Source organism: Cibotium barometz, chromosome 63 (assembly GCF_041138505.1).
Source record: "Cibotium barometz isolate CiBa-2024 chromosome 63, ASM4113850v1, whole genome shotgun sequence".
Lineage (NCBI taxonomy): Eukaryota > Viridiplantae > Streptophyta > Polypodiopsida > Cyatheales > Cibotiaceae > Cibotium > Cibotium barometz.
This window is the reverse complement of record NC_141108.1, coordinates 1,546,894-1,617,304: the sequence shown is the minus strand read 5'-3', so window position 1 is coordinate 1,617,304 and position 70,411 is coordinate 1,546,894. Positions and strand designations below refer to the sequence as shown.

The following is a 70,411-nucleotide window of genomic DNA, read 5'->3' as shown; positions in this document are numbered from 1 at the left end:
AGAGGCTCACAACAGAGATTGTAAAAGCCATGAAGGTAGTTCTACACATAGAAGACATCTCCCTAGATAAGAAGATATAGAATCTCCTCAATAGCATCATAGGGGATATGTAGAAATGTGCCGCAAATTTGTGTGACTCTCTCCCTTATAGAGTAAACCTGCAACGGCTATAGTTTTGGGATGCAAAGTGGAAAGAAGAAAATGCTAGAAGCAAGAGAGCAATTGGAGTAGACTCCCAACACACTGTTGACTGCTGTCGAAGCGCATTCCCTTAGAGTAAGCAATCCATGGGGAGGCCCCTTAGAGTAGAGAATCAAGCCATGTCTAAACGGTGGCAGGTAGTATGATGCACTTTTAGTGCTTACTTCTAGAAATATACAATGCTCCCTCCTAAAATAGGGGTGCCTCACGAGGCCATCCTATGCAAGAGAAAGATTAGAGAGGATGCCTTCAGGTGGAGAGTGCAATTTCAGGATGCCTTCAGATGAAGTAAGCACTTTTAGTGCTTACTTCTAGAAATATACAATGCTCCCTCCTAAAATAGGGGTGCCTCACGAGGCCATCCTATGCAAGAGCAAGATTAGAGAGGATGCCTTCAGATGAAGTAAGCACTTTTAGTGCTTACTTCTAGAAATATACAATGCTCCCTCCTAAAATAGGGGTGCCTCACGAGGCCATCCTATGCAAGAGCAAGATTAGAGAGGATGCCTTCAGGTGGAGAGTGCAATTTAAAGGCCTATCCTTTTTCCCTCCTCACATTACCTATGTAGCAAAGAGATACAAAGGCTCCTATTTGCATAAGCATAAGTCCTTCACAAAGAAGTATGGAATGCAAATATCACACCAAGGCATAATGAGATGCATTACATTCCCATCAACCTACATAGGTAACAATATTTTCTTACTACGTGGTACCTTGGGATCCTTACTCATGACCATCCCCTTCAAACTAGGAATCTTCAGGCATATAACCACAAAGGTGCAGCAGCTAGCAAGGCATAATAAGATTCCCAGGGGAGGATCCTATTTTAGAGATTGTAAAGATGGCTTGGTTGGATGCCTTTTTGGAGGGGCTACCTAATATTATTCATGCAATAGTTGAGACCATGGGAGCTGCTCATGCAGGGGGAATCATCCATTGTGATCTCTCCACGCATACAATATTGTAATAGATTATACAAGGGAGCATGCATGAAGGGTGGGAGTCATTGATTGGGAGCTACTAATGTTTGTAGGGGGGAAAATAGAATATGTGAACTACTTGCAACGTGCATAGATTATGTAACACGGGAGCTCATGAAAAATGAAGCCAAAGGCAAGAATCGATTGTGCCCTTGGTAAGCCTCGGAACTAATTGATCATGAAAATCAGGTAGGTTTTTGTAAAGAGTTGGATATATATGCAATGGGTTGGTTAATTATCCAACTAATAACTTTTTTTAAGAAGAGCTTTAAGCATTAAAGGCAATCCAGAATTGCATCCTAATTGGGATAAACGACAGCGTATTCATTTTTTTGTAATGCATTATATGTTTGTAAAGGAGAAGGTAGCTATAAAAAGCTTACTTAAGTTTTTTGAGATGTTAAAAAAGATTAATACTCAGCCTCAAGCAGCGCTTCGATCGGCCATTGAGCTGATGCAAGTATTTTATTGAGATATAGATTTTTTTGTAAAATATGCTTGATATAATCTAATGAGGATTGAGATGTAGATTTTCAGTAAAATCAATATTTGATACAATCTATTGAGCTGTATATGTTTTATGTCCTTGTTCGATCTTAAATTTTATTGTAAGTGGATGAGTTTTAATGTTTGTGGGATATTATGTCCTTATCCATTGTGCTAGCAAGCCTCGAAGCAATGAGTGAATAAGTTCCATGCCATCCACCGTAATCGTTCATTACTTGATGTTAATTTTCCTATTTTTTTTAAAGCAATTTTTAACCTTTCTTTCTAGTGATACTGATGTGGGTGCATACTTTGTGTTAATAGTCATGGTTGAACAAGGTGGAGAAACACTACACCGAGCAAGACAAGGGGATCAAGAAGACGATCCTGCAAGACAAGCATGCAATGAACAAGCACAAAAAGCCTACGAACGCATTCACGCCCTATCCTGCCAATATAGACACCACATAGGCTACTCAAACTGTAGCAAGATCATCCCAATGGGCAAATCTTGCTTACATGTAGTGGAAGGAGGTCAACAAAGTAGTGACGAATCAAATGGTTTATAATATATGGATTATCAAACGATGGGGAGATGAAGAAAGGCACAAGGAAAGTGGAGAAATGTCTAAATGATGATATAGAGGCAAATGCAAAATAAAAAATAAAAAAAAATCTTCAAATCAAAGGTCATCCCTTACATCATGTAGACTGTCCTCTTTGGTATGCAAAGATGCTATACATGCACTTTGTAGAAGGTACTCCAGTGGACTTTAGCTCCAAACAAACCCATTAGTCAGTACTACCTGATATCTGACAAGAAATAGTTACACTCACTTGAGAGGAGCTTTGGAAGGCTATCCATGGGGCTTCGTTTGGAGGTGCATTAAACGAGAGAAAAGCTATGTACGCAGATCAAAAGCCAAGAGGCACACCTCAAGAAGTGGCAAGAAGCTGCCATGACGCCTACCAAAGCAACTCAAGACAATGTGTCTTTGAGTAGAGAGCTCCGTGCACTTAGGGAGCAAGTTGCAAGTTTAGAAGACAAGCTCGTTGTTGTTACACATATAAGCACACTAATCTGTCATCCATTGTCGAATGCCCAATCTATCCTCGCAATGTATGTCTAGTTTGCAATAAATCTTTTGAGACGAATGGAGTGGTTATTACACATTTCCTTGTGTACATTACTACCATTTATCATGCTTAATTTAGTCAATGTCATTAGTTAACCGTTGTACATTATGTGACCTAGAATTACAAGAAGACTTATATAAGGTGTTTGGACTCTAACAAATTATTTCTAGCATTGGGTGAGGAACCCCTATCATCTTTAGAAACATCAACTTTGATGAAATCAGTTAAGAATCATCCCACAATGACGTACTTGCTCTTTGTACTCTCAATCTTAATGGGTTTACACTCTTTGTGCTTTCATATTGTCATAGTTGGTTTTAAATCAATATGAACATATATTGAACTCATACGTTAGGAGTTTCAGGTTCTGATGTAAAGCGATGTCTTGTTTTTGTAGATGTTGTTCATAGTTGGTTTTAAATCAATAAGAACATATATTGAACTCATACGTTAGGAGTTTCAGGTTCTGATGTAAAGCGATGTCTTGTTTTTTGTAGATGTTGTTCAATTTTTTGATCATCTACCTCCAAATTCTCATCTACTTCTTATTGTGTACCCATCATAAAAGAGAAATCAACATTCTACAAATCCTCTTCTTCGATATCCCCATTTGCATCATCCGCGTATTTGTATATCCATCTTGGAACATCTTCTTTGTAATCTTCACTCTCAAAGTGCTTCAAGATCTTCTCGTTTGCAATACGTGTATACCAATTTTTCTGCCCTATCTATGAGAAGTCAATTGCGAATGGTACTATGCGTATACTTATATGTGCTCTAATTTCTTTCAAAGCTTAAGTTTGTTGCACATTATGCAAAGCTTGAGTTTGTTGCACGTTATGCAAAGCTTGAGTTTGTTGCACGTTATGCAAGCACTTTCAATGCAAGGGGCCTTAGAAATTCACAAGATGTCCCATTTAGAATCCATCACTTCCATGTAGGTTGATCTCTTGCTAGATCCTTAACAAACTTGCCGCTAAACTTTTTCTCTTTTAACTTGTATTCTAACAATTCTTGAACACAACTTGTTGGCGGCTGTCAAGTGAGGATACATTAAATTGACAACATCATAGAAATCATCCAATACTTCTTCTTCGGCATCCCATATTCATGGACCAATAAGAAGCCACACTATGCTATGAGCTAAAGCCCATATAATACTCAAGTGTCTTAGTAATATGAGTCATCATTGCTTAGTAAATGGTGCCCTTAATTTAGTGATAATGAAGTCTAAGATGGGCTTTAGATTGTCATCCACACTTTACCCATATTTGGGCCTTGTGTATCCAAAGCTCGAATGACATACATAACGACCATCATAACATGGTATACATCTTCAACTCTATGCCAATAAGAGCCTTGTTTGAGCAATCCATGAAGGGTTGTAACCTTTGAGCACACCTTTTATGTCTGCACTTCTTCCCGCTTTCGAAATTCAATGCACATAGATGTCTCTTGTAGCCCATCTTTATTTTAGAGGAGAGATCCGAATGTATAAAAGTTAGTGCGAAACCTTATTTCTACAAGTAGCTTCAGCATCCATGTCATACGCAATATGTAGATATCGACCACTCTTTGATACTTAAGCACAAATTTCAGAATTTCCCTACATTCAACAAGTATCTCTCTGAACCAAATTGTAACTGCACTTTTATACCAATCATTTAATTACTAGACTCAAAGAGTGTGTATTACATCCACATGCATATATGTGTGTGTAACAAGACTCTAATATTTTGCTAATAGATCGATAATTTTTTTCATTATCCACCATGACAGCGTGAATAACATTTGTTGGACCCATGTCTTTGATTACATGTGCAAGAACGTCAACTATATATACACTAGATTTTATTTGATATGAGGTGTCCACTACCTTGATAAAACATTCACCTCGAGAAGACACAAGCATGACATTAATGAGAGGTCACCTTTACACATTTAACCATCCATCACAAACAACTGTACATCCAAACATCAATAAATTGTCCAAAATTAATTATTTAACCCTCTCTTTAACACTTGCATAGCATTTATTCCAGTAAAGAATTTCTCATTTGATGATATAAGGGAGGACTAAAACCAGCACCATACTCTCATATCTTTTTCCATCCTAATTTCCACTCCTCTCGATTGACTATAGACGTCAAAGATCTAATAAAATATATTGCATCATTGGCTAGCGATAATTGAGACTCTTCTAGCACCGTTACATGAAAGCATTCTTGCAACAAATCTTGCCTCTTGTTATAAACACAACTACTTCCAGCATGTGACCCAAAGTGCCACGAGGATGTTGTGCTCTCCATTTCTCTATTACATTCTCTTTGATCCTGACCACATACATTCACATTTGTAGCTTCTTGCTCTATAACTATATCTCTAACATTTTGAGAGAATGGCCATGAAGAAGCCTTAGAAGGAGATTGAGGTGCATGTAAAGAGGATGAGAATTTGCAAAGGACACTTTAAGACTTTTTCCCTTGTCACTCTCCTCTATCAATTATCTTATTCATTTTAATGTGTTGGCTACCGGATGATCACATTTTCTACATGATTCTTAATACTACCACAAAAATGGTTCCTAATACGTGGGATGCCTCCTGATTTACGTACATGACAATAATTTCATTCCCACCCCATGAATTCGCCACATAAATTCTTCTAAAATTACCACTCGGGTCCACGCATTTTTTCTTTCCAATGTTGTGCACCTGAGCGGATGTTCCCTATGTCATTGGTGGACATGCATATATATCAATTGGAGAAGCCTCACATTGCAATACATGTGTATCTGAGGAATCCATTTCATGCTAGATATATGTACTCACGTTTGCAAGCCATAGGGGTTTTATTAAAAAATGTACATGCCATAAATATAAGAATAAGATTCAAATGTCATTTTATGCACTAATCTTATAAGTTGTGTAAAAAAACCCTTTTACCATTTATACCTCTAAAAGACTTCCATAAATATACTACGTACTCTTTGCCAATTAAAATTGAAAAAACCTTTCAATACGATATAACTAAGATGTAAGACAATATAATACAAAAGTATATCATACATGTCCAAAAACCCATAAAAAATGAGAACATACCTCAAAAGAAAGAGGAACAAGATATGAATCACCACTAGCAAGGACCACTACAGCCTAGCAAAGGCCTCATAGTCCAAACTACACTCTACAACAAATAAGTTATATGAAACAAGTAGCTTACACCAAGCACAACCCATTGAAGGATCAATACTCCAATAGCTTACACTTCAAAACAAAATAGAGATAACAAAAGAAAAAAGGACCAATGCTACACCCAATAGTAGGTCAAATGGTAAAATCAATCACGTTTGATTTTCTATAGCGAGAGATGCAATACAAGAAAGGACCACAACTGCCCAATATTAGGATAAATGGTCCGCTCACTCACATACACAATAATATTGCTCTATAGTAAGGACTAGCACTGTCCAATAAAGGACTACTAGTCCAAGCTAAAGCGCAAAGTAGTCCCTGGACCCTAACCCTAAGTCTAAACTAAAGCATGCACAAATAGCATACAAAAGTAAATCAAGGAAAACCACCGCCTATGAAGAACAAGATTTCCAATCCATACTGTGTACTATATGTATTAAGGGCCAAAACAGTCTAATAATAGGACTAATAACCTAATCCACAAACAACATAGGGATTTTCTCAGGAATAGCACCTACCTAAGCTGCCTAAATAAGGGCTATCTATCCGAGAGAAGCACCCTCTAGTGTGTCGCCACTATTAAAACATGAGATATGAAACCATCAAGGAACTTTACAGATTTAAATAATAGCCCACCGTGCTTTTCCTTTTTCTCAGTGGGTCCACTAAGAAAAAGAAAAAGCCCAGTAGGAGAAAGGGAAAGCCCGGTGGGCTTTACCTATATTCCAAGTCAAATACCGGACAACGTTAATACAATGTTATTAATGTTAACTTGATGTGCTATTGTAGTTAATAACTTATTGACGTGTTTGTAATTACGTCAGAGAAATCCTTGCTTGTAAAAGATGAAGCTCAACATTACAATGGATCAATTCCTATGTTTAGTGCCTAATTATTGGCAATAGCTATTGAAAAGGATAGTACCTATGGAGAAATTGGTGGAAGTGAAAGCCAACAACAACCAGGTACATGCAGTAAAATGTGGATTAATAGAACTAGTTCTAGACTATGATGAAGTAGTCCCAAAGGTCACAGTACCATTTAAAGGTTAAAGTCTAGTGTCCTTATCGACGAAGGATCTGGAGTCAAAATGGTGTTAGAAGAAATGGCCCATAGATTAGGCATCATAGAGATGTAGTCGGTGCCATTTGCCATTCAAAATGACAAATTAGTGCAAAGTTATGCTAGCAAGCATTGTTCGTAACCAAGCAATCATTGTTCGTAACCAAGCAATCATTGTGGTTGAATGTAAATTTCTGGTATCCTTTTTGTGATACTTTGGATGAAGGAAAACTTTGGAGCATCTCCCTGATGTTGCTTGGCTGACTGTGGCTATGCCATGGGAAGATCTGCCAGAACTGGGAAGCAATAGATTGGCTCACCATCCACCACAAAGGGAAGAAAAAAGTCACAGAGTCTGTGTTCTCCAAAGGAAAAGTGGATCTACCGATATGACCACTCTATGCAGAAGGATGTAATTGGCTAGAAGGAGTGGAGGATGATGAGGAAGGAAAAATCTTAAGGGAGAATCCAGATCTAGTTTCCCTGTTTGCGGTGGATGTGGACTGGATTGTTGCCCAATATGAGCTGGATGTCATGCAATATGAGCTAGATGTCATGGCAGTACACCCAGTCCTAGTGGCGACACTGATGGGAGAAGGCGTACTAGTAAATCCAAAGGATAGGGTCAAGTAGGTTCTTCGAGAAACAGAGTACGTTAAAGTTCCAGAATAGATTAAAGTAGTAATTGTTGTGTGGAAGAGATTAAAGCTTTAATCATTATGGAAGAAGCACATGAAAAGAACATGCACAAAAGTGAAAGAAGCATTAATTGTTGTGGAAGAAGTGCATGAAGAGGACATGCACAAAAGTGGGTGCAAGAAGATGAATTATCTCAAATTACCTTGAATGGTTCGAGGAAGTGCCAAACTAAATCATTGAAGAATGGAGGAGAAATTGCCAGAATTGCCAGAATTGCTCTCTAGATATAAAGATGTATTTCTTGGAGCTATATAGACATGAAGGGTATGGATCCTAGTTTTGAACAACATAAAATCAATTTTAAGGAAGAGATGGTTTACACATCCAGTAGCAGAGGTACTGAATGAATTCAAATCATGCCTGCCAAGTTAAAGAAAAGATTAATAAGCTACTGAAAGTAGGTTTCATTTACCCCATTGACGAAGCTAAATTGCGAGCCTCAAATTATCATTGTCCCCAAGAAAAATGAGAAGTTGAGGGTATGTGTGGACTACAAGAATCTGAATGTAGCCACTATCACAGATCCCTTTCCATTACCCTTCACATATTCTCTTTTGGATGTTGTTGTTGGTCATGAAATGTATTTATTTCTGGATGGATTCAATGGTGGTTGCAAATCACGACACATGAAGACAAAGAAAAGATAGCTTTCATCATAGAATGGGGGGTGTTTGCCTCCAATGTTATAACATTTAGATTAAAGAATGCATCAGCTACCTTCCAAAGAATGGTTCATGAAATATTTTATGAATATCTCATAACATTCATGAGGGTATTTGCGGATGGTTTGAGCGTGTTTGGGAAGGATTCGAAGCATCTTCATCATTTGACACTATGTCTAGAGAGGTGCCAAGAAACCAGATTGAGCTTGAATCTGGAAAAATGTGCCTTTGTAAGTTTGTAGTTAGAAAAGTGGAGCGTTGATTGGACATATAGTTTTAGAGGAAGGATTAGTAGTGGATCCCTAGAAGGTGATCGTTATAGTTAGGCTTTAAGCTCCATGCAACATCAAAGAATTGGATAGGTTTCTTGGGCAAATGAAATGGCACATAAGTTTCCTTCGTTATCTAGCACATGCGGCATATCCACTATCTATACTCACAAACAAGAATGCTCAATACATATGGAATGATAAATGTGAGCAGGCATTCTGACATCTCAAAATGATGTTGTCAGTAACACCAATAGTGCAACCTCCGAATTGGGAGAGGTTATTTCATGTTTTTGTAGATGCATCGGATGGTGCAATCGGAAGTGCATTAATGCAGCAAACCAAAGAAGGATGGTTCCACCTAATTATCATGCAAGCCGAATGCTATGTCTACTGTAGAAAACAATAACTCCATAATAGGGAGAGAAACCTTGGGCATGGTTTATTCAGTTAATAAGTTGAGGCATTATCTTCTGGACAATCGTATTGTTTTTCATGTTAATCACCAAGCATTGGTTTATTTGGTGAGCAAGCCTAATCTAACAGGTGATTTGGCAAGATAGATGTTGTTATTACAAGAGTTCGAGTTTACCATAGAACATAGGCCTAGAAATGAGCATGCAGTTGTAGATTTTTTTGTCCCAACTTGAGTCCAAAGAACCATCGGAACGACGTACCAGATAAATATTTGGATGCATAGCTATTTGTTATTGATGCTCCACCAAACATGTGGTATGAGGAAATGTTGGTGTTCTTGGCAAATGGAGCATTTTCGGAGGAAATGACTAGAGATCACTGGAAGAGGCTGGCACTCTGTAGTAGAACTTTTATAATTATTGCAAGCCAACTGTACAAAATGGACCTGGATCAAATTTTAAGATGTGTTCAAGATCATGAGAAAGTTGCAGTGAGTAGTACAGAAGCACATCAAGTTATCAGTGAAGGACATTTTTTTCGAAGAGATTACAAGCTAGAAGATATTTCAAGTAGGATTATGGTGGCCCATAGTATTAAAAGATGCCTGACAGTTTGCTAAAGCCTATGACTTTTGGCAACGATTATGTTAGCCAAATGTTACGGATAGAATGTTGCATAATACGATATTGCCGTTGGAAGAATTTCACGGGAACTGGACTTTGTAGGACCTTTCAAGCTTCGAGCTTAAAGAACTAGCAATAAATACATTCTAGTTGGGCCACTGATTACTACACAAAGTAGGTTGAAGCCAAAGCTCTCAGAGATAACAAGGCTACATCGGTAGCAAAATTCTTATATGAAATGATAATGACCAAATTTGGCTATCCAATTGAACTAGTAGTGATCATGGTGGACATTTGTCGAATGAGGTCATCAAGAGTACTCATAGAGTATCATATGATAATTCATAAAAAGTCCGCAATTTATTATCCACAAGCAAATGATGAGGCTAAATCCACATACCAAATGATGGGGCTAGATACACATACCAAATGCTGTACAAAATTTTGAAGAAGATTGTTAATCAGAATTGGACAGATTGGCACCAAAAGTTATATTTGGTATGGGCATTCTACACAGCTTATAAAGTGGGCATTCTACACAGCTTATAAAGTGGCAACAGGTCACACTCCTTCGTCACATGAGTGTATGGTTTGGAAGTAGTTGTGCTAATGGAATTCATCATTCCCAGTTTTTGGGTAGTAGGGACTCAGAGACTTTCTCCAGAGGAATCAGTCATGCCTCGTCTGGAGAAGTTGGTGGCACTGTGGGGGAGAAGAGACTTCAGAGTAGCAGAATGCTAACGTCATCCAAAGGCGTCAGAAGCTTTTTGTGGACTGAAATACAAAGTTCAAGATTTTTGATGTGGGTGATTCAATTTTATTATTCAATTCCAAAATGGGTCTGCATTCGGGTAAGCTCAAGCTAAGGTGGATTGGACCTTACTAGATATCCATAAAATTTGGTATGAAAACATCATTAGATGGTGTGAAAGCGCGAAAATATCATTAGATGGTGTGAAATCGCGAAAGCTAGTTAATGGGTTCAAATTGAAACTCTATTTTGGTAAATTACTAGAACCGGTGCGAATAATGTGAAAAGAAATTATTAGGTCATTAGTATTGCATCATGGGGTGGCATGCACTCCATTTTTCTTCGCCTCCCTATTGCCTCGATTTGTATGTTCCTTGAATCCATGATTCATGAATCCATACCACTACTCACCTTTACCCTCTACCCATTCCAAACCACCACTCACCTCTGCCCTCTACCAATTCCGATTCAGGTTCGTTAGCAGTAATTGTAGGAACAGTATTACATTCACAAGTAATAAGGGTAGTTCGGGCATAAGAAGGGCTCATGTGAGGAAACCGCTGCAAAGAGAATGGGATGACAATTTACTTATAGGGGGGAACTCTTGTGTAAATAAGCTTGCTTGCATGTAGACCCAAATCCACGTGTTATTGATCGCATTTCCTGTAAGAGTTGTCCATTTGAATAAACTTGTACTACTGGTTATCATCATGATGGTTAGCTACCAATTGAGTGCTTCGCTTCGCCTATCGTGCACTTCTCATCTTTTATGATGTATGGGTCTAGGAGTTGAATGAACACCCACATGAGTGGATTGACTATTTGAAAACACCCATTACATAGCCGGAAATCCTCGGATCTTCCCCAATTCATCTCCTCTGTAGCTTTATTGCCTACTCCCGATCTGTTGCAATCCACAAACATCTCCCGATCTGTTGCAATCCACAAACATCTCCTTCTGTTGTGATGACTGTTGGCCTTTGAGAGAGAAGAAGAGAAGAGGGAGAGGCAACATATAGAATCCCCTTCCCCAATGGTGCAACCATTCGCTTATATAGAGAAAGCGACTCACATAAGCTCCCTCATCTAGTGTGAGACATAGATGGATACACCCTATGAGCCACTATATACGAGAGACATCGTGTGAATAACAAGAGGGGGAGTCGACTACATGTTGGAACCCAAGGGGCAGAGAGAGAGAGAGAGAGAGAGAGAGAGAGAGAGAGAGAGAGAGTATAACTGGTAGAGATTACATGTAGAGCCATGTGTACAACTTGCCAAAAAAGGAGGATTTGTTTTGATAATTTCCAAAAATAAATAACCAGAGAAATTAGTTCAAACCACCAAAAGCAAGATTTTGGGTGTATATTTGGACCGTTGTGTCCCACCCACTCTTTTCAACATTTGCAAGCTGTTTGACCTCAGGGAAAATGACAAAATAGGACAAGAAACACTTGCCTTATCTTTGTCCCTTCTCATACACCTTCCCAAGCGTGGACAGCCCTTTGACCGCGTGATGGGCCTGGACCTCTGGTCTGCACACACCCAAAAACCATAAACGCATTGCCAAATTGTTTCAGCTTTCGTCCAGCTCGCAATGCAGCGACTGCTGTCGTTCTCTGGCTTCCGGAGGTGGAGCTTTGGCGCTGCTACTTCAGCACAAGGACTTCTCCACCCTGCACGCGCCCGATTCTTTGCGCACCCTGCCCAGGACCAGTACTCAGACGATGAATATGGCTATGAAGACAGAAAGGTAAGGAGAAAGGAGAAACCCTAGTTTCTGTGTACAAAAACCATTAATCCTAGTTTAGCATCACCATGTAAATATTTTTTGTGGCTTTCATGTGCTTAGTAATGATTATATGAGATGCAGAGTGATTAGATGATGTTTATGACTACAAACAAAAATGGAAAAGACACTTTATCTAGTTGCTCTTGTACTTAAGGTGCCGGGTGTGCTTAAAAAATTCTTTTATATACTGTATAGAGGTGCTGAATTATTGCCTTGTGAAACAAACTGATTTGGTTCGTGTAAAAAAATGCTGCCTTTGGAGCCCTTAATACATTGCGTGGATACCTTGCATAAGCGCTATGCAGAATTGTCCAAAAGAGTGTTGGATATCAATGCTCCACCCTCATATTGTACTCTTTGGGATCTTGCTATAGCCATATATTTACGCACCCCACTATGAGGAGTAGCCATGGTTGAGCAGCTACGTCCACGTGTCCACACGTCCAAGAGGCTAGGTGGTGTAGAGACGTAGATAATATTTGGCACATTGCCAAATAGGCCACATTTTAAGTAGGCTAGACATGTCATGTGTAAGACATGCATAGGCATACCTCAAAGCTAGTCCTAAAGAGGCAACAAGATAAAGACAGATCAGAACCAGAAGTTTGGAGCTTGAGTTGCTAGTTTGTGCAGGGATTTGATTGTGGATGAATATGAGGGGCTGTCAGCCAGCATTTTACTGGTGATATCCAGTCGGGTGCATGATGTAATATTAAGCTTTGTCCAAGAAGCTGCCCGACCAGCAGTCGGCCAGTTTATATGGTCATGTCCTGCCTATAAAAGGCAGCCTTGCTCATCGTTTTAGGCATTCAGCCATTGTTTGGCTGGGTCATAGAACTAGGCTTAGTTTTAGGTGTACTACCTTTTCAAGGAGGCAGCCTATGGCTGCAAAGACTGATGTACCTTTTTGTACCATATGAATATACTGAATACTCAGCTATCTCTCTCTCTCCTCTCTCTCTTCTGTTTGCGTTTTTGCTTCAGCATGTTCTAGGATGTGTTTAGGGCTAAAAGAAGACTCCTTGATCTTCTGCATGTAACATTGGTATCAGAGCATCAGGCTCAGCAAGGCTAAACAGTGATTCAGTCCGAGATGAAGGTGCGCAGGTCCAAGGTACGTGAAAGGGTATGATGCCCAAGGCAAGGAACACAAGATAGGGAAGAACTCCTAGGAGGTTGCTTGGTGGTGTTCCACAAAGCCCAAGGGGATGGCAGTCTTGTGAGTCGGGTGCCACTTGGGGCACACCAGGAAAGGCTTTCAGGCAACGTTTCCAGGGGAGGTTGATCCTGGAAGGAGTGGAGTGAGAGTGCCAAACTCATTTCTCAGGAAAGAAGACCAGAGATAGTGTTCATGGACAGGGCAGGAATGGAACAGGGCCTGGATGGAATAGATGCATAGATCTTCATCAGAGTTAGAGTGGATTTGGAGACTGGGCCGGGTGTTTAGTGAAAAGGTTGCCAGAGAAGGAAGGAAGACAAAGGGGACTCCGGGAATAGAATGGGATGATGACAGTCATCCAAGAAACAAATTTGGAATCTCGTCATCAAGTTTAGCAGAGGGGGGTGTCATGTGCAAGACATGCATAGGCATACCTTAAAGCTAGTCCTGAAGAGGCAATAAGAAAGACAGATCAAAACTAGAAGTTTGGACCGTGAGTTGCTAGTTTGTGCAGGGATTTGAATGTGGATGAATACGAGGGGTTGTCGGCCAGCATTTTACTGGTTATATCTAGTCGGCTGCAGCATGATGATTAAGCTTTGTTCAAGAAGCTAGCCGACCAGCAGTCGGCCAGTTTACATGGTCATGTTGTGCCTATAAAAGGCATACTTGCTCATCATTTCAGGCATTCAGCCATTGTTTGGCTGGGTCATAGAACTAGGCTTAGTTTTAGGTGTACTACCTTTTCAAGGAGGCAACCTATGGCTGCAAAGACTGATGTATCTTTTTGTACCATATGAATATACTGAATACTCAGCTATCTCTCTCTCTCCTCTCTCTTTTCTGTTTGCGTTTTTGCTTCAGCATGTTCTAGGATGTGTTTAGGGCTGAAAGAAGACTCCTTGAGCTTCCGCATGTAACAAGACATGTTATGAGTTGATTGTTATCTCACAACGGTTGACACATGGGGTAGGCAATTTTACCCTTGGACACATTGTCCAAAGTTGTAGGGCCCAAACAAGACTTGACCGGATAGTTAGCTTCCACCACCGCAAGTGGCACATTGACCCCTCCTCTCTGGAGGTCACAACCACAATCGCTACGGCATGTCGTTAATAGGAGAACCGCCCCTGGCCCGGCTCTTGTGACACAATGAAAGACTTTTTTTTTTCCGAGAAAAGATCCTTTCATTAGTTATATAAAAACGCCCGTAGGGCTACAAAAGATCTCTCTTGCTCCTAAGAGAGACAGAGCAGCGAATACAGCATGGCAGCCCGGGAGACTCTCCCTAGGTGCTGCAAAATACAAGCATCAGTACAAAGAACTGAGCGGCTAAATCATACAATAGGGGGGGGGAAGAGCCAAACAGGTGGCCTGTAGTGCCAACGGGGGGATCCCGTGTGTAAGGTGTAGAAAGGGCCACAGCGCCAAGTGGTGTGAAAGGCCTGGCGCCGTAAGATCGCCTCATCCGAGTCTCCCCGGATGCGGTCGTACTGTCCTCGCAGGGTGTGGATCAACTCCTGCCAAATCCCCCGTACAGTCTCTGCTGGTGGCTCCAATCTCCCCTCATAGGCCGTAAAGCACCGGGCCCTCCAGGTGAACCAGATGGTGAGGCTGCTGAGGAGCTCCCATCGTAAATCCCTCTCCTGTGTCCAGCTGGCGGACGAGAAATCCGGTGCCGGAACGAGGCGAGGCTGGCCCCTAATAAATCTGATGGCCTGACTGCCCTGCTCCATCTCATAGCCCATAGCAGGCCCTGACGAAGTCGACCAAGCAGCGGCACCCCACGTAAACATACCCTCTGGAGAGAGGGGGGCCAGAATACGCAGCATTCGCAGCCAAATCTGCTGTGCCTGAGGGCAATCCCAAAGGCAATGTCTCTGTGTCTCCATAGGGTGGCTGCATCGGACGCAGGCCGCCGGAAGACCACTGTAAACAAGCCAAGTGCCAACTGCTGAGCCCCTGTGGGCAACCAGCCACTGAAAAGTCGAGATCCTGCGGGCCTGTCGACTAGCCCAGAGCCGAGCCCAGAAATCCTCCAGGAACTCCTGTGAGAGTCCCTGTAGTCGCCAATGCCCCGCTGCCGCTGGAGATTCCGTCCTCCTCGCCGTCAAAATATGCCGCCCCAACCGAACAGTATACTGGAAAAAGGTGATCTCTGTGGCCTCAAGGGATGCATAAGGATCATGCCACTCGTACTCCCCGGGGTCCCACTGTAGCCGGGCCAAGGGGCGCGCTGCATATGCCCATATGCGCCAATCCGGGAGCACATCAGCAGGGTCGGGGTCAATATGCCACTTCCGAGAAGCGGCGGCCACTACCCGAATCCTCTGAAAGGTGCACTCTGCAACCAAAGGCGACTCCACCTCCACTCTCTGGAGTCTGCCCTCATCCTGAATCTCATAGTAGAGGCATCTGCCATCCTCAGTGCAAGCTCTGACAGCAATCAGGATCTCCAACTGTGTAAAGGCTCCCATCCACCGTGGGGCCACTGGCTCGAGAGGCGTGAACCACTCCTCTGTGAGTGCCTCCTGAATATCATCCCTCATAATCAACCCCCCTCTGAAGTGACTCAGCCTCTCCACCTGGATCTCCTTTGGTAGACTGCAGAAAGCCTACCAGTCTCCAAAACTACGAGCTGGGCCTGCCGCTAAAGGTCCCCAGGCTAGACGAGGCCGAGAACCCAGCATATGACCCTGCTCCGTGCGAACCGCTGGGCTCCAGATGAGCGGCTGTCTGGCCCGCTCCTCAACACAAGGAGGAGGTCGCTGAGAGACCCCCGGTCTCAGCAGCTCCCAAGCTCTCAGGATACTCAAAGCAAATCTGTCCTCCCATCCTCTACTGAGGCCTGTCCTCCTCATCTCTATGAAGATCCAACGAATCTCTGGTGCCCAAGTACCCCCTGCTGGGGGCGCCCGAGCCTGCAGCCGCTGCAAGAGGAGCTCTTTCCAAGGCTCAGCGCCTGGAAGCAACCCCCGAACAATAAGCTTCCCCAATAAGGCTCTACTCTGATCGACTGGATCTATAATGCCCAAACCGCCCAGAGCCAGCGGAAGTGTAATAACTGGCCATGCAACCTTTGCCCGAGCTGGCTGACCGTCCCGCCCAGACCACAGAAAGTTCCTGATCAGCCTCTGTACCTGGCTGATGCAAGAGCTCGAGAAAATCCAGCAAGACGTAATGTACCACATGGTCGCTAAAAGCACCTGATTTGCCACCACCACCCTCCCAGCCAAGGATAGTTGAGCTGTACTCCAATACAATAGCTTCTTCCGAATGCTCAGAAGAAGCGGGGCAATCTGCTGCTCAGGTGACAAATCTAGGCCAATCTGGCATCCCAAATACCGCACTGCTGTGCCTGGAGGAATCCATCTAAAACCGTGATCCGGGCTCCATGCCGGAGTGGGAGCACTACTGATCCAAAAGGCCACTGTCTTGCGCCAATTGATCAATGCTCCCGAAGCTGCACTAAAAACCTGGAGCGACTGCTCAGCCCGAATAAGATTGGCCTCATGGCCATGCAAAAATAAGCCCGTGTCGTCTGCAAACTCAGCATCAAGCAAGTCCTCCCCCCGGACTGGGAGCTGCAGTCCTCTCAAACCAACCTCTTCTGCCGTCAAATACATACTCATAGCCTCCGCAAAGAAGAGAAAAAGGAAAGGGGCGAGAGGACACCCCTGACGGACTGATCTGGTCAGCTCAAAACTCGGCCCCCGTCCTCTTGCAATCAGCACCTGGCTGCGAGCTGTGGAATACAGAGCTGCCACCCCTCTGATCAACTCTATCGTATGCTCTGGAATACAGAGCTGCCACCCCTCTAAGAAACCCCAATCAACTCTATCGTATGCCTTCTCAAAATCGAGAAGCATCACGACCAAGTCCTCGCCAAGAAATCTAGCTCGGGCCGTCGCCTCCCAGAAAGTAAAGATGTTGTCAAGGATACTGCGCTCCTTGACAAATCCTGTCTGAGTAGCATGAATCAACCCCCCAGGAAGGGCTGGATCCTCAAACTCAAGGCCTTTGCTAAGACCTTGTAGACAGTATTGAGGATCGTAATAGGCCTCCAATGCCGAATGTCATCTGATACTCCCTCCCCCTTGGGGATAAGATAGATCAAGCCCTCTGAAAAGCTCTGCGGCATCACCCCAGTGTCCAAAACATGCTGAAAGCCCCTGCGGAGGCCTGGCCCCAAAAGGTCCCAATGGGCTTACAAGTGCTCATCCCAAAGGTAATTGACAGTGTATTGCTGCCCAGTTAAGTCCGTGTGGCACCCTAGTACAACAGGTTCACATGACATTAATAGTTCCTAAATCTGCCCTTGAGTCTGTTAATGCTGATTATCATAGCTGCATGGCACGCATGTAAGTGATGCACATGACATCTTTAGTCCTTGGAGCAGCCTCTATGGGTTGTACAACTCATGAAGTATTAGATGCAAGAGGTACAACATGCAGGGCAGCTCCAATGGTCTATAGACGAGGCTGGAAAAGTGATAACCAGGTCATAGAGCAAGAAATGCAACTGTACAGCAGTTGTGGAGCGAGGTGCGCTAATGCAGAAGGATCAGTATGGGAGCTCTCCAAGCAAAAGCGATCAGTTGTGCATGTTGTTCTGAGCAAAAAAACGACAATTCCAAAGCATGGGGATGGCTGGCTGACCATGCATGGGAATCATGTCCACGTGGCACTCACGTAAGTGATGCACATGACATTTTCAGCCCTTGGAGCAGCCTCTGAGTTGTACAACTCATTAAGTATTGGATACAAGAGGTACAACAGTGGGACAACTGCAATGGTCCTTACACGAGGCTGGGAAGGTGATAACAAGGTTGTAGGACAAGAATGGCCACCTTACAGCAGTTGGACAGCCTCAAAACAACGACACATAGGTGCGCTAATTCAAAAGGGCCGGAATGGGAGGTCTCCAAGCAAAAGTGATGAGTTGTGGGTGTTGTTCTGAGCAAAAACGACGATAGCATGGGCAGTCCACCACCCTTTTGGAATGTACTGCCATGTGTGGGGCACCCCCTTGCCAAGTGGCATAGTTGCCAACACACTTAGTGGGTGCCTAAGGGGGGAATGCCCACATCCCTTCCCCTATCAAAAGAGGTGTCCACGTTTGATGTCTTGTCTTCAATTTCAAAAGGGGGTGCCTATTCCTTGGTTTTATAAATTGTCGGACCAAGTTTTAATGAGGTGTGTACCCACAAGCATAAGTTAGCCATATTACCTCATAATCTGAAAAATGGGCCTAGGAGTAATACATATCACCTAGAAAACCCATAAAACACTTGTTCGGCCTCAAACAGGGTCATGCGAAACTGCCCATGGGGCTCCCAGGGGTTTAGGCTGGGTGGATACTGAACACCCTTACCCAACCCCAAAATACATGGATGACGTCCTTATTGATAAATCGTGTGATGTAGCCCAATCAATCGTTGGATTGTATAAGTACATGAACAAAATGCTGAAGATCATGTCAGGTGCTCATCAAAGGTGCTATTTTAAGTTGCATCTATGTGACTATTCATGTAGCCTCCCCTCTACAGCAGGTTCGCTTCTTACTGAGGACAAAATAATGGGGATATTCCCCTACTTGCCCAGCCAGGCCACCTTGGGTGCTCAGCTGGTGCTGGTATGGGTCGTGCAGAAGTGTAAACAGCCCACACCTGCACTACCTTGCTCATCACGGCCCATGCTGAATTCTGCCCCTTGTCTGCTATCCAAACTCTGCTTGATCCTGTGATTTGCATTGGCCTTTGCCTCTGGGCATCAAAATCTCCCATCACAGGTGTGCACTTACCTGCTTTGGTGCATTCCTACTGTTTTGTTTACTTGAATGGACTGTTCCCTTTATGAAATAGTGTCACAATGGCCTTTCTCCCCCGGACTACTCTGCGCAGTGCCCCAGCAGATGTGGCACTCGCATCTTGCATTTGAGGGCTGATGCATGTGACATCCCCTCCCCCTGCTAGCTTATGTTGTTGATTCTCTTGAGTGATACTTAAGCAAGCTTATTCATGTTCTTTGTCTTGGGTACATTTTCCACCAGGGCTGTCGAAGCTATGCAAACATTGATGCATGGAAGTGGAAGCTAAATGTGCTTCTTCGCAACCCAATAGAACGCGAGATAATTACCCGTGAAAAGAGGGACAAGAGAGATTATGAGTGTCTTGCTGCACTTGCTAAAAGGATGGGCCTGTTCGGGTATGGTCATCCTCTCTTTGTGAAATGTAGTTCAATGCTAACAAAAAGTATCTTTCCTGTTTTAGTCAATTCTTTGTTGTGCAGCCAGTCCTATGGAAAAGCTATGGTGTTCAGCAAAGATCCTCTACCAAATTACCGGCCAGATATGGATGACAAGCGCCCAACTCGAAAGGTTAGTGGTCTATGCTGTGGCTAGATGAGTTTTTTTTTGCTTAATAAGCTGTCCCAACACCTAAAAAAAAGCTCATGCTCTATGGTTCATACTGTTGTGTAGGTTTCAATACCATTACCAGTTCACCAGGTTGTGGAAAAAATACTTCAAGAACACCTGGAACGCAAGGAGCTCTTTGGATCTAAACTCAGGATGGATGACCTTGGCACTGAGAACAGAGATGGCACTGCAACTTGCAAACCTGTGTATGATCGTGACCAGCTTCCAATCCTTGACCCACATATACCGATCGAGGATTTCTCGATGCAGAGTCCCGTAATGGAGGATGTGCTGCTTCTTAGAAGAAACATGCATCTTCGTGATAGACAACAAGCTTGGCAGGTCTAGAGCTCTATTGAACATGAACTTGTTTTGAGGATGCATGTATGGATAAGTTATATTGCTTACTAAAGTGCTACACAGGAATCTTCTGAAGGGCAAGAAATGATGGCCTTTCGAGCAAGGCTTCCAGCTCATAAGGAACGGGATGCATTTCTTCTGGAAGTAAAAAGGCACCAGGTATACTTGTGTTAGTCCAGAGGCTTCATAAATATCAAGAGTAAATGAAACATTCTATATCACGAGTCTGTTTTGGGCTGTCTTTGCAGGTACTGGTAGTTTCAGGAGAGACTGGCTGTGGGAAAACAACACAACTGCCCCAGTACATATTAGAGTCTGAAATTCAGGCTGGCCATGGAAGCTCTTGCAATATCATCTGTACTCAACCACGACGCATATCGGCCATTTCTGTTGCAGAAAGAGTTGCTGTAGAGAGAGGAGAGCAACTGGGTGAATCTGTAAGTAGTCTTAAGGCAGTAAAACGCGCTGTTTTCTTATGCTTTCGTATGCTTGACTCGCTGTAAGAGGTTTCCAGATTGGTTGAGGCTTATGTTTCCCTTATTTACTGACAAGGTTGGTTATAAAGTTCGCTTGGAAGGGATGAGAGGAATGGCTACACGGTTGCTATTCTGCACCACAGGTATCTTGTTGAGGAGGCTAATGATGGACCCTGATCTGAAGGGAGTGAGTCATGTGATTGTGGATGAGATTCATGAACGGGGCATGAATGAAGGTAACATGTTTCATGATTTTTTCCCCAGCTATGGCTCTTCTATAAGTAGACCGAGTTACTGTGCAGGACAGATTCTATAAGTAGACCGAGTTACTGTGCAAGACAGATTCTAAAGAGAAGAAATACTGAAATGAAAGAACTTCCATCTCCACCTCCACCTGCACACACCCGCCCCCCCTCCCCCCTTTCTTTCTTTTCTCTCCGTCTCCATCTCCACCACTGTTCCCTTAAGTCAGAAGGTTGGGTGCAATACTGAGATACTCCACCATTGCTCCCTTAAGTCAGAAGGTTGGGTGCAATACTGAGATACAAACTCCACCATTGTTCCCTTAAGTCGCAAGGTTGGGGACAGGAAGTGGGGATCCATTGTTGTTAGTATATGGGGTATGAGGTAGTTGTGAGAAGTGCACACTGCAAGGAGTTGAAAGACGTAAGGATATAGCCAATGACTGTATGTCCAAACAGGCCTGATTGGGCAAGGACCTGGAAGGCTGGATGGGAAATCAACACCAAAAACGAATGGTCAATTAGCAGCACTGGTGTGGATCTTCTCAAGAACTCCACCTGCTGAACAAAGGTGGCATCATCCAAGTGGGGGAGGGAAACTTGCTGTAAAGGAACTCCGGGCTGGATTCTGGAAACGATTAATAAAAGTGAGGGGATACATGTTGCTGTCAGCAACACCAATGTGGCAGTCCTATGCAATTCCACCACTTGTCCTAGATGTGGCCCAATCATGGGAAGAAGTTCATGGTACTCTTTTTGAGGCTCAGGAAGCAGATTGAGACTGGGAATCCTATGCCAGATAGCTGTGAGTTAGTGTCAGGGTAAACCATGCCATCACAGAGCATAAATGGTGGAATTGTGCAGGGCACCAGGACTGCATGTTGGACACTGAGCTGTCTCAGTAGAGTCATTTCATTCAAAGGTAACTCTGGCCAAGAAGCTGAATATCATGGATGTGCCAATCTGATGAGGCTGGCCAGCAGGTTGTCTTGAGATTGTTGGGTATTTCGGAGTCTCTTGTGTCCTGTATGTCCACCACATACACCTGTCAGTATGTGTGTAACCATCTCTATGTGTTTGTATAGGTGTGAACACCCCATGTATAAGTGTGCCTAAATGTGTGTGAACACCCTCTTATCTGGATAAGATAAGTGTGTGCCATGTGTCATGTCCTCATATGTGAGTGTGATTTTTCTGTGAGTCAAAAGATAAGCTTTGCAACCTATAAAAGCATGTACTTGGTGTCCTTCAAATCATATCAATCAATCAATCAATCATATTGAGTCGTGCAATCATTGTCTAACTCTAGCATTGTGTCATTGATTAGGGAGTCGAGACCCCATGGGAGACACCCACCCTAGCCCCGGGCGATCATCACTCAGTTCTTCCGACCACGAGAGGATGCCCCACCAGATATGGATGACATACCCACAGCCTCATCGAGCCACACATTCTTGAGTGCCCGATCCCCCGCAAGACCCCACTCTGGCGTGACTCTAGACCAGGCCACGACACTACAGCGAGCCCGATGCCCCAGATTCCCTGGACCTCGCCAGCAACAGAGACATCAGCCCCAGCTTGAGGAGATCTTGGGGAGGCACAGAGCCACCTTCTCACGCATGGCGGATTTGTAGAGCCTTCTACAGGCTAGCCCCATGCTCGATATCCTCGCTTGTCTCTGTCAGGCTTCCTCATCGAAGGCTGTCCACCATCTGCTTAGCATACACACCAGTGTGAGCCATCAACATGGTGTTTTCTGTTTCGTGTTTGCATCTTGCTCGTTGCCCCTGGTCAGTTGTGCCCCCTTGCCATCATCATCCAATGCTCGTAGGCCATCGCCACTGTGTGGGCGCTTCATTGCATCGCGGTGGCTCAGTTGAAGTGCTCTGGCATCGACGGACACTCACCTTTGGGGCGGGATTGCACTGCCTGAGCTCTGTCCATTTCAAGGGGGGACCACGGCTGGGCGGACCTAGGGGGGGAGAGGGAGGGCTGAGCCTCCTGCAAGGGCCGCTGCAGGTGCTCCTCTCCGTCGAGCCCACGTGCTATCAAAGGTGCCGAGGCCATCTCCTCTCCCTGGCACACACACACGAGTCTAGCTCCTGGCAGGTATCCGCATCATCAGCGGCTTGTCCAAGCCTCTCCACCGTGGGCTGCCTACCTCTGTCTACTCTGCATAGCTACCCGCACCATCATTGCCTTCTGCCCACACTTGCACATGTGACATCAGCATCAGGTTTGGGGTTTTCTAAATTGAGGTGAACATCAACTAGTTGAAGCTCTGCACTTGCAAAAATTTAGGGCTTTTGGGCCTCTACCAAAATTGTACTCCTGCATCAACATTGAAGCATATGCTACATGTTATTTGACCCCTAAACCCTAATTGAGCCTCTCAACCTCGCCATTTTGAGAGTCATGGGCTAAATGCCCTAAGGAGCTGTTCCCATGAGCTACATCGATGTTATTTTCCGGGGCATTCTTGCCAAAAGCTTCACTGATAACATCATTGAAGAGCAGGATTGTGCACACATGTGCGCAACAGCTGTGCGGGGAGCATCTTCCAACTTGGGGGATTTATCATTTTTCTTGTATGTTTCTATGTGTGAGTGTCAAGGGTCCTCTGCCCAGGATGTCCCCTGAAAAAGATTTGTAATAAATGTTTTTTGTGTTAATGTGTTTTGTGTTATACAAGGCTCTGTAATTTCCTCGTTAACCGTGTTTTGAGTCAGGGAGGCAATCTAGAAGGGCTGAGGAATCTTATGTGTGGTCAAGCTCCATTTGTAGGCTTGACTATGATCTCTCGTATCACGTAGGTATGGCCACTGTGATCTTTTGCATCACGTGGTGCTAGTGAGCCCAAATCGCCATAAGTATGAAGGCCACTTCATAAGATACCACCTTTGCTCCGAAGGGGGGTTTGTTGGGTATTTCAAAGTCTCTTGTGTCCTACATGTCCACCATGTATACTTGTTAGTATGTGTGTAACCATCTATATGTGTTTGTATAGGTGTGAACAGCCCATGTATGTGTAAGTGTGCCTATATGTGTGAACACCCTCTTATCTGGATAATATGAGTATGTGTCATGTGTCATGTGTCATGTGTCATGTCCTCATATGCGAGTGTGATTTGTGTGAGTCAAAAGATAAGGTTTGCAACCTATAAAAGCATGTACTTGGTGTACTTCAAATCATATCAATCAATCAAAAGATAAGGTTTGCAACCTATAAAAGCATGTAGTTGGTGTACTTCAAATCATATCAATCAATCAATCATATTGAGTTGTGCAATCATTGTCTTAGTCTAGCTTTGTGCTCTCTTTCTCTCTCTCTACCCATAGTCACCATGGAGTTCCATCCACCATAGCAGCTCTGCTAGCCTACACCTTAGGGTGTGATCCAACAGAGATGGCCTCAGGCTGGCATGCTACCAGGGACCAATAGTTTCTAGATGTGTCACATTGGTGGATAAGAGCTGAAAGGTTTTCTGCCCAAGAAGCAAAGCTCATCACCTAAATGCGTTGACTAGCAAAAATGAAGAAGATAACGCAAAGAGAGGAGGGTAAGGGTAAGAAGTGGCTGCAAGAGAATAGGAGAAAGGGGGGAAGATTTTGGAAGTGAAAAGAAAGGAAAAGGATGGGTTGGTTCTAGGATGGAGGAGGATCGTGTGGCCTTACAGGGTAGCACCCAAGCAAAGGCGTGGAAGTGGTCTGGCAGAGCAGGAATACATCTGCTTGCAACGGGAGGGAGGGGAAGGGCGGCATGAGGGTGTGGGAGGCACTTCAGATGTGAAGTCTTTGATTCAATGCTGTTTGCTAATCATCCTTCTGTTGAATGCTGCATATATTTTAGTAGAAAGTTTTAGTAGAAAGTCCATTATGAATAAGTTTGTTTTATTGGACTTCTTTTGGCAGATTTTTTGCTGATTGTACTGAAGGACCTGCTGCTACGTCGGTCAGATTTAAGAATTGTGTTGATGAGTGCGACTCTTAATGCAAAGCTATTCTCCTCTTTTTTTGATGGTGCCCCTATGTGTCATATTCCTGTAAGTGGTCAATCATTTCAATTTGTATGTGGCCTTATAACTATAGATTCCTAGGGATGTGTCTCTATTTTTTTTCATTATTCAAACTTGCCTTGCCAATTATTGAGTACAATAGAGTAAGAAGTATCTCAGTGTCTAGTATGTATGATTTTAAGCACTTCATAAAGCTTGAATTTTTGCTGGAAAAAGCCACAAGTGTTGTACTTGTTGAGACCAACGGAAGGTGACCAAGAACAAGGGTTAGTTTCGCTAGGATCACCTTCGAGTCAGTTATGGTGTAGACAACAAAAACATGGGGTCCTCTATTATTATTAGATGCCTCTATACATGAGGGCTGAGAGCCATATACATAATACATGACCATAGGATGTCATAGATTCTGGTGGAAACAATCTAATTTAATGCAATCAAATTAAGTATTGAATCACATAGAGAACTTGCATCAAAATCAAACACTCACAAAGACAACACCAAGTCCCCAAGGCGAAGTTCCCTCCCTCCCGCCTCCCCCCTCTTCTTGGAGAGTAATTAATTTCCTGGGACTGAGAATGAATGTACAAGGCTGCTGCAATTTCTCACCGTGGTCTCTGTGCATATAACAATCCAGAACCTGAGCAATTTTCATCGCGATTGCTGGAAATTTGTCTGCTGGAGGATGGCATTTTTCTTTTGCTGCTGTTCCGGGCTACTGTGGACTGTTGTAGGGTGCTGGTCGGCTGCATTTGTTGCTTTAAGGGCTGGAGTGGAGTGAGATGATGAATAGGGGGCCTGTTTATAGGCTGGAAATCAAGAGTAACAAATTCAGTCCTAGACCTGGACAGCCCAAAACAGCCTGGCAAGATGTCGGAGGGGCGGGAATGCAAGGAGTTGGCAGGGGCTGTGGGTGAAACACCCCTTAAAATGGGGAAAAAAGGGAAGAAATCCTTTTGTCAGGCCCATTTGGCCTTAAGGTCATAAAGTTCATAGACCTCTGCAACAAGGACATGCATGTAGCAATCACAACCAAAGACTTTGAATTGGGCAACCAAAAGCTTCTTACTTGAGTAGGCTTCTTGTGGATTCTTGCTGTCCACTGCCTTTGTTGCACTTTTATTCAGGATGTAAACTGTTATGTTCACTACTTTGGCCAGAAGACAAGGTAGAATAGGTGAGATAGGTGATCGTTGTGAGCTTGATTAGCCATAACCTAATGTCTCATGAGACAGTGTGAGATACAACAAGCATCATCGACTCCCACAAAAGATCAGGTGGAAGGAGTGAACACGTTGCAAACCACATGCATCGGAGCTCTCACTACGATATTTCTCATTGGGAATAACCCCTTAGAAGGGAAGTTTTAAATCAGGCCTGCAGTAGTTCTTGGATGGCGATGGATAGCCATAATTTGATTGGGACTCGAGAACTGCTACCTTGTACATAGCCTAGGAATAGGTAATCATTGTGATGTGACCAAAGAGGAGCCCATGTGTACTTCTTGGACGAGGGAATGAAGAGCATTAGCTTTGATATGTTGAGGCCATAGCTCAATATTTTTAAGGTTTTGATCAAGTTAACGGCCGCATAGAGAGATGAACCGTTAGGTTTGGAAGAATTTAGAAAACTCTCTTGCTCTGCCAAGAAGAGCGGCCACATGGCAAGCATTGGACAAGGGAGAGTGTGGCCTACAATGTGATAGAAGTCACAAAATTGTGGAATTGCTGCTGATTTTAGGGTTACTGTTGATTAATCTAATCTGCTATTAATTCTTTTAATAGCTGAATTAGGGTTTTAAGGACTGTACACCCAGGATTGGATTACGCTCAATGTTTCACCCAATGCCCTAGGCCCAAAACTAGAAGCTCATGCACTAAGAGGCAAAAGACAAGCAACTGGGTGAGCGACAACCAGGCCCAAAGGGCGCGACAAACAGCTCAAAAGACAGCCCAGAAGGCCCTCATTTAAAGGCCTTACAAAAGCCTAAAAAGGCACTTTATCAAGTTGGCCAGGTGTCGGCCAGCTGACCTGGTCGGCTGGGGGGGCCAGCCTTATATAAAGCGTACGCGCAGCCCCCTCCTATTACACACATTATCTTCATCAATCTGCATTCTGCAGCGGCCTGCTCCCAGCGGATCATCACATGTCATGGGTGCTCTACCTCCTGTGCAGCACACCCGGCTCAATGCAGATCATCAATCGACACTCCAGCTGCCCACATCATCGAGCTTCATCATTAGTTCCGCCTGCTCCTTCGGCATCTGGTATTTAGCAGCAGTGCTCTACCCCACACATATACTGATTCTGCATCAGCGTTCTTGCAGACCCTGCTCAGCATCCATACAGCAGCAGCCTTGCATTCAGTCTTTGACATTGACATCCTCATGGAGTGCCACCGTTGTCTTCGACGCGAGCCTTCATCATCTACCATGCTCTTCCTCCGACTTCGTCCTTGCTTCATCGCCGGTCTACTACTGAGAGTTAGTTCATCAGTGTCTCATATAGAGGCCCTCTTGTACTGGATTACGTTCACCATTATACTTATACTCATTCATCCATTTCATGCTGTGTTGATTGGCTCTGATCTCTTGCACATCTGGTCCTTCTGTCCTTTTGCCCTCACATGGTATCAGAGCTGTCGTGAGCAAAGGGAACGAAGACCTCAAGAGTACACAACATGGATCGACTAGCCGCGATTATGGAGGACCAGCCTCTGTCACTAGAAGTTGATTCTCCTTACTTAGATCGAGACCACGTGGAAGATGGGACTTCTTATGCATTGGAGAGCCCTGTTCAAGGCTTGACTTTGGCAGACAACCAGCCTGTCGACACCTATTCACCTTCTACACCTTTGGCATCACGACTTTCCTCTCTGAGCTTACCAGACATCGCTTCCAGAGGGGGATACATGCCTACAGCCAGTGTACTAGTAGTGGACCCTGGTATCCAGCCTTATTTGGAGAGCTCTATTGTGCATTCTAGCCGACAGGCTTGACTTCGGTTTGGGTCATTCTCTCAGGGAGGACAGGTACCAACATGGTCGTTTGGAGATCCATCGTCATCAACTCAGCCAGAGACCGTGTCAGGTTTGTATGTACCATTGTGTGCATATGTGCCTAACACCACCTGGGTGTCCACTTCTGTAGCACAGGTTCAACATAACTACCGGTCTCGTTGTTGCCCGAGGTCAAGCATAGAAGGATGGCTTATACCAGATGTCTACTTTTCTATCTGAGCCATCTTCCGAGGGTTCTGAGTTTCACCGGGTTCGTGCCTATGTGACCAGAGTTCCTTTGGACACAGAACGACTATGGCGCTGTCGCGATGGTCACCTTCCCTATGACACGCTCTATGAGTTGTCTAGGGACCAGTTGGTTGAAGGCATACCTTGCCTCAAATTGACCAAGGATGTCTACCAACCATGTGAAATGGGTAAGTAGCATTGTACTCCGTTCCCACAGCATGCTACTCATTGTGCTCAGGGTTGATTCACTTTGACTTGAGTGTGCAATGCCCAACCCCCTCCTTGAATAGGTCACTCTACTACATGCTGATTGTAGGTGACTATTCGAGGTACATGTGGGTGTATTTCTTGAAGCATAAATCAGGTGCTTTCCAATACTTTACCACGTGGGTTCGGTTAGTCACTAACCAAATGGGCGTCTTGATTGGGATTGCTCGCAGTGACAATGGTGGTGAGTTTATCTCCCATCATTTCACCAAGTTCTTGCAAGAGCAAGGCATTCAATGCCAGCTCACCTCCACCAACTCTCCCTCACAAAGTGGAGTGGTCAAGTGCAAGACCATTATGGATATGCACGCTCCATGCTCTTTGCAGCAGAGCTGCGTGAATGCCTTCGGTCAGAATTGGTCAACACTGTGGTGTACCTTCTGAACCAGTGTCCTATAGTCACTATACCTCACAGGACTCCATTTGAGACATTTTATGGCGAGAAACCTAATGTTTCCCATCTTTGTGTCTCTGGGTGTCGTGCTTACACACACTCCGCATGACACGAGGGGCAAGCTGGAGCCAAGGAGTGAGTTGCTCATTTTTGTGGGCTACTCTTTTGAATCAAAGGTCTACAAAGTCTTTGATCCAAGATCGAACAAAGTCTTCGTTCGTCGAGACATTGTCTTTGATGAGCAGGACTTATGTAGCATGCAAGAGGTTGATAGTCGTAACACGCAACAAGGCCTTCTTTATACCCGCGAGTCTATGCAATTCCACTCAGAGAGAGGTTAGAGAAGAGAGAGAAAGAAGATAAGAGTCGACACATTATTGGGTCCCGATTTACCCACTAAAGGGCTCTCCCATGAGGTCGTGGAGTTCTTGCAAGAACAGGGCATTCAACGCCAGCTCACCTCCACCAACTCTCCCTCACAAAATGGAGTGGTCAAGTGCAAGAACTCCACCATTATGGATATGGCATGCTCCATGCTCATTGCAGCAGAGCTGCCTAAACACCTTTGGTCAGAATCGGTCAACACTGCAGTGTATCTTCTGAACCGGTGTCCTACAGTCGCTGTACCTCACAGGACTCCGTTTGAGACATTTTATGGCGAGAAACCTACTGTTTCCCATCTTCGTGTCTCTGGGTGTCGTGTTTACACACACTTCGAATGACATGAGGGGCAAGCCTGAGCCAAGGAGTGAGGTGCTCGTTTTTGTGGGCTACTCTTTTGAATCAAAGGCCTACAAAGTCTTATATCCAAGACCGAACAAAGTCTTCGTTTGTCGAGACATTGTCTTTGATGAGCGGGACTTATGTAGCATGCAAGAGGTTGATCGTTGTAACGCGCAACAAGGCCTTCTTTATACTCGTGAGTCTGTGCAATTCCAGTTAGAGAGTGGTTAGAGAAAAGAGAGAAAGCAGATAAGAGTCGACACAATATTGGGTCCCAATGTACCCACTAAAGGGCTATCCCATCAGTTCGTCAATTCTTGCAAGAGTAGGGCATTGAACGCCAGCTCACCTCCACCAACTCTCCCTCACAAAATGGAGTGGTCAAGCGCAAGAATTGTACCATTATGGATATGGCACGCTCCATGCTCGTTGCAGCAGAGCTACCTAAACACCTTTGGTTAGAATCGGTCAACACTGCAAGGTACCTTTTGAACCGATGTCCTACAATCGCTGTACCTCACAGGACTCCGTTTGAGACATTTTATGGCGAGAAACCTATTGTTTCCCATCTTCGTGTCTTTGGGTGTCGTGCTTACACACACTCCGAATGACACGAGGGGCAAGCTTGAGCCAAGCAGTGAGTTGCTCATTTTTGTGGGCTACTCTTTTGAATCAAAGGCCTACAAAGTCTTTGATCCAAGATCGAACAAAGTCTTCGTTTGTTGAGACATTGTCTTTGATGAGCGGGACTTATGTAGCATGCAAGAGGTTGGTTGTTGTAACGCGCAACAAGGCCTCCTTCTTTATACCCGTGAGTCTGTGCAATTCCACTTAGAGAGAGGTTAGAGAAGAGAGAGAAAGCATATAAGAGTCAACACAATATTGGGTCCCAATTCACCCACTGAACCACTCCCCCCCCCCCCCTCCCCCCCCTTTTTCAAGTAGGAGTATTTGCTTTTATTATTCTTTGGAGAACCTACAATGAGTGTGAATGATGACTGAGGACTGCCAGACACAAGGACGATGTAGACCAAATGCAGGCTGATCCAGATGCTTTCCAAGCTCCCTTGAATGACACTTCAATGACCACTATGCAATCCCAAAACTGAGGGATGCACATATGCTGGCTGTGTCACATGCACACCATTCAGGTGTACAGTGACATGGCATCATTTTAGCATCATTAGCATCATCAAGAGTCATCAGGTATTTTACTGGCATTTATGCAATTTTATAGGCATTTTACAGGCATTTATGGGGCAGCCGACAGCAGTTGTGGACATGGCATCTGGCCGACAGCACTTATGCTGGCCGACCAGCAGCATGCTTGCATATATATACAGGCGCCTCTCCATTCAGCAGGTCAAGTCCATCATTCAGCATTCAGCCTCAGTCCCTCAGCGTTTCTACTCCGAAAGGGCTGAGAACATCATCGCATATCAGTTCAGCAGTGTACAGCAGGGTGTTCTCCAACGCATCTCCTCCAGGAAGCTTTGGGAGCAGCATATTCAGCCAACGCATCAGCATACAGCATTCAGTCCAGCATATGCAGCAAACGCATCTATCTCCTCAGCGTTTCCCTCCCAGGAAACAGGAGAGCATCTGCGTTTCATCATCAGGACAGCAGTTCATTCATCATAGCAGTTCATTCAGCGTATAGGCAGCATATTCAGCAGTAAAGATCCATTTGGATCTCATTGTAACCGCATTCCTCATATAATATAGCTGCATTGCATTGACACATATTTGTCTATCTCTTAAACATCATTAAGTGCAGTTTAGTTAGACTAAGGTTGTGATTACAACGGTCTTAAGCTCTCACATGTCACATTGGTATCGGAGCGTTACAGGGTAACCAGCCTTAGAGCATGTTCAGTTCATCAGTCATTCAGTCAGACATCATTTTTATCGCTTCCGCACAGTTAAACCCAGTTCTCAAAATTTTGCAAGCCACCCTTAGGGATTTTCCCTTAGGTCTGCATCAGTAACCCATCCATCTGCATTCTTGCACAGCATATAGGGTTGCACATGGCTTGCATAACAGACATCTTAGCAGTCAGTCTTGCATACATGTTGCCCATGAACTCTCTGGGAAAGAATGACATCCATCGTCAAAGGAGGACATAAGTTTTGGACTTCAACTGGCAGCAGCAGGGGGTTTCTCTTCCACAGAAGACGGAAGTTTGCTCCAACATCGCCTCATGAGGTTCAGAGCTTCAGGAACGACGGAGATGGTAGGTGAAAGGTTTCCAGAGGCAAGGTGACTCAGGTATTTGCCATTCAGTTCCCGCAGTACATAGAGTCTTGGCTCGAAGGATTTCACTCCTGCAGCAGAAGACAGAAGGGGGCAGTGGTTCGGAGGAGAAGGATCACCAGAGTCGTCGAAGGTTGCCAGGTATACCACCCAGCAACAGTTTAGCAGCGGGGAATGTCACGTGCACACCATTCAGGTGTATAGTGACATGGCATCATTTTAGCATCATTAGCATCATCAGGAGTCATCAGGTATTTTACTGGCATTTATGCAATTTTATAGGCATTTTACAGGCATTTATGGGGCAGCCGACAGCAGTTGTGGACATGGCATCTGGCCGACAGCACTTATGCTGGCCGACCAGCAGCATGCTTGCATATATATACAGGCGCCTCTCCATTCAGCAGGTCAAGTCCATCATTCAGCATTCAGCCTCAGTCCCTCAGCGTTTCTACTCCAGAAGGGCTGAGAACATCATCGCATATCAGTTCAGCAGTGTACAGCAGGGTGTTCTCCAACGCATCTCCTCCAGGAAGCTTTGGGAGCAGCATATTCAGCCAACGCATCAGCATACAGCATTCAGTCCAGCATATGCAGCAAACGCATCTATCTCCTCAGCGTTTCCCTCCCAGGAAACAGGAGAGCATATGCGTTTCATCATCAGGACAGCAGTTCATTCATCATAGCAGTTCATTCAGCATATAGGCAGCATATTCAGCAGTATAGATCCATTTGGATCTCATTGTAACCGCATTCCTCATATAATATAGCTGCATTGCATTGACACATATTTGTCTATCTCTTAAACATCATTAAGTGCAGTTTAGTTAGACTAAGGTTGTGATTACTACGGTCATAAGCTCTCACATGTCACAGGCTGAATGCTGAAGATGCCCTTCGTGGAGACCTTGGGAATGCTGGAACTGCTTGGGACTGATGCTGATTTTGCTGAATACTTGAATGATGGAATTGGGAATGAAGCGCTTGCTTTTATATTGTGATATGCTGCTGGGGTCGGCCAGCATAAGGCTGTCGGCCAGTAGTATATGTACAAAAATAGCATTTGATGCTATAAAAATTGCTTGCGCATGAGATAAAAGGTTTTTACTGCTGCCGACTGTTGTCATGCAACCGACTGCCTGCTGAGTACAATATTATGCCGACTGCTGGCCGACCAATGCTTGGTAGGCACTGATGCTGGCCGACTGATGCTCAGGGGCCTTCAAGGCTGGCCGACTAGAGCATGGTGCCCCCTAATGCTGTTGGCTGGCCTCTTATGCTGTCTAGGGCAATGAACAGCCCTTGGACAGGCTCTTGAGGCCATGGGCTGGTCCATTGGCTAGCCCATAGGCAAAAAGATGCTTACTGATGCATACCTAATACTAAGGCTGACACTACATGCACTATTTGATAAATTCTCCAAGTGGGTTAAGAGGACTGACACATGTAGACTCTCTATGGCTGTGGAGACTGACCTTTGTAGCTCGTGCCTAACATGTCCTGGACTGGGGCTTACAATGGGGCCACGGCATACGACAAAATATTCCTAAAAGGGTAAATCCTACTGATCAATGGTGCACTGATATAGAGCCAGTGTGTCACATAGCACTCCAGTGCAGTGCAGGGTGCATGTGACAGCTTACTTCGCCTCTTGCTGCCTATACCACCCGATCTAGAATCTCCGACTATGCCACATGAACCCAATCAGTCGACTCTTACTCCTACACTTGAGGAGCCAGCCTTCTCTCGACAGCCACCCAGGGAACCTCTACCCCACTTGTACCAATAGATGATGTGGGATTCAGGCATGCTTCCCAGCGACACCCCCTTGGATGGTCCTCGTCGGTCCACGAGGCTCAATCCTCGTGCCTCATTTGCCTCTGTGTTTTCAGCAGACTGTGGCGCATGATGAGCCAACATCGTGTAAAGAGGCAATCAAACAGCCCGCCTGGAAACAGACTATGGAACAAGAACTTGAGAGCATTGACTGCAATGGCATGTGGTCCCTTGTGGATTGCCCTCGTCATAAGAAGGTCATTGGAACCAACTGGATATTCCACACCAAATACAAGGCCGATGGTACCTTGGACAAGTACAAAGCCCGGCTTGTAGTGCAAGGCTTTCGCCAAAAAGAAGGCATTGACTTCGTCGAGACCTTCGCACCTACAGCTCAAATGACAACCATCCGTCTCTTACTCAATTTGGTAGCACACCACAACGGACGTCAAGAGTGCCAGTCTACCATTTAGGATGGTGTGCTACCTAGTGTTGTATGTCGATATCTTATCATGTCTCGTTCAAATCAAGCCAAAGTGGTTGATATCATGGCACAACTGAGGCAAACGTTTGAGATGATTGATCTCGGTCTTCTCTCATATTTCCTTGGCATGGTGGTGGTCCAACATCCTGATGGTAGCTTTGTGTCACAACAAAAGTACTGTCTTCAACTCCTTACTTCCTATTTTCCTGATGGTGCTATCCCTGTGGCCACCCCACTAGATCCAACCATCAAACTTACAAAGGAAGCGGATTCATTGCCTCATGAAGAGTGAGCCTACCGCCAAGTGGTTGGGAAACTCATATGGCTAGACGTGACATTTCCTATTGCACATCCATCTTAAGTCAGTATTTCAATGCTTTGAAGGAGCCACATTGGAGTTTAGCGATGAGGGTTGTTCGCTATCTAGCGGGTGTCTATATGTGCGGACTTCAGTACAGTCGTACTCACTTAGATTTGGCCCTTTCTCTTGGTCTAGCAAGAACATTTTCACTTTACGAGGGAACAGGTTGAACTTGGTACCATCAGGCTCCAGTACATTCCTACGGCGGACAACCATGCCGACATTCTTACCAAGTGTGTCAATCGGCCTATCCTCAAGCGTCTTCGCGAGTGGATCGGCATCGGTCCTACACCATTACCCTTAGCATCTTGAGAGGGGCACCGTCCTCATTAGTTATCTATCATTGTTGTAAAGGGTGCATGAGTAAGTGAAAACCCTGTGAGGGCACTGCTCATGTGAAAACCCTATGCATAGCATTCACCATCTTGCATACCCTTTGCATCGCATTCTGTTTTTTGTGTTTGGGGCGCATGTGTGAATGAAAACCCATATGGGCATTCATGCATGTGAAAACCCCTTGCATTGTGGCATTGATCCAGTACAACCTCAACTCAAAAGACTCTACAAAAGACGAAGAGACGAATGAATGATCTGCACCCGTAACATGCCAAATACTTCATCATGTTCCTCTTCACCGACTTAGCCTTTTCTTCATCTTCTCTCATGGTCCCCTTTTGGCCTGAGAGGGGGTGTGTGACAACCAGGTCCAAAAGGGTGCGGCAAACAGCTCAAAAGGCCGCCCAGAAGGCCCTCATTTAAAGGTCTTACAAAAGCCTAAAAAGGCTCTTTATCAAGTCGGCCAGGCTGGCCGACAGGGCCGGTCAGCTGGGGGGGCCAGCACTGTATAAAGCGTACGCGCAGCCCCCTACTATTACACACATCATCGTCATCAACTTGCGTTCTGCAGCGGCCTGCTCCTGGCGGATCATCGCACATCACGGGTGCTCTACGTCCTGCGCAGCACACCACTGCAGCAGCCCGGCTCAACGCAGATCATCAATGGACACTCCAGCAGCAACTTTTCTGCCCACATCATCGAGCTTCATCATTAGTGTGGCCTGCTCCTTCACCATCCGGCATTCAGCAGCCGCACTCTACCCCACACATATACTGATTCAACATCAGCATTCTTGTAGACCCTGCTCAGCATCCATACAGCAGCAGCCCTGCATTCACAGTCTTTGACATCGACATCCTCATGAAGTGCCACCGTTGTCTTCGACGCGAGCCTTCGTCATCGACCGTGCTCTTTCTCCGACTTCGTCCTTGCTTCATCGCCAGTCTACTACTTAGAGTCACTTCATCAGTGCCTCATATAGAGGCCCTCTTGTCATAGTCACAGGGAATGGGCATTTTTAGACTCAAGAACGTTGGGGATGGCAGCATCTTCCCGTTCCCATTCCCGTCCCATGTCACTCTATAGTCACAGGGAATGGCCATTCTCAATCTTTTCCGTCCCCGTTCCCCGTCCCCATTTCGCGTCCCATGTGACTATGCCTCTTGTACTGGATTACATTCACCATTATACATATACTGATTCATCAATTTCATGCTGTGTTGATTTGTTCTGATCTTTTGCACATCTGGTCCTTCCATCCTTTTGCCCTCACACTGGCCTCTAGAGTTGACATGCTACTGGTTCTTGGCCATCCTCGAACTGGAGGAACTTCTTGCGGAGACTCATGATCAACGACTACATGGTTATATCTAGGAGAGGAGGTGTCCGTTTTCGTAATCAAGAGGTGCTTATGGCTAAAGTTCATGATTAGAAGATGCATGAAGATACCCCTTGCTCACCTGCATACTCTAGGCTCGTTTTCCTTGTGATTACTTCGTCTTATGTAGTTTTTCGTTTAATTGTTTTCATGTTATGTGCTTTTGTGTATTTTGAATGTTGTATATGGATGAACTACCATTGGCTCATAGACCCTCGTGGTCTTTTGTTGGACATTAATACAACTTTGTTCTCTGTTGCTCTGAAAGATTTGTGGATGATGTAGTGGGGTTTTTTATACATATAGACATTAGGCTGTAAGTCCACTTTCATTTCGCTACCTGTTTTGGGACCCTTTCCTCACACTATTATGTGGCTCTTGAGAATGTGGAATTCGGGGGAAGCTTGTTTTGCTATACAGATGCATTCCATTGTTTAGAAACGTCGATCATGGTGTATGCCTTCTAGTTCTGCATAGACTAGTAAGTTTCATGGGGTTGAGAGAATGGAGAGTGCTTTTCTGAAGCATTCTTTTTATCAGAACCTTGCAAAGGCATCATTGTTTGTAGCTGGAAAATCTGAAAAGTTTTGAATCTTTAGATGCATGCAGGTTGTATTGATTTTTTAGTTAGTGCCTTCTATGTATGTTAACTTGAATTCTTGTGTATAGGGTTTCACGTTCCCAGTCAAAACACATTTTTTGGAAGACATTTTGGAGTTTACAGGCTATAGGTTCACGGAGATTGATCAAGTTGACGATTACGGGCAAGAAAAAGTGTGGAAAATGCAAAAGATGATGCAAAGAAGTAGAAGAAACCCCCTTGTTAGCTTAGCTGAGGTAAGTGCCCAGATTAGATGGTGATGGCAGCAACATTGCTTCTTAAAAAAAACAGTAATATAAACAAAAATGAGGTGATTTTTACAACTATCTAAGGTGCTCTTAGGTAACTCGATCTATTAAAGCTCATATTTTTGTGTTTAATTGTAAGGATGCATTAGTAAGTGCAGACCTACGGGCTTACAGTGGTGCAACTCAATTCTCTTTATCACAATGGAATCCTGAGTGTCTTGGGTTCAAGCTCATTGAGGCTGTACTTTGCCATATTTGCGAGCATGAGAAAGAGGGGGCGATAGTGGTGTTTATGACAGGTTGGGAGGACATTAATGCCTTGAGGGATTGCTTAAAGCTGAACCCTATGTTGGGTAACCCAAACAAAGTCATGCTGCTACCATGCCATGGATCCATGACAAATGCAGATCAGGTAAAGGTTTCTGTTTCTTTTTTTCAAGTGGGTGTTGTAGGGGTGCTTTTCTCTAAGCTGTATTCCTTCTATTTGTGCAGAAGCTAATTTTTGAACATCCGCCCAACAAGATACGTAAGATTGTGCTTGCTACGAATTTGGCAGAAACTAGTATCACAATCAACGATGTTGTGTTTGTTGTGGATTGTGGAAAGGCAAAGGAGACTTCATATGATGCTTTAAACAACACACCATGCCTAACACCAACCTGGATATCAAAAGCTTCGGCTCGCCAAGTATGTAGGTTCATATGATTCCACTATCTAAATTTTTGGAGCTTAAGAGTGATAACGATGCCTATGTGTGCATGTGTGACGTTTAACTGCAACCAAGATAGCTGAAACTCAATGATAATTATCTGATCGTGGCTTATTCTTTGATATTGATAAGTTCTCTTTAGAACGTCTGTGGCAAGGGTGATATGCTCTGGGATTTCAATGGTAGGAGTGTATGGAGAGAATTTTGAGAAGATGGGCTGATACATCCCATACTAAACATTTTTGGCTGAAGAGATGGTCATAGGGGAGGATCAATACCTCTTTTATGTTTGGAACCACACTAAGAAGGTCTTTGACTCAGCACCAAGATCACAAGTTTTTGCTTGAAAAAAATCATACGTTTGACGCGAGAAACTGGAGAAAAGTTTGCAAAACAAGGTTCGTTCTCCATGCACAAAAGATGAGCCGCAGGCTGAGAATCGTCGCAACGGGCTGCCTTCAATCGGTTTTGTCACGTGCTGAGGACAAGTGGTCTAAGGCCTCCCCTTTTATGGGCAAAAAAAAGCACCTAAGTGCTTTTCGACTTTTTAAAATAACTAGGCCCCCTTTTTTAGCTGTGCATTAAAAACTGCCCTCTCCCTTGCGCTTTATAAAAAACTGCCCGTGCTTTTTTTATAATAAAAATAGCACAAGATTTTTCTTAAAAAAAGGCCTCCCTATAGATGGCTTAAGCCCACTGTTCTGCCTGTCTGCAGATCGTACAGCCTGCCATCTCTTTCTCTGTTCTCATGTCTGCTGCTCACTCCTGTCCACAAGGCTGCTTTTCTGCACATGCTTGCCATGTAGCCCTGTACGGCCTTTTCAGGCCCTGAACGGTCTGCTTCAGGGCTGCTGTGCGCCAATCTGTATCTGCACAGCCCCTTTGCGCACATGCTGCTGGTTGCCCAACCTGCGCACAGCTGCTGTGTGCGCCTTGTTTAGTGCACAGAACGCCTTGTCTGCCTGCATGCTGCCGGTACATGGCTGCCTGCAAGCAAAACCCACGTGTTTCCCCTGGCTACAGCTCCATAAAGAACATACATAAACCTGCTGCAACACTGACATACTAGAGGGAGTTTTCTTCCAAAACAGGGATTCCCTGGACAATTATCACCTACAAACATGCATATGAATCCCCCCTTTCTCCCCCTTCTTGAGTCCTATCCTGCCAGCAAAACTTAAAAAAGCATCCACTTCTTTGCAGATCAAACACAAATATGGTGACCGAGGATTGGGCGAGCTTGAAAAACACAAACGACACGCAAACCTTGCTTTTTCCCACCTAGCTTTGATACCAACTGTAAGGGACTCCTCCCAAGGATCACCTAATACACATGCATAATCAAGATTAGTACAAACAAAGAAGGGTGCAGGCAAGCTCACCCAACAATAGGTTTGCGTCCCTGCAAACCACCTCGGAGCCAGGTGTAGGCATATGCTCACTTATGGTAGTGCTATGTGTGAACAGGGCTTAACCAAGGGCACTTTTTCCCATGTGGTTTTTCCCCTTGGACATCAAGTGTGAAAGGACACTCTAACATATAATATTTTGTACTTCTATATTATATGGATGTGGCACACATGCAAGGGTTGACTTGCATTTTGTGGATACCACACTTTTGGCTCTCTCTCTCTCTCTCTCTCTCTCTCTCTCTCTCTCTCTCTCTCTCATTTCTGTGTGAGCTTCTCTATCGTGCACCTAACCCTAATGTGCAGGTTTGTGTGTGTGAGTGTGTGAGTCCAACACCCAACAATTGGTATCAGAGCTGGGAGCTGCCCCTGGAATTTTGGCCCTGGAAAATCTGCACAGCAGGCTCAGCGAGTTTCCGTCGGTTCTGTCTGTCGGTGGATTTCCGTCAACGGACCACCTTCCATCCGCCGGACTTGGCCGACTCTACCGCCTAGAACCGGCGGCACTAGTGGGGAGCCCACCACCGCCGCTCAGCCCGCTGGCGGCACCTCCCTCTCCAGCCGGCGGCGATAGTGCTGCCCGAAGTGCCTCCGCAGCCGCAGTTGTCCGCTGCCTCTGCTCCATTCCGTCCGCCGCTGGTAGCCGCCCCACCGTCGCTCCTCCCCTCCGGGTACCGTCGCTGCTTCGTTACAATCGCCGTCGCTCCTCCACGACTCCAGCCCGTAGCTGGTTCTGTAGCGTCGCTGGCGCACGATCTATTCAGAGGCCAGCCCAAGGGATCAAGAGACAGAAAGGAGGTTTTCGTAGTCGCCGCCTCTTCCATGACCAGAGTTGCGTGACATTTCTGCTCCGCCCATCTGTCATCTGCCCTTCTGGAAGTCCCCAGCCATCAGGGTTGTCTGCGATTTCCGGAACCTTGAGCTTGGTGGTAGACACCATACCTGCTGCTGCTGCTGCGATCCAAGCCCGCCTCAGTCCCCTGTTCGTGCCCCGCGCCTCCGTTTGCATATAGTCACACCAGCCAGCCCACGGTACCACCTGTACCTGGCAAGCTGACGCCAGGCCCACTCCGTACTGAAGCATCCACGCTCTAGCCTGCAGGTATTTTTATTTCAGAATAAACAAAAAAAAAAAGGTTGCAGGCATTCTGGTGCAGGTTCAGCAATCTCTTGGGATTTGCCAAAGGTTACCCTCTGCCATAAAAATTGCAGGTGGTGCCATTCAATTTGTTTGGTTTGGAATTTGGGGGTTTTCAAAATTGAGGTCAAAATCAGCAAATTGAACCTCTTTCAGCTGCAGAAATTCGGGGCTTTTGTGAAAATTGGCCAATTAAATGCACATTGAAGCGATTGGAGTGCATAAAAATTGGGGATTTTCAGATTGGAGCATGTAATTGGGCATTACAACTGTGATTTGTCGCGTATGTATACACATTGTGTGTAATTGGACAATTTGGTGCAGGTTTACACTTGCTTTGGTTTGCAGGCATACATTTGCACAGGACATTTGGTTGCCTGGCAGTGCACATTGGTGCTTGGTTTGCTTGCAGGTATATTTTGTTGACATGGCACAGAATGCTACAGATGTATTTGGTGTGCTCACCCAGGAGGACAAGTTGAATGGATCTAACTACTCCCTCTGGAGTTTCATGATCCGTAATTTGCTGGTAGCCAAAGGGCTTTGGGGCATCGTGTGTGGTGATGACACACGCCCACTTACCATACAACCAGCCACGCCTCAAAGGGGAGGTGCTCAAAGAGCTCCTCCTGATGTAGAACCTGCTCCCACACAAGAGCAGAAGAGATGGGACTCTAGAGATGCACGGGCCATGTCATTGATAGCCCTTTCAGTGAAAAGGACTATTATTCCGCACATTCGTTCTTGCAAGACATCGAAGCTTGCATGGGACACATTGGAAGCAATGTATCAGGTACGCAACGAGGCAAGAGTTGCCTACTTGAAGAGGCAATTGGATCTTCTTTCTATGGATGAGGGTGACTCCATGGCAGATCATCTCACCAAAGTGAAAGATTTGCAGGAACAATTGCTCAACATTGATGAGGTTATCCGAGACAGACAGATGGTCACCAACACTCTTCATTCTTTACCGCCTTCCTACTTGGGCTTTCACACCTCTCTCAACCTCTCAATGAGAGGAGGTGGTGATCCCGTCACTTTTGAAGAGCTCGTGGATTTACTCTTGCAGGAAGAGCAAACAAGAGCAAACTTATCAAGCAACCTTGGTGGAGACAAGGCATATACAGCCAAGGATAAGGGTAAAGCAAAGAGCTTTAAGCATGGGGGACAATAGTCTAGCAAGGCTGGTCATGGACAGCCCTCTTCTGGTGGTGAAAAGTCTGACAAAAAGCCCAAATGAAGGGCAAATGTCACTACTGCCATAAGCCTGGACACTACATCAGTGAATGTAGGAAGCGGATAAAAGAGAAAAGGAAAGAAGCAGGCAATGCACTAGCAGACTCTTCTGATGACAAAGCATAGCAATCAGCTAATGTAATCCAGGAAGAGTACACTTTTTTGGTCACATGCACTAGTGGCACACCAAGTGCTTCAGACACTGATATGTCTTGCATTGCATCTGACAGACAGAATGCATCATGGTATTTTGATAGTGGTGCTTTGAGCCACATCACTTCATGCAAAGATGTTTTTCAGCACTTGGTTTATACTTCAAAAGGCCGCACTGTATCATGTGCAGATCATACCACATATCCAGTAAAGGGAATTGGCAATGTCATACTTATTGCAGCCAATGGTGCCAATATTTGTATGAAAAATGTATTGTATGTTCCAGGGATAAAGAAAAATCTGCTCTCCGTCTTAGCCATAACGACCAAGGTTTAAAGGTTGAATTTGGAGACGGGAAGTGTTTGGTAAAAGACCCACCAAGGGTTATGAAATAGTCACTTCTGGAACACGATACGAAGGCTTGTATAAGCTGGACAGCTATGACAAGCGTACTTATGATGCAAATACAGTGGCTGCCCACACTTCTGCTATGCATGATGCAGAGCTATGGCATGCTCGTTTTGGGCATGTAAATTTTCAGAGTTTGATGCTTTTGCAGAAGCATCATATGGTTGATAATATGCCGCCTCTTGAGTCTCCACCAAGACATGTATGTGAGGGGTGTATTTTGGGAAAGATGCAACGAAAACCATTCCCCAAAGATGGAGCTGTTAGAGCTGAAAGTAAATTACAGCTCATACATAGTGATGTATGTGGTCCAATGCGGACACCATCAAGGGCACTTTTTCCCATGTGGTTTTTCCCCTTGGACATCAAGTGTGAAAGGACACTCTAACATATAATATTTTGTACTTCTATATTATATGGATGTGGCACACATGCAAGGGTTGACTTGCATTTTGTGGATACCACACTTTTGGCTCTCTCTCTCTCTCTCTTGTTTCTGTGTGAGCTTCTCTATCCTGCACCTAACCCTAATGTGCAGGTTTGTGTGTGTGAGTGTGTGAGTCCAACACCCAACACCAGGGGCTAAGGTTCCACTCCCACAAGTCCATGCTTGTAAGCCTTGGCATCCCATTTCTCCACTGCCTTCCCACAGGGACCCTCGGCAAGACTATCCGTGATCCGCCATGTCCATGGTAGGAGTAAGCCAGTTGGTCTAGGTCCAGATCACACTGAATCTGCCTGCTTTTCCTGATCCGAGGACTCCCCAAACCTTGCTGGATTAGTCCCTAACCACAAGGGTTAGCATTAGGTATGTAACAAAGCCCTATGTACCACATGAGATAGTTTGGCTGAGCTTAGGTGGCATTGCTAGTCCTTGATGCGCTCTTTCAAAGGATTACACACATCTCCCATTCATACACATTGGATAGATGGCATTTGAGTCTTCCAGACAGCTTATATAGGAGGGCTAGAGCATGACTTGGTATACAGGTTGTCAACTGGTTTGACATGCATAACCTTGAGATGGACGCCCCAAACCCCCCCCCCCCCACCCCCCCCCTCCGCCCGCCGCTCTCCTCCTCCTCTCCCTTTTGAATACAAATCTGGAGTCCTTGTTCTTGGATGTGTTTCGGCAAGAGATCAACCGCATCATGCTTGGACCTGACCTGGCTTCACACGAGTTGGACATGGGTCACCCCACCAGAGCTACACTACCAACAGGAAAAACACTTCTTGTGCAACCAACAGATACACATGTACGACCAAGAAACGGCACACCAGTACCGCCTCTTTGTGCCCTCATCGCCTGGTTCGCTTCCCTGCCGGACCCGCCCCCTCCCCTCCATATCTTCTCTGTATCATCTAACAGCACACAGTCCCTTCAGAGATCTCGACACTACCACCCCTCAAGGTCCCATCTTTCCTCTTGTCACTGGTCAGCTGCAGATCGGGGAGATACTTACAGTGTCACAGAGCAGCATCTCCTTTTGTTATGGATATTACCTCCCTTTATGATGTCATCGAGGATGACAAACGATTTCTGATGATACATGAGGGAGGGTTTTTATGCGGATTCTATTGTACACACAGGGTCAACATAGTACGCTCGCCATGTTTTACTTTCACGGTTAGTTTCTTTTTCTGTGTTGTTGACATCATGGATTGTATGTAACATCTTTTCGTCTCAGACCTTCACGTCTTTTGTAGATGTTAATGTAATTTTTCTTTCCTTCTTTCTCTTTGTGTACCTTCCATCTGCAAGTATATGTGGCTTGTTATAAATTTGGTATGGTAGAATTGGTTGTCCCTTCTTATCAATTCCTTCAGTAAGTTTATATGTTCCTCTGAAGCTCTCTTGTTTTTATTTTCCTGGTCCAAAGGATAAACATGCTCTGGTATGAGTTTACCTATTTCCAGCATCCTCTTTCTGTTACGAGGGATAATTAGGCAAGAATTTGATTGGAACACTAAGGGTGGATTCTGATTATGCTAGTTACTGATGAATGAAAGAGAAAAAGTGGGAAAGAGAGGGGTGGGGGTTTTGGGGGGGGGGGGGGGGGGAGGGGGGTGGGTGGCGCGTCATTTCAGATATTTAAGAAAATTGTGGTATATGATTGAAATGTAAGGTATTTTGTAAAGCTAAGAAAATTTTGTTTGCTCAATCATGAGAGTCATGAGCCTAAATATATTCATTGATGATAAAATTATCTTTTGTATCTGTTGCAGCGGAGAGGGCGGGCTGGTCGGGTTCAGCCTGGTGAGTGCTACCATCTATATCCCAGGGTGGTGTATGAAGCATTTGCAGAATATCAGGAGCCAGAGCTGCTACGGACCCCTTTGCATTCTCTCTGTCTGCAAATCAAAAGCTTGAAGTTGGGAACCATTGGAGATTTTCTAGCTAAAGCCATGCAGCCACCGGATCCGCTTTCAGTTAGTATAAGACTCTAAAAGCTGCATTTTGCTTTGAAGGGTTTTGCGATGTATCATGCCTATGATATGACCATGTTGCTATCTGCTGCAGGTCCGCAATTCCGTGCAACTTCTTAAAACAATCGGAGCTTTAGATGACACAGAAGAGCTTACTAATCTTGGTTAGTTTTGGACAACCTTCTATGAGAATCCAATAGCCAGAAAAGCATTGAGTGATGGGCTTGCAAAGTTGTATGCATCCTGTGTTTGCTCTATGCCTGGAAAGCCAACATCTATGATCAGTAAACATCTCTGTTGCTGAGGGTCAAGCTGAACTAGCAATAATTTGCATCAAGGTTTAACTGATATCAATCCTCTCTAGAGGTAAGAGTCTGTGACAGAAAAGGGAGAGAAAAGAGGGGGGGGGGTGGGAGGTGGGTCGTCCTCCATGGTGGCTGGCCCCTTGGGGAGGGAGGTGACAGCATGATGGGGGAGGATGGAAGGGCCACATTAAGGGCCTGTGGCACCATTTTGATCCCATCCGTTCGTGGATAAGAGGGGTGCTGGGTTCTATATGTAATCTTGAAAAAACGATTATCTTAGCGTGGGTAAAATGACGCGCTAAATTGATTAAACACTTAAACTTTCAAACAATCATGCACACAAAATCAGCAGTGTCCCAATGGCAAGGATGATGCACCCTGCCTGGGCCCAGCAATAAAAAGAAAAGTAGAATAGTGTAGCATCACCATTTTGTCCACTTTCAAGTGTACCTATGATGTAAACTTGACTGGCAGATTACCATTTTGTCGTGTAACTCTGCCTTTTTTTTCCAGGAATTCACCTTGCAAATCTTCCGGTGGATCCAAGGATAGGAAAAATGCTGATTATGGGTGCAATATTTTCGTGCCTTGACCCAGTGCTGACGATTGCAGCAGGCCTCACTGTGAGAGATCCCTTCATGCTACCTGTGGACAAGAAGGCAGTAAGTGAAGTCTACCTGAGGGGAAAAAGAAAATTTCTATGTCGACACATTTCTAATTAGGCCCAATGCAGGTTGCAGAAACGGCAAGACTCAAGTACGGTAGAGGTGATTGCAGTGATCATATCGCCCTTGTGCGTGCTTATGATGGGTGGAAGGAAGCCATGGATGCTGGAAATGCAATCGATTACTGTTGGAAGAATTTTCTTTCCTTTTCAACACTGCAGGTCATGCATTCTCTTCGTAGACAGTTTGAGGCCTTGCTTAGGCAGGCAGGCTTTGTAGATCCAGTTCGTGATTACTCTAACCAATACAGCAAGGATGTTGATCTTCTTAAAGGGATCATATGTGCTGGTTTGTTTCCAGGGATATCTTCAGTTTGGGTAAGTTTTGTTTTTGATTTCCTCTTGTTTTTGGACCCTGTTGTATAAGTATGGCACACCTGTGGTAGGTCTAATCTCCATCACTTTCTGATGCGTAGACTATGGAGAACACCACAAAGTACAAAACGGTGGAGGATGGCTTGGTACTACTTCATCAAGTAAGGTCCATTGCTCAAAATTAGAAAAGATCTGGCTTGTTTGTATCCTGGTTATATTTTGATAGTAGCATGTAACAAAAGCTAACAAAACTCAAATAAATAGAAAAGGGGCAGCTATGTAGGAAAGTTCTATGTGCAGATATGGAGATGCTGAACTTGTAGCTGATACAGATGCTTGAGGCACCACTAGAGTCTGTGCAGGGAGCCAACAGTACCTCTCAGGTTTAACCATAGATCCACTGTTCATATGCCTCTGTGATGTGAGTATGTGGATCTGGTACAAAGCCAAATATAGTGATACAGATCCATTAGAGCGTGCACAGGGAGCAAACAGTACCTTTCAGGTTTAACCATAGATCCACCGCTCATATGCCTCTGTGATGTGAGTATGTGGAATCTGGTACAAAGCCAAATATAGTTGATACAGATCCATTAGAGCGTGTGCAGGGAGCCACCAGTACCTTTCAGGTTTAATGCTCACTCTGTATACCTGTGTGGTCAGCCGATCTCCCATGCAGTGGCTGCATCTCTGCTCATGAGTAGGTGGTATATATCCCAGTACTGTGCCTCCTCATATGCACGCCTCTTACGGCGTGTGAGGGTCCTCATCTGTCGGCTCGCCTGTCTCTGTGTAATGGTCCCCAATGTTCTCTGGGCACGGAGGTGTCTATATAGCTCTTAAAACTCATCATCATACCACTGATTCTGGGGCATGCTCCTAGATCTATCTGTGTGTGCAATGTGTGTATGATGGGGGAAGCTGCGGGTGGCGGCCGTATGTAGTAAAGATGACAGCTGGGTGGTGAGTGTGTCTAGAGGTGACAGGGGATCCATCTGGAATAGCCCGTCATATACATGATGCTCATATATGTCTGCCAAGTCATGGGTGAAGTAGAAAGTTGTATGCGATGCCTGTGTGGGCTGTGTGGGTGCTGGTGTGGAGCTCGCTAGTGACAGTAAGAGGTACGTGTGATCCGCACCAATAGGACAGGGGGGATGGTGAAAGGTGTCACTGCCTGTGTGGTCTCCATGGACCCCATGATGTAGTCCACTGTGCTATACCCCCCCCCCCCCCTCTCGGATCGTGGAAAGCATGTCATTGCTCCTAAATCCTGCCACTGTGTCATCCCGTTATAAATTACGAGATGGTGTCGCGCTCCCAGCTCAAGTAAGTGATGACCATGTCTGGTGTTATCCGGCCCCATGTCCTCTGACACCCTGCAAGCTCCCGTGTGTGTGCATCACCTCGGGGTGCTCGAAATCATAAATGTTGCATTGTTGGTTTTGTGTCCGTGCATTGAAGTCCCCCATAAGAAGGACTTCCCCCAGGTTGGAGTAGTGTATGATCTCATCTGAAAGGGCTGCATATGGTGACTCTCCCAATGGCCCTGTGTCCTCCTCCTCCCCTCTACTCTCCTCCTTTGCTGTCATGGCATATCTCGATCCTCTAGGAGAGAAGTAGCATAGAGCAATGTATTACACCCTGTCTGCTGAGAGCTGCAGTCTAATCCACATGTATCTAGCCTCCTGGTCACGTGCTACCACTTGTAGGTGCTCCTGTAGCTCTCGATTGAAGAGTACCGCTATACCGGCAGATCCTCTCGATGTGCTCTGCCGTGTGGTCCCCCTGTATGTAAACTCCCACTGATAGCCCTCTACTTTGGGTAGCCCCCTCTCTGGGCTTTGGTGCGTCTCTATAAGTAGTATGATGTCCCGTCCCTCCATGACCTCCTCCATCCTCCCAGGATGTGTCCAAAGTGCTCCACTGCAGTTCCAAACTGCTATTGGTATCCGTGAATCTGGATCCTCCATAGCCGATGTCCCATAGGCCGCCTGGCGCTAATCAGCGGCCTTGCCATCGATGATGACACGGCCATCGCGATAGAATGCTCTCTTGCCCTCTTTCTGGGCTTGTAGGACTCTCGGCATGCATGTTTTCCTGTGTCATATCTGCATCCTTGTAAGGTCGTCATCCAAATAGATGGGATCTCCGTGTAATCCTCGTAGAATCACCCTCTTCCTCATGAAGGTGACCCTCTCCGTCTCTCTTGCAAACTGTAGGATGAGGGCTCGCTTGCGTGTTGAGTCTTTCCTGGCGCTCCATGCTTTGGTGAGGGAGAGAGGGTCCTCTTCCGTGTAGCCGAGCTTCATGCTTCAGTGAAGGAGAGAGAGAGAGAGAGAGAGAGAGAGAGAGAGAGCCACTAGTGTTGTTTTAATTGCATAAGATAGCATAGTTACCACGGAACGGGAACGTTCCGGGAACGTCGGATGCTAGAACGGGAGCGGGAACGGGAACGGGAGCGGATCGGGAACGTCGCGGAACGCCACGTCATATGACATGTCAGCATATGACACAAAAAAATGTAACTTTTTGTATACGGATAGCCAAATATGCTTCCTAATATTTGCTCCCCCAAGACATGAACATACATTTCTGCAAGCAAAACAAACGTTCCGCCCAAAAAAAATAAAAAAAATAAAAAAAAAAAATATATATATATATATATATATATATATATATATATATATATATATATATATATTTTGCGGAACGTTCCGGCGTTCCGGGAACGTGCCTTCGCCCGGAACGGCGTTCCGGCGTTCCGGGAAGGCGGAACGACGTTCCGTGGTAACTATGTAAGATAGGTCATTGTTGATCAATTAGTCTCATTCTACTGCAGAGTTCTGTGCTATCCAAGATGAGGGCTCGCTTGCGTGTTGAGTCTTTCCTGGCTCTCCATGCTTTGGTGAAGGAGAGAGGGTCCTCTTCCGTGTAGCCGAGCTTCATGCTTTGGTGAAGGAGAGAGAGAGAGAGAGAGAGAGAGAGAGAGAGAGAGAGAGAGCGCCACTAGTGTTGTTTTAATTGCATAAGATAGGTCATTGTTGATCAATTAGTCTCATTCTACTGCAGAGTTCTGTGCTATCCAAGATGGAGAAAATCCCATATCCATGGCTAGCTTTCAATGAGAAAATGAAAAGCGGTAACATCCTCTTACGAGATGCAACTGGAATATCAGACTCCATGCTGCTTCTATTTGGTGGTAAATTGTATCTGAGTGAGAAGGTAAGGTCAAGCCTTTTATATGCATTGATTTCACCAGCCAATTAAGTATCTATGCTTTTTGTCATCAATGCCTTATATCAAGGAGACTGTTGCAATTGATTTTTTGGAAGTTCTTTGTTGTGTTTCTATTGTTGTAAGTTTTTCAATTAATATGCTCTATCAACTTGTGGTGAAGCCAGGTTGGTTATTTGCACATGCAAGAAGGGTGGCTGGAGTTCGCAATGCATGCTCCCATGGCAGAAACTATCTTGACCTTGAGGAGGGAGCTTGATGACCTCATTTATCGAAAGGTTTTCTTTTCTTTACGCTTCCTTTGCTTTGTGGTGATTCTTCTACAGTGAACCATGACCTCATTTATCGAAAGGTTTTCTTTTCTTTAGGCTTCCTTTGCTTTGTGGTGACTCTTCTACAGTGAACCGTGAGTCGTAGTTGACCAATGTGTGTGTGCGCACGCGCACGAGTGCATGTGTGTGAAGGAAAGAAAAAAGATGTTATTAATGTCTACGAAAGACCCAAAGGGTTTATGAGACCGAAAAGATGTCACATGTGAATCATGAGTAAACTGGATGTCAAGACAACATGAAAAATGAAAAACTAGGTGTTGGAAGAAAAATATAGGGCCAACGTACTACGTAGGCCGTTAAGTGTATACAATATAGCGGGCAGCAGGGGGGAGAGAAAGAAAGGAAGATATATGAAGCGTCTACTAAAGACCCAATGGGCCTATGAGACCAAAGTGATACAATAATGTACCTGGCATAACTCATCATGGAACGGAAAATAAAATAGAAGCAAAACAAAGCTATCTCACTGGGGTGATACAAAACTGTCCGTGGAATTTCGTCATGGAATACCAGGAACATGGAACATGAGAGAGAGAGAGAGAGAGAGAGAGAGAGAGAGAGAGAAGAAAGAAAGATATATTAACGTCTACGAGAGGCCAAAGTCGGCCTATGGGACAAAAAATAATACAACTGTGTTCTTCCGGTCATCGGAAGAAAAGAAAGAAAAGAAAAAGTGTGCATGTGTCTGGATACAACCATGAATCATCATGGATTGGTGGAGCCCATATACAAACAATATAAGGGGGGGTGGGGATGTGGATGGAGTGCTAACGCAAGATGCATCTCTATATGCTGAAGGGGTAGTACAAGCATGCTATGCAGATCTATGTCTAACTCCATCCAGTGCCATAAGAGGGATATAAGATATCATACATCGCCGATGCTGAGGCTGTGAATGGCGTGAACATGTACCCTGAGTCTGAATGAAAGCGAGCTAGCCTCTCCTGTGTCTCCATCTGGTGTCTCATTCGGATAGCTGTGCTATCTCTCGGTGACGGAGTCGGGGTGCTCTATGTCCAGTCTGTCTAGGTCTCCTCCTGGCTCTCAATTCCTCTGCTCTCTGTGCGGTCACCCCACGTGGTACATCAGCTAGCACTGGCATAGCTCTCTGGAAGAAATTTGTGAGCTGGGACTGTCTCCCACCCCTAGTGGGAGCGGGTGTCTGGAGGAGTCTCTCTCGAGAACTATGAAGCTCTAGTAGTAGTCTGCCAAGCTGTCGTTGGTCCGAGGCCTCCATCAACTGATGTAGTGAAGAGTGCTCCTCAAACAATCCTGCATATCTATCTTTGACCCCCTGGTGGGCTCTACATCTACATACAAAGTGATCCTCAGTCTCCACCTCCTCGCGGCACAATCTGCATATCCGCTCAGCTCTGGGAACCGGTGGTGCAGCAAACTCAGCTCGAACAATGTCGTGCAGGACGGATGGTTTGCTGCGTATCATCCTCGAGAGCATCGAGATCTGTGGTCTCTCCAGCTGTACCCATGTGGTGCCCAAACGCATACATCAAGGCTGGTGTCACTAATGTATCAAAGAGCCACCCCTGCGTGCGGGGTTCCTGAAAATGTGCCTGATGACACTGACGCTCAAGGCCAGCAAGAGCTGCATACCCCTGGGTCACTCTGTCTCTCGGACTGCCTGAGCCATGGAGAAGCGTCCAGCTGAGCTAGTAAATGTGATGCCAAGGTAAACATAAGAGCTCACCACCTCGACCCGCCCAATGTGAGAGTAGTGTGGCTCCTGACTACGGGTGAAGTGTGGAAGATCATAACCTTGGTTTTCCCAAGGTTCACTGTGAGCCCCTGCTGTGCGCAGAAGTCATCAAGAGCCACAAGGTGTCTTTGAAGCCCAACCTGCGTGTCGGATACCAAGACGATGTCATCAGCATAAAGCATAACATGGACAGTAATACCTGATAGCTCAACCCCAGAGCCTCCTCACTGTGTGATGTAATCGACCACCTCATCAATATAGAGCCCAAAGAGCGTGGGGGAGAGCGGGCACCCCTGCTTCACACCAATGGTGCTAGCAACTGTGTCGGACAAGCCTCCTGGGCATCGGACTCTCCCAAAGACCTGCTCATATAGCCTGTATATGCCCCACATCATGTCTGAAGGTATGCCTAGTGTCTGTAGTCGCTGAAAGAGGCGCTCTCTGGGCACAGTATCAAATGCCTTGCGAAAATCCACAAAGCAACAATAGAGCCGTTGCCTCCGTGCCTTGGCCTGATCAATCAGGCACCTCAATGTAAAAATGTGGTCGATGGTCGAGAAGGCTCGACGGAAGCCTGCCTGGCCTGCTGCTCTCAATCCCCCAACCTCTGCATGAGTGCTCAGCTCTGCCTCCAAAACTGCCCCGTATAGTTTGGCCAATATAATGATGGTCCTGTAGTTCCCGGGGTCTAGTACATCTCCCGCTTTATGGATCGGCACAATAGTGTGCATCATCCACTCAGCCGGAAACCCCTCTGACAGAGCTCTGTTGAAGAGATGAGCAAGAAATGGTGCCAATGTATCAATAGCATAGATGAGATGCTCTCCCTGTAATCCTGTATGATCTGTCGCCCGTCCATGTTGGAGTCGGCATATGGCCCTCCTAACCATAGGTGGGGTGAAGAAGGTGGAGACTGTGGAGCATGGCTCTGTGGGCTGTGGTATAGGGGGCTGTGCAGGCACATCATAAAGTCTCTCTGCACATGTGTGCTAGGTCTGAGGATCGGCAATAGGTGTGGGAGGACGGGGCTCTCTGAGTCTCCTCCAAGCAGCAGCAGCATCTCTCATGAGCATGTGATGTGTGTCCCAGTACTGAGCCTCCTCATAAGCTCGCCGCTTACGGCGGGTGAGAGTATGCATCCTTCTGCCTGCCTGCCTCTGGGTGATCTCCCCGCGAGCCCTCTGCACTCGGAGACTGCGGTAAAGGTTTCTGCACTCATCATCATACCATCGGTTCTGGGGTATGCTCCCAGATGTAGGTGGCCGTCCTGTGTGTATGTGGTATGGGAAACTCCTCGTGGCTGCGGAGTGCAGTACATGTGAGAGCTGGGAGGTGAGCATGGCTATGGGTGCCGATGGATCTAAGGCAAATAGCTGATCATGAACATGATAGTCGTACACCTCGGCTAGGTCCTGAGTGAAGTGAAAAATAGTGCGTGGTGGCTGTATGATGGGTGGGTGGGTCTCCAGTAAGCTCGTGAAAGTGAGGGATAGGTATGTATGATCCGCCCCAATGGGGCATGGTGGTACGGTGAAGTGAGACACCATATCTGCTGCCTCCCGGGATCCCATCACATAATCCACTGTACTACTGCCGCCTCCCACTGGAAAGCAAGTCAACCCACCTGAATCTGGCCACTGAGTCATCCCGTTATAAATAACGAGATGGTGTTGGGCCCCAAGCTCCAGCAAATGTTGCCCATATCCAGTGCTGTCAGCTCCTCCATCAGCGGAGATCCGAGTGGTCCCTGTATCCTCTGTGGCTAGCGGCTCTAGTCTCAAGGGATCCTCAAAGTCATAGATCTCGCACTGTCTGCTCTGAGTCCGTGCATTGAAGTCCCCCATCAAGAAGACTTCTCCCAGTGTCGAATAGTGTAAGATCTCCTCAGATAAGACAAAGTATGGAGACTCACTAGCCTCTCCTCCACCCGGCTCCTCGGTGGTGGCAAACCGCGACCCCTTCGGAGGAAAGTAGCAAAGGGCGATATAAATCCATCTGGTCTCCGAGAGGTGTAAGCTAATCCACATGTATCTCGCCTCCGAGTCTCGTGCTACGACTCGAACATGCTCATGTAACCCATGTCTGAAAAGCACTGCTATACCTCCTGAACCTTGGGAGGTGGCCTGTCTCATCCCCTGTCGGTGAGCTGACTCCCACTGATAACCCTCAACCCATGGTAAGCCCCTCTTCGGGCTCTCTTGTGTCTCTGTCATCAAGATGATATCCCGGCCCTTCATCACCTCCTCAAGTCTCCCTGGATGTGTCCATAGGACTCCATTACAGTTCCAGATGACACATTCCTCCCGTGGACGGATCTCTCCAATGGCACAATGTATCCCATGTGATAGGTGTACATCCATGTATGCCGGGCGGGTGATAAAACCATCCAGTGAGAGGTGCAAAAAATGGCTCTTGTAATGAGCCATTTTCGTGCCTAAGGGCTTAAGGGGACTAGTCCATGTCCTCTCTGTGCCCACTCTGACGATATCCATCCCAGTCATGCGGTTCTGCTCTGAGCGGGAGAGATCCAAAAATGGACAATCCAAGCTGTACTGAAAGGGTGGGAGTACCTCTATCCGCAAACCATGTAGGTCAAACCATGATCTCATCTAAGCATACCGGCAATGAGTATCTCCATCCTCTGCCAACTGTATGGATGAGGTCAATGCCAATCGGTAGTACCTCTGTTGAGGGAGCTCCCATAGCCGCTGTAGAAAGGTAATTGCCTGGAATAGGGCCTTGGTCACTACTGGTGTGGCACCCAACTCAGCCTGAACAATCTCACACTCGGTGGATGCATGCCCTTAAAAGGGCTTTCATACTAACCACTTCTGCCTTAGAGAGAGAGAGAGAGAGAGAGAGAGAGAGAGAGAGAGAGAGAGAGAAAGATATATTAACGTCTACGAGAGGCCAAAGCCGGCCTATGAGACAAAAAATAATACAACTATGTTCTTCCAGTCATCGGAAGAAAAGAAAGAAAAGTGTGCATGTGTCTGGATACAACCATGAATCATCATGGATCGGTGGAGTCCATATACAAACAATATAAAGGGGGGTGGGGATGTGGATGGAGTGCTAACGCAAGATGCATCTCTATATGCTGAAGGGGTAGTACAAGCATGCTATGCAGATCTATGTCTAACTCCATCCAGTGCCATAAGAGGGATATAAGATATCATACATCGCCGATGCTGAGGCTATGAATGGCGTGAACATGTACCCTGAGTCTGAATGAAAGCGAGCTAGCCTCTCCTGTGTCTCCATCTGGTGTCTCATTCGGATAGCTGCTATCTCTCCGTGACGGAGATTAAGCGTCTACTAAAGACCCAATGGGCCTATGAGACCAAAGTGATACAATAATGTCCATGGCATATCTCATCATGGAATGGAAAATAAAATAGAAAGAAAACATAAAGAGAGAGAGAGAGAGAGAGAGAGGCTGGGGTGCTAGTGCTGAAGAAATCTGTCAGGATCCTTTGTCTAGGTACATCATGGCTCGGTCTCCTGCGTAACAGCCCAAAACTTTCTCGGAAGAGGCAGTGATATCTCCCTCGAATCTCATAATAGACTGTACATCGGCAAATGTAGTGCTCCTCTGATGCACATATCGCCCTGTCTCAATCCGCAGCTGGTGTGATGAGGTCCAGATCTGTCCAATGGCACAACGTATCCCATGTGATAGGATGTCACCATTTGGTCCATCTCCATTTCTGGAGCCACTTCTATGGGACTGTTAGAGCGGCTAGATTTGTGGCATGTTCACATGGGGCCAGGCCAGTGTCCCATGTGAAAGGGCCAGTTTTATGGTATCACATGGACGGGAGCCAGATCAGTGCCACCCGTGTGCGACCAATGCTTTGTCACATGGACGGCAACCAGTTTCGTGTCACCCGTGTGTGATTTGCTTCGTGCTGTATGGACGGGAGCCTGTTGGTGCCACCCGTGTATGGCCAGGATGGTGTCTTACCTATGGGACTGTCACTCCATAGGAAGACAAGGACATATTTATTTATATTTGTCGCGCCAATTTTGTGCCCGACAGGAACCTCTTGTACAAGTTTCATGAAAGGGAGATTTCGTCCATTGTTTGTGCACATGCATTTATGCCTGCATGCATAAATTTGTTTTTGCATGACTTATTTGTGTGTCTGCCTATTATGTCGTGCCAGTATACTAGACGGGGACGCCCCTAGTGTACCGTGGAATGTTGTTTACTGACTTGGTGGTGTGGTGTGTGAACACGTGGTAAGTATTATTATATTTCCCTTTTCAAAATGTAAAAATCTGTAAGTCATAGCCAACCTTAATATTTATAAGGCAATATGTTCACACACATTTAAAAGAAGGGCCGGACATTTTCTAGTGTGGGTGCCCATAGTATTAAATGGGTATTAAGGTTTTATAACCTTTGATAAAGGCTTTGCATGAAACATTTTTTTTTAGTACTTTTTCCCCCGTGTGTGGCTGGTGGTTTTTTCTCTCCATCGCCTCTCTTCCCAAAAGGCTGAATTGAGTGCTGTACCTGCCTTACAGCCATGTTGTACTCGCTTGAAGCTGCTGCTGTACCTGCCTGCAGGGCTGCCCACACCTACTGTACGTGTGCTGTACCCGCCTCCTATGCTGTACCCGCCTGCTGTACCAGGCCTGTACCGGTTGCTGTACAGTACCCACCTGCTATACTAGGCCTGTATCTGCCTGCAGACTGCACCTATTATAACTAGTGACTGCACGTGTTGAACCAAAAGGTTGTACTTGCACACGTGTGAAGCACTTGATGTACTTGCTGTACCTGCTACAAGTACAATACCTGCATAGTACTTGGTTGGTTGTACTTGCACACGTGTGAAGCATTTAATGTACACCTACTGTACCTGTTGCAAGTACAGAACCTGAATATTATCTGGCTGTACCTAATGTGCTTGATTGTACCCGCTACAAATTGTACCTGTTGTACTCGGATTGTACTCACCATACCAGGTGCCCTCATGTTTTCTCATTTGTGTAATTCTAAAATTTGTTAATTAAAATTCAGAGAATTGTTTAAATTGTGTAGTGCAGGAGCAAAGCATGTATATGGTGACCATGCTCAGGAATGTTCTTCCTGGTGTAGTCAGTATATTTCCCTGTGTGGTGTTGTTAACCGCGCTCTTAGAGCTTCTGAGAGCCGGTGAAGGTTAGACTCACCAGGGAATTTTGGAGCAAAGCTCATTGGGGAGAACGGGGCCATGCTCCCTCCGCGGTGTACTCCTTGGCCTGCGTTAGTACGGGCGTGCCTGTTGGTGCACGGTCCTGGAAGACCAGTGAAAGGCACGTGTACACCCAGTGAAGGTGGGAATGAGCTTGTGATTTGGGGCTACTCCGACCAACACCCCTTCATCGACTTGAACCAGTTTTATTTGGTTGTTTTCACTCTCTTGTGGAGAAATCTGGCCTGTCATGCCCGTGACACTTGTACAAATATAAATACTCCAAGAAATACAAAAAGTATTGAGGGGGGGGGGGGGGGGGGGGCGGTTCTTTTCGACCCCAGTGCTGGTGTCATTTGTATTTTCAGTATTTGTGTTGCTGATATTGTTTCCATTGTTTAATAACAGTTAAATTAAGTGTTCTAAATATGTGTATATTGTCTTCCGATCTGTAGGCCTCCTGTAGGGAGTGGTCACAGTGTACATGTTGGAATGTAAACCAAACTTGTCTACCCTTAGCCTAGGAAAATTATTCATATGGTATATTACATTATGTAGTCATCCTACATGTCATATGAGGTGGAAAGGTCCCCTACAAGTGTGGAAACGCGAAAAATTCAAAGGAGGTACGAAGATGGCTTTCTATAGAGATCATCTTCTCCAGCTCACGGAGGATGGGTTTGTGATTAGACCCAGCTACATGGATACTCATCTTTCTCATGGGGTACGGTGTGCTATTGGTCAGATGCGCACATCCTCACACCAGCTAGAGATTGAGACTGGCAGATTCAGAGGAGTACCAGCTGAGGCCAGGATTTGTCAGCTGTGCCAGATGGAGCCAGAGACAGAGTTACATTACATATGTCACGGTCTAGTATATTATGAGATACGAGGCCGTTTTCACTGCCTGTTTAGAGAGGGTTTCGGACCACTTTCTAGAGTCATGAGATACCAGGATCAGAGATGCCTCGGATTATACTTGCTGGAGCTGCGTAGACATAGAGAGGGTCTCTTGAGAGGGAGGGGATCAGAGAGGGAGAGACACCTACAGAGGCAGATTACAGACTTCTTTCGACCAGAGATTGAGCAGTCAGGCCAGCAGGCATTGCAGCTAGCCCCAGAGTATAGCCGCACCAGAGGTACACTGATTGATCGGGCTATAGAGCTGGGGCGGTCCAGGCGCCCCAAGATGAGAGGCCCATCTGGACACCGGCGGAGACTACAACAGAGGATTAGGACCATACTAGCACGGCATGGGAGTCAGTCGTGAAAAGACTAAAAAGGATTCGAACTCAGGTGGATCCTTGCCTCTGTAAAGGCTCTGACACTAACGATGCATGGTCAGCAGAAGGATAGTGCAGGGGTCCTTTTTTTTTACAACCCACCCCCACCCCCACCCCCACCCCCACCCCCACCCCCACACCCCCCCTCTTCCTCTTTTAAGAATAATTTTAATGTCATAGGAGACCTTGAAGGGTTCTGCGACCAAAGCTTGATTCAAATTCAGGTTTCATACTAACCACTTCTGCCCCAAAAGGTTGGGGTGCTGGTGCTGGTGCTGGTGCTGGTGCTGGTGCTGAAGAAATCTGTCAGGATCCTCTGTCTAGGTACATCATGGCTCGGTCTCCTGTGTTCCAAGAGGGTCTCTTTGTGTCTTCTGAGCTCAAGTAGGAACAATCCCAAGCATCTCTGATCCTCAAACTCCATGACCTTGCGTAACGGCCCAAAACCCTCTCGGAAGAGGCGGTGATATCTCTCTGGAATCTCATAATAGACTGTACATCGGCAAATGTAGTGCTCCTCTGTCTCTGCCTCCTGGTAGCATAGTTGACAAATGCGGTCATCCCAGATCTGATGCACATATCACCCTATCTCAATCTGCAGTTGGTGTGATGATAGGTGTACATCCATGTACGTCGGGCGGGTGATAAAACCATCCGGTGAGAGGTGCAACAAATGGCTCTTGTAATGAGCCATTTTCGTGCCTAAGGACTCAAGGGGACTAGCCCATGTCCTCTCTGTGTCCACTCTGATGATATCCATCCTAATCACGCGGTTCTGCTTTGAGCGGGTGAGATCCAAAAATGGACAATCCAAGCTGTACTGAAAGGGCAGGAGTGCCTCTATTCGCAAACCATGTAGGTCAAACCATGATCTCATCTAAGCATACCAGCAATGAGTATCTCCATCCTCTACCAATTGTATGGATGAGGTCAATGCCAATCGGCATTACCTCTGTTGAGGGAGCTTCCATAGCTGCTGTAAAAAGGTAATTGCTTGGAATACGGCCTTGGTCACTACAGGTCTAGCACCCAACTTAGCCCGAACAATCTCATGTGGTATCGATGATTTGCTCTGAATCATGCGGGCAATCATCATAATCAACGGTCTCTCCATATGCCTCCATCCCTCATCTGTCCCGCTCTGAGATCTGTGATGTATGCTGCCCCCCCAAATTGGAGCTCCGTACAAGAGGGTCGGTGTGACAAGTGTATCAAATAGCCACAATTTGGTGCGCGGCTCCTGAAACTGTATGTGTGCACACTGCCTGTCAACTACCCCCAAGGCTGCATGCCCTTCAGCTAATCTAGCTGGTACTGCCTCCTTCAAGGAGAAACATGGTCCTATGAAAGTAACTCCCAAATAGACTTGTGACCTGACGTACTCAACCGGCTCACCTCGGAAAGTGAACTGATACTCTGATCTCGTCACCCATGGGCCATGCCTTTATGGTGTTAAACACCATAACCTTGGTTTTCCCAAGGTTCATTGTCAGATCTCTATCTGCACAGAATGTCTGTAATGCATCCAAATGTCACTGTAATCCCTTTGGAGAGTTTGAGATTAGAACAATATCATCTGCATATAACAAGTTGGGTATCAACACCCCTGCCAGGCATGCCCCTGGGCCTCCCAATTTGTCTATATAATCGGAGACCACATCCATGTACAGTCCGAAGAGGGTGGGTGAAAGCGGGCATGTCATGTGCTACCGTGTGCTATACGCATGCAAGACTAGTTTCGAGGCTTGGGGAAGCTTGGAACTAGGCAGGCTGATTGACGAGCTGAGTTAGGGAAATACTAACGGGCGGGCACCCAAGTATGGACGGGCGGGCGGCCAAGTGTGGACGCCCGATGACCGGCCAAGAGCCTATAAAAGGGTGGCCAAGGTTAGTTATTGTAATATAGAGAGTCTCGCGAGTTTGTGAGAGCTCTATGGTCTTGGAGCCTGGATCTAGTGCAGACGTGCACCTGCTTTATGCAGCCGAGGCCGGCAGCAATCTCGAGGCCCGCGAGGGCAGCTTCGTGGCGGTATGGGACGTCGCGAGGGGGAGATTGGTCGGTACGTCAACCTAGTTAGCTCAGCTCGTGGCTCGGTGGGGACAGCCAAGACTGTGGGCTCGCCCACGGCTGTCATGGTTGGGAGGTGAGTCAGGCCTGCACCCCTATGCTTGTTTGTTGTTCGTTTGTTTGCAGAATTCGAGTTTCGAACCAAGATCGATCACGAGGGAAGATCCGTGGGGGTTTGACAGCATCCCTGCTTCACCCCTATCGTGTTGATCACCCTATCGGATAGTCCACCTGGAGCTCATACTCTGCCTATCATAGACTCATACAAAGCATATATCCCCCACTGCATATCCTCAGGTACCTTAATGTCCTGCAATCTCTGCATAAGCCTGGCACGTGGTACGGTATCGAAGGCTTTGAGTAAGTCCACAAAGCAGCAGTATATCCTTCTCTTCTGTGCCCTGTCCTCTTCAATAACTGCCAGAAGTGTAAGTATGTGATCCAAGGTAGTAAATCCTCTCCTGAAGCTGGCCTGTCCCTATGCTTGGTGACCATGCCTCTCTGCCCAGCGGCTCAGTTCCGACTCCAATATAGAGCCATATAGTTTGGCCAAGTAATGGCCAATCATGATCGTCCTGTAGTTGCCTGGTACCATGGGGTCCCCACTCTTAAAGAGTGGTACAATGGTATGCTCTGTCCAGCTTGCCAGGAAACCCTCACAAATGGCACGATTAAACACATGTACAATCAGTGGAGCCAAAAGTATCACGCGCATATGAGAAGTTCTATCAACGTCTACAAAAGACCAAAGAGTGTTACAATGTGTCCATGAAGTGATTGAATGAAGGAAAAAACATAAAAAAACCCAACTAGAGCTGGAAGAAAAAACAGCCACAGCCATATAAGTGCTAGTGGTACACTGCTACAATGATAGAATTTGAGGGAGTTATTTTAGCTCTTGGTCAAGCCCTTTGTGAAGCATGTTTAGCTATTTAGTAAACTCTTTGTGATGCTTGTTTGTATAGGAGTTAACTTTGTGTTAAGTTCCTAATCTATACTTTGTGTACGGTTTATATTTGTGTGTAGAGTATCTATGTGGGGCTAATTGTTTCTTTATGTCCACATTATGCTACTTGTCTCTCTAATCATGCTCTTTAATCCCATGAGGCTTATACAATAAAAAGGATTATTGGTAATCTTCTCCTAAGCATATTGTAAGTCTTGTTGAGAGAGAGTAGTGTTCACTGTTAATATTATATAAGCTAAATCTCTATTGTGTGTGAGAGAGAGAGTCAAATAACCTGTTGTTTGAGTGTGTCTATGTGAGGCATTCAAGACTCTCTACTTGAGAGAGAGAGAGAGAGAGAGAGAGAGAGAGAGAGAGAGAGAGAGATTAAGTGTCTACTAAAGACCCAATGGGCCTATGAGACCAAAGTGATACAATAATGTCCATGGTATATCTCATCATGGAATGGAAAATAAATTAGAAAGAAAACATGAACATAGCTATCTCACTTAGGTGATACGAAACTGTCCATGGAAACTCATCATGGAAATACTAAGAACATAGAAACATGAGAGCAGCATCAGCTTCGAGTAGATGGTATACCACTTTCCAAAATATCAAGCATGGGGCTAATGAGTATGGCCGAGAGGTCTCCCTCAACTATGTCACATGGAAAGCTAGCTCAATGGCGGTGGAGGCTGTCCTGGATCTAGAGCTGATGAGGTGATCGTGGTCGACAGTGGGCCGGGGGCGTTGGGCACGCTGGAGTGTGGAGGCTCGGTCTGAGGTAACTCCCCTCGGGCGAGGTAGGTCCGGGGCAGCTCATGGAGGGTCCACAAGATCCACTATATTGGTGCCCTCCACCTCCTGGGTCCGGAAGAAACTGGTGATGGTTGGCTGGCGAGGGAGGGGGCGGGGTGGCTGGGGCCGAAGCTCTCTCAAGAAGGCGTCCTTGTGTCTGCGGAGCTCAAGCAAGAAGAGGCCTAGGCAACGCTGGTCCTGGAAGTCAATGAATCTGTAGAGTGGACCAAATCCCTCACGAAATAGACAGTGAAACCACCCGCGGATCTCATAGTATATTGGGCAACGGCATATGTAATGCTCCTCCGTCTCAACCTCTGTGTGGCATAATCGGTAGATCCTCTCCTCTTCTGTGGGTCTCTGTATGAGCTTCCCGGCTCTGAAGATGCGCTCAGCTCTACCTGTCTCCACTTTGAGGCGATGGGATGAAACCCATATTTGGCCAATCGCAATCCGCATGGCATGGGACATTTGAACACTCAAGTAGCCCGGCTGCTGGATGAATCCATCCTCAGTGAGTGTGAGGAAGTGATCTCTGTAGAATTGCATCTTCGTGGGGAGCTCCGAAGGTGTGATCCATGTGCAATGGGTGTAGAGGCTGAGAAGATCTAACGGGATAACCCGGTTGGAATCCTCATGAGAGAATTGGAGAAAAGGGGAGTCCAAACTATACTGAAGGGGGGGTAGGCGGTCCATGTGGAGCCCATATACAAAGAACCAAGTGGAAACTAGTGCATACCATACTCGAGAGTGGCCCTCAAGTGCTAGCTGTCTTGAGGACTCCAAAACAAGCTGCGGTTACCTGTGGGGATCCATGTGACTGATGCGATGGAGGTATGTGATTGTCTTGAAGAGTGCCTCCACTACCATTGGGGCTGCAGCAAACTCTGCTTGGATAATCTGGTGTGGGACCGATGGTTTGTTGCGGATCATACGGGAGAACATCATGACCTGGGGCCTCTCAACTCGCTGCGAATCCTGATCGGATAATTCTGGCCCCCAGAAGGCTGCTCCATACATCAAGGCTGGTGTGACGAGGGTGTCAAAAAGCCAGTCCTTCGTCTTGGGCTCCTGGAAATGTGCCTGGAAGCATTGCCGCTCAAGTAAGCTCAAGGTTGCATAACCTCTGTGTCACCCTGGCATGTGCTGCGGGAAGCATGGTGAAGCGTGGGCCATTGAAAGTGACACCAAGGTAGACATAGGATGAGACAATCTCCACAAGATCCCTTCTATATGTGAAGCTCAATTTGGATGTGAAGGGACGAGAGGCATTGAAGACCATTACCTTGGTTTTACCAAGGTTAACAGAGAGGTCCCGTTGAGTTCAAAAGTCGTGTAAGGCATCCAACTATTCTGAAGCCCCTCGGCTGAGTCTGAGAGGAGAATGATGTCATCTGCATAAAGTAGTATGGGGATCAATATGCCTGCCAGTGTGGGACCAGCCGTGCCTAATCCGTCAATGAAGCTCGAGATCTCATCAATGTAGAGGCCCAAAAGAGTGGGTGACAGAGGGCAGCCCTGTTTTACCCCAATGGTGCTGGAAATCTCCTGTGATGTACCTCCTGGGGCTCTCACTCGTCCGGTGACGGACTCATAGAGGGCGATGATGCTCCAAACCATGTCAGATGGGACTCCTAGCTCCCGTAGACGGTGTAGAAGGCGGGCTCAGGGTACAATATCAAAAGCTTTACGGAAATCCACAAAGCAACAGTAAATCCTCTGGTGTCGTGCTCTACCCTCCTGGATGATGGCACGGAGGGTGAAGATGTGGTCAAGGGTAGAGTAGCTCCTCCGAAAGCCAGTCTCTGCTGAGGCTTTGCATCCCCGGCTCTCTGCAAATGAACATAGCTCCGCCTCTAGCACTGATTCATAGAGTTTGGCCAATGTGTGGCCAATCATGATCATCCTGTAATTATTAGGATCAAGTGGATCTCCGGCGTTGAGGATGGGGGTGATGGTGTTGGTGGACCAAGAGGGTGGAAATCCTTCACAAAGGGCTCTATTGAACATTTAGGCTAATAGGGGCGCCAAGATATCATCAGCATGTGAGATGTACTCGGCAGTGAGTCCCTCATGATTCTGGGCTCGCCCATTGCATAGTCTACGAATGGCCTTGAGGACCATGCCCTTTGTGAAGAAGGTGGAGGTGGTGGGACGGGGATCTGATGGTGGGGGTAGGAGTGGCTGATGGGGGATATGATAGAGGGAGCATGCATAGGAGTGCCATGTATCCGGGCAGGTGATAGGTGTGGGAGGGCGATGTTCTCGGAGTTTCCTCCAGGCCTCTTTGTAGTTCGGCCCTAAGAAATAACGCAGCCTCTTTCCGAGTGTAGAACTCCCGTTTCTTGCGTTGGGTGAGCCGTTGAGAAATCCATTGCGCTTGGTGCTTCGTGATTTGCCCAACCCGTACCTCATGCTTAAGACGGGAGCATGTGGCCCGACATTCGTCATCATACCAACAGTTATGGGGCATGGAACCGCAAGGTGGCTTGGCGGTAGACCGCCGTGTGCAGATGAAAGAAGTGGTGGCGGATGTGTGGAGTATGGTGGTGAGTTGTGATGTGGGGGTGGATAGGGGGACAATAGGTTCCACATCGTGGAGTTGGCCAAGCTCATGATCAAAAAGGACTTGAGTGTAATGTGAGAAGGGTGGTGGTGGTGGAGGGGTGGGTGGTGTGCAGGTAAGAGTGAAAGAGAGGTAGGCATGGTCAGCCTCTAAGTGGGGTGGCGAGATGGAGAAGTCGGGGAGAAGGTGTGCCAAAGCTTGAGAGAAAGAGAGAATGCGAAATTTAGATCTTCTACTGCTCTGAGAGAGAGATTCTCTACTTTCAAGACAGAGAGAGATTCTCTAAGAGAGAGAGAGAGAGAGAGAGAGAGAGAGAGAGAGAGAGAGATTTTCTACTGCTCTGAGAGAGAGAGATTGCATCACTTGCTGCTGGATTCTCTGCTACTCAAGATTCTCTACTGCTCTATCATAGAGAGATTGCATCACTTGCTACTGGATTCTCTGTAACTCAAGATTCTCTACTGCTCTGTGATGGTTATATTGCTCGCTACTGGATTCTCTGCAACTACCAAAAGGTGCTGCTGGTGGCGTGTCTGGTAGCAGCTGTACTAAAGGCCTACGTTGCTCCTCCTACAACTGTTGCCATACGTTGCTCGTTTGATGTTGATAGCAAGCATTGCCTCACGATACTGATGGTGTGCTCTGCTTGGCTGAGGTCGATGATACGCGCCGCTTAGCTGTCTGTAACGAGTCAACTGGCAAAGTAGTCGAGAAGGATTACATCACAGCTGGCCGGTGGCAATTGTGGAAGGGCGCCCGTGAGAATCGCATCGCATTGCATCTGGCATAGCTGGATCACGTTGACACGTGGTCACACTCCAAATGCGCAGTCCATAACTGGAAAGAATCAATTAATAAGGTAGTAGATGCATCTCCCATAAACGTATTTATGCACCTCCCATAAAACATATTTTGGTGGAAATAAAAATTAGAGTATTCATGTAAAAGTCAAATCTGTGTAAGTTTGTTTTGTGTTTTTTATCACTTAATATTGTGTAAAAGGAGCAAATCATTTGTAAAAACTTATTATTGGGTATGATGAAATGAGCACCATTGCGGTTTCATCAGATACTAAAGAGTCAAGAATACAAGGATTGTGGAAGTATCTTCAGACTCGTCTGTTGAGTTTCCAAATACTAAACGAGTGGAGAAGTACTTTGAAGCTCCAGACACACAGGAGGTTACATCTAAAAGAAGGAAGCAGACTCCTAGAGTGAAGCAAACTGTCAGAAGAAGGACCAGACATTTTGATAAACTTTGGGTAAGACAACCTAACGAATCGACAGAGAAACAAAATTCAGATCAGGAGTAACCGATTGAGGAAGAACCTAAGCTAGAATCAGACAAGGAGACAAAAGCAGAAGACAAGCCGCGGTACTACGAGGCTGCCTTAGTTCAAGGCCTTGGAGGATTTTTGGCTTCTAATATGGAGCTTTATGGGTGAGGTGAGACTCCAGAGGTTCTGAGCGTCTCTATCTCAACTTTTGAATCTCTTTTAACATTTGCCTTGTATTAGTCTTCTAGCTATTTCACTATAGCCAAGGTTGCTTGATTTATTCTGCTTTTATCTTGCTCTTTATTTACTCTAGAGATGGGTAAGGACTATTTTGAGAAAAGTGACAGATTTGATGGTATTAAATACCACACATGGTCCATAAAAATGCAGATGGCCATGGTGGAGAAAGATTATTGGGCCATAACTAAAGGTGATTACAAAAAACCCACTAGGGATGCAGAGGCACTAAAAGTTTAGTAAGCACTTGACATGAAGACTTTAGTCTTCTTTATTAAGGGGTTAGATGATACACAGGTACCACAGGTAGCAAGTGCCGCCTCAGCCAATGAGGCTTGGACTAGACTTAAAGGCATCTTTGGTCAATCCAGTGCTGCTTCAAGACTTTGGTTAAGAAAGAGACTTTATAGGCTTGACATGGGGGATAAGGATACTCTTGCAACCTATTTAAGTAATATCAGAAATCTCATGAATCAACTTTCAGGGGCTGGGGTAATTATTACAGAAGAAGAAGCTGTCTTTGTGTTACTCTCCTCAATGCACCCAAAGTTTGATAATGTGGTTGGTGTTATTGCCAATCAACCCAATTAACCCTTGTTAGTGCCACATCACATTTGGTCATAGAGGAAGCTTGACTGGGAGTTTCATCAAATGGTATTGAATCCTCAAGTGTGGAAGTACCTGCTGCAGAATCTGTCATGATGTCCAAAGAAGAGAAGAAAAAGAAGAAGAAGGGACCCAAACCTTGCTTTTATTGCAAGAAGAAAGATCATATGATCAAGGACTGTTTCCAAAAGAAGGTTGATGAAGAGAAGCTGAAGGGACTCAAGGGCAAGAAAGAGGCAAATATTGTCTCGACATCAATAGACACTATTGACTTAGGTTATGCATTCTAGTAAAGGGTTAAGTAACATTGTGAATATTTTTAGCCGGTGGACATTTTTTGTGTATGTGTTTTTCAAGAACTTGAACTTGGTGAGAGCTTACCCTGTGAGGTGAAGCTAAACCAAGAGGGAGTATTGGAAATATGGTTTAGCTTTTCATATATCATTAACCTTTGTGGTGGGTGCTTTTACAAGGTGTAAAAGGACTAGATAAGCTAGTCAATTTCAGAAGTCTAGGTGGCAAGGGAGTCACATGGCATGGGTCAAGTTGGCATCCTATTTGAGGGGAGTTAGGAGGTAGCTTTAACTGCTCTCAAGGGGCATTATACATCATTGGTGATGTCATTCATTTGGCTGCTCTCTTCTCATCTTCCCTATATAATGAGAGGTCACGAAGAGCTCTAGAATAACCTCGTATAACTCTTGTATTAGCACTTGAATAAAAGGGCTATGTGCCTAGTCTTTTGTGGACTACATCTTGTGTCTATTTGAGTGTTATATTGCTTAACATGTTTATGTAGTGGGTGTTGATACTTGTTGAATCTCCAATAGCACTTGTGGCATATGGACTATCAGTAATACAATTTATAATATTAACATCTACAATATAGTCCAAGGGTCTATGAGACCAAAAGTAAGGTCTGAGCAAGGTCTAATCAGCTTTGTATCTCAGAGTGCTGCCTCATTATCACCTCTCTGATGGCGAAGATCCAATAAATGCATGCCTAAAGATCTCTGGTCCTCATACTGCATTACCCATGAGGGGGACCGAATCCCTCTCGGAAGAGAATGAAATCTCCCTCGGAACTCATAGTAGGGTGGCATCTGAACAAATAGTGCTCCTCGTCCTCCACCTCACTAGTCGTGCATACTCTGCACATATGTGCATCTCCTGGGATGCCCTTGGCTCTGCCAGACTTAACCCTAAAGTGATGAGAAGGTACCCTCAGTTGGCCAATCACTATCCATGTACAAAATACCCCAAGGGTCTATGAGACCAAAAGTAAGGTCTGAGCAAGGTCTCATTGGCTTTGTATCTCGAAGTGCTGCCTCAGGATCACCTCTCTGACGCCAAAGATCCAATAAATGGATGCCTAAACATCTTTGGTCCTCATACTGCATTACCCATGAGGGGGACCGAATCCCTCTCGGAAGAGAATGAAATCTCCCTCAGAACTCATAGTAGGGTGGGCATCTGAACAAATCGTGCTCCTCGTCCTCCACCTCACTAGTCCTGCATACTCTGCACATATGTGCATCTCGTGGGATGCCCTCGGCTCTGCTAGACTTAACCCTAAGGTGATGAGAAGGTACCCTCAGTTGGCCAACCAATCACTATCCGTCTACAAAATACCCCAAGGGTCTATGAGACCAAAAGTAAGGCCTGAGCAAGGTCTCATTGGCTTTGTATGTCGTTGTGCTGCCTCAGTATCACCTCTCTGATGGCGAAGATCCAATAAATGCACGCCTAAACATCTTTGGTCCTCATACTGCATTACCCATGAGAGGGACCCAATCCCTCTTTGAAGATAATGAAATCTCCCTCGGAACTCATAGTAGGGTGGGCATCTGAACAAATAGTGTGACTTGTCCTCCACCTCACTAGTCGTGCGTACTCTGCACATGTGCATCTCGTGGGATGCCCGCAACTCTGCCAGACTTAACCACCCTAATGTGATGAGAAGGTACCCTCAGTTGGCCAATCACTATCTGCATGGCATGTGACATGCGAGAGAGAGAGAGAGAGAGAGAGAGAGAGAGAGAGAGAGAGAGACGTTTTCAAAAGACCCAGAGGATCGCCAAGGATGATGTCCTTAAGTGGCAGCAGGTGTTGCAAGATTGGTGTTCATGTCCTTTAGTGGCAACAGGTCTCATTGGCTTTGTATCTCGGAGTGCTACCTCAGCATCACCTTTCAGACGGCAAAGATCCAATAAATGGATGCCTAAACATCTCTGGTCCTCATAATGAAATCTCCCTCAGAACTCATAGTAGGGTGGGGATCTGTGTTGTCCATTTAACGAGTCTTTCAATAGCAAGACTTCTTCCTTGTCCGAGAACTGCTCTATGTATCTCGTACGCGTGCACACACACACACACACACACACACACACACACTTTTTTAGTAATGATACACACACGCACACACACTGAGAGAGAGAGAGAGAGAGAGAGAGAGAGAGAGAGAGAGTGCTGAACCCTTACCACGTGGACTGTGAACAGATGGAAAATCCAAAGCTAGAAATTTTACAAGAAAACAGGAGACTGTTGAATGCACTTCTAGAGCTTCTACATGGAGATAAAAATGAGGGAAGGTTTTCCTTAGCTCAAGCTCCTCCCAAAAAATCTGTGCAGACCAGCAATGTTATCTGTGTGAAAAGCCTTCTCAACAATCAGTTGTCAAAGGCAGGGTACAAAGCAGCTAAGTATACAATAAAAGCTCTCAGGAATAAAACATTTGAGGCTACTGTGGTTGTGAAAGGAAAACGATTTAAAGGTAAGGTAGCTGCTACCAAAAAGCAAGCAGAGAACAATGCAGCAGCTGATGCATTAGAATGGCTCGATGGACTTGCAATTGCTGCACAGGAAAAGAAAGAAGCCAGAAAAGCTGCGAAGGCCCAGAAAACACCTGAGCCAGTATAAGGAACAAAAAATCTGTGGTGAAATGCATTGGCAGTGGGATTGTAGGCGTACTGCAGAATGTTCATTACATGGGCTAGCAGCCTCACCACTTTGGGGATAGGATACTTTAATGCCTGTCAAGGAAAGGAGGCTGTCATCCATTCAGTATATGGTCACCAACTGGTGTGAAACAGTTTGATGTTGCGAGGCACATAAGACAACCTCAAACGGGTGTTGGCATTCCCTCATTCTGATCATCACACTCATGGCAGCACTACAATTGGTCCCTATGCTTTCCCAGATGGTGTCGGGTGCTCTGTAGTATAGAAGTAACTGTCAATGTTAAATACAGAAAGCGGATTAGCTAATCATGTACAGGGGAGAGAGAGAGAGAGAGCTTTTGACAGCTAACATTAATGGATGAGGGGGGTGTATATCATATTTATATACTACACACATTCAGTCAAGCATGGCAAGTGCAACTTGTGCCCTCATTGGATGGGCATATGAGCTAATGCCAAATGCTCCAACAGCATGTCTTCCTAAGGGAAAGAATCATGATGTATGCAAGTGGAATTTCCATAGAGCAACTGTTGAGAAAAATGTATCATAGATTCTTAGGGAAACCTCGAGTGCGGTTCGGTATGATCTTCATTGGAGTTGTACATCTACATGTCCGTCAGGGCATATGGCTCATCTTGTTGGCAGAATGTTAGTGTGGGGGTAAATAAACATTAATCAAGGCTCCCTTGAAACAGAGGGATTGATCAATCCTGTTCATCTATACAATAGTATGTTTACACACGTCATATAAAAAGAGCAGCATTTTCTTGTGTTCTTCGGTATGTTAAAAGTGTTTACTATCTTTTTTAGAGATTGCATTTCCCCATTTTCTCTGAAAGAGAACATGGCTAATGTACTACCACTAACGTCTTGCAATAGACCCAACAGGTCTATGAGACAAAAGGTGTACAATGTGTCCATGGAGTCTTATCATGGAAAAAAGGACAACATAACAAAAAAAACTAACACTAACCCCTAGGTAAATCTAGATATGTATGGATCATCATCGTCATCCTCATCATGGAAGATCACCATCCTCATCATCGTGAGAGGTATAATTAATTTTTGTTGATTCTATTTTCGTTTGTAGAGCAAACAGGGAATAACCACCATTAGACTAAAAGCCAAGATTATAAATAGACAAGGATGATGTGGATCCTTGGGTTGGAGCTATTCTTAAAAACGCTTGTGTGTTGCCTTTCATTGTCACAACATTTTAAAGAATGCCACGATTATTACAATTCTCATTAACGTTTTTCAAACGGTTTTGTAACTTTGAACCTTGTTATCTACTTAAAATTGTTCAACTCATAATGACAAAAAGGTGAGACTAGAAGGTTACCTTAGTGCTCATAACATGTCA

General features: G+C 45.6%; 1 protein-coding gene across 4 annotated transcripts; it reads left to right on the top strand.

The window, feature by feature from the left end:
• The first annotated feature begins 11,881 nt into the window (after nucleotides 1-11,881).
• LOC147603557 (DExH-box ATP-dependent RNA helicase DExH3-like) lies at nucleotides 11,882-69,823 on the top strand. Of its 4 annotated transcripts, none has more exons than XM_086796253.1 (19): nucleotides 11,882-12,235; nucleotides 19,485-19,639; nucleotides 19,724-19,811; nucleotides 19,914-20,192; nucleotides 20,274-20,369; nucleotides 20,459-20,647; nucleotides 20,763-20,829; nucleotides 24,841-24,971; nucleotides 36,832-36,999; nucleotides 37,151-37,423; nucleotides 37,504-37,698; nucleotides 44,291-44,494; nucleotides 44,586-44,655; nucleotides 45,310-45,458; nucleotides 45,530-45,838; nucleotides 45,937-45,996; nucleotides 48,908-49,060; nucleotides 49,240-49,350; nucleotides 68,587-69,823. In XM_086796253.1, exons 1-19 carry the CDS (start codon nucleotides 12,080-12,082, stop codon nucleotides 69,004-69,006), a joined length of 3,273 nt encoding a protein of 1,090 aa, XP_086652379.1. In that variant the 5' UTR covers nucleotides 11,882-12,079; the 3' UTR covers nucleotides 69,007-69,823. The 4 variants fall into 4 exon arrangements, with proteins under 4 accessions (XP_086652379.1, XP_086652378.1, XP_086652381.1 ...); XM_086796252.1 differs by having other exon boundaries at nucleotides 20,763-20,922; XM_086796255.1 differs by having other exon boundaries at nucleotides 20,763-20,922; nucleotides 49,240-49,424; nucleotides 68,587-68,724.
• The last annotated feature ends 588 nt before the right edge of the window (nucleotides 69,824-70,411 follow it).

Bases quoted from the DNA above. Each gene is read 5' to 3' on its own strand.
- LOC147603557 (XM_086796252.1), top strand. From the start codon at position 12,080: ATGCAGCGACTGCTGTCGTTCTCTGGCTTCCGGAGGTGGAGCTTTGGC. The intron at 12,236-19,484 runs GTAAGGAGAAAG...ATTTTCCACCAG, and splicing joins ATGGCTATGAAGACAGAAAG to GGCTGTCGAAGCTATGCAAA. The intron at 37,000-37,150 runs GTAAGTGCCCAG...TTTAATTGTAAG, and splicing joins CCCTTGTTAGCTTAGCTGAG to GATGCATTAGTAAGTGCAGA.